Source organism: Nicotiana tabacum, chromosome 4, assembly GCF_000715075.1.
Source record: "Nicotiana tabacum cultivar K326 chromosome 4, ASM71507v2, whole genome shotgun sequence".
Taxonomy (NCBI): domain Eukaryota; kingdom Viridiplantae; phylum Streptophyta; class Magnoliopsida; order Solanales; family Solanaceae; genus Nicotiana; species Nicotiana tabacum.
The window spans coordinates 62,402,531-62,472,627 of NC_134083.1; the positions used below are offsets into that span (position 1 = coordinate 62,402,531).

The 70,097-nt window shown below is 35.9% G+C and overlaps 3 protein-coding genes and 1 long non-coding RNA gene across 8 annotated transcripts; 3 read left to right on the plus strand and 1 right to left on the minus strand.

Annotated features, from left to right (window-relative positions):
- Window positions 1-10,568: 10,568 nt before the first annotated feature.
- LOC107820698 (uncharacterized) lies at window positions 10,569-14,903 on the plus strand. Its single transcript, XR_012708745.1, has 2 exons — window positions 10,569-10,835; window positions 12,188-14,903. It is a non-coding gene; the product is annotated as an uncharacterized LOC107820698 (long non-coding RNA).
- A 2,757-nt stretch (window positions 14,904-17,660) lies between these two features.
- Window positions 17,661-25,571, plus strand: LOC107820699 (plastidial pyruvate kinase 2-like). The gene is made up of 12 exons (XM_016647029.2): window positions 17,661-18,165; window positions 18,664-18,951; window positions 20,770-20,935; window positions 22,079-22,213; window positions 22,333-22,443; window positions 22,554-22,642; window positions 23,229-23,291; window positions 23,424-23,599; window positions 23,989-24,091; window positions 24,167-24,315; window positions 24,714-24,822; window positions 25,153-25,571. Exons 1-12 carry the CDS (start codon window positions 17,923-17,925, stop codon window positions 25,258-25,260), a joined length of 1,740 nt encoding a protein of 579 aa, XP_016502515.1. The 5' UTR covers window positions 17,661-17,922; the 3' UTR covers window positions 25,261-25,571.
- A 2,735-nt stretch (window positions 25,572-28,306) lies between these two features.
- LOC107820701 (uncharacterized) lies at window positions 28,307-43,640 on the plus strand. Of its 4 annotated transcripts, none has more exons than XM_016647030.2 (21): window positions 28,307-28,599; window positions 29,062-29,214; window positions 29,316-29,475; window positions 29,696-30,014; window positions 31,372-31,509; window positions 31,621-31,813; window positions 31,917-32,044; window positions 32,991-33,200; window positions 33,512-33,678; window positions 34,453-34,531; window positions 35,957-36,613; window positions 36,710-37,077; window positions 37,416-37,532; window positions 37,608-37,712; window positions 38,485-38,727; window positions 38,804-38,872; window positions 38,984-39,208; window positions 39,508-39,612; window positions 41,188-41,292; window positions 42,070-42,177; window positions 43,094-43,640. In XM_016647030.2, exons 1-21 carry the CDS (start codon window positions 28,503-28,505, stop codon window positions 43,353-43,355), a joined length of 4,008 nt encoding a protein of 1,335 aa, XP_016502516.2. In that variant the 5' UTR covers window positions 28,307-28,502; the 3' UTR covers window positions 43,356-43,640. The 4 variants fall into 4 exon arrangements, with proteins under 4 accessions (XP_016502516.2, XP_016502517.2, XP_016502518.2 ...); XM_016647031.2 differs by having other exon boundaries at window positions 41,194-41,292; XM_016647032.2 differs by having other exon boundaries at window positions 39,514-39,612.
- Window positions 43,641-45,957: 2,317 nt separating this feature from the next.
- LOC107820702 (G-type lectin S-receptor-like serine/threonine-protein kinase At5g24080) lies at window positions 45,958-50,415 on the minus strand. 2 transcript variants are annotated; one of them, XM_016647035.2, is made up of 5 exons: window positions 49,841-50,415; window positions 47,699-49,065; window positions 47,391-47,571; window positions 46,851-47,304; window positions 45,958-46,547 (listed from the first exon to the last, which is right to left on the minus strand). In XM_016647035.2, exons 1-5 carry the CDS (start codon window positions 50,101-50,103, stop codon window positions 46,209-46,211), a joined length of 2,604 nt encoding a protein of 867 aa, XP_016502521.1. In that variant the 5' UTR covers window positions 50,104-50,415; the 3' UTR covers window positions 45,958-46,208. The 2 variants fall into 2 exon arrangements, with proteins under 2 accessions (XP_016502521.1, XP_016502522.1); XM_016647036.2 differs by having other exon boundaries at window positions 45,959-46,547; window positions 47,699-49,119; window positions 49,841-50,413.
- Window positions 50,416-70,097: the final 19,682 nt, after the last annotated feature.

Genomic DNA, 70,097 nt, shown 5'->3' on the forward strand with positions numbered 1-70,097 from the left:
AGCTCATCGTATCTCAGCTGGTAAGTAGTGATGAAGAAAGGCCTCAGAAAATTCCTTCCACACGGCTGGAGGAGCGTTCGGACCCCTAGATCTCTCCCAACTATCATACCATAAAATCGCTAAATCCCATAACCGATAAGAAGCCAACTCTACTGCCTCTGTATCACTAGCATGCATAACACGCAATGTACAATGAACCTGATCAATAAATGTTTGCGGGTCCTCCTTGGGGCTTGATCCGGTAAACACTGGAGGGTCTAGATTAATAAAATCACGAACTCCTGCACTAACCGGTTTATCAGCAGCACCGGTATTCTGCCTCTGAGCCTGAGCAGCTACTAAGCTACTCAACAACTGCACTGCACTGCGCATATCGTGGTCTGTAGTGCCAGACGGAGGAACTGGATGTACTGGGTGCCTCCTAATATCCTCTGGAGGAGACAAAGAGGTATGAGACGGCATCTCACTCTGAGGCTCACTTTGGCCTGCTATGGCTGGAGGCACCTGAATGTTACCCTCTCCTACAGCTGTATCAAGCCGTTTACTAATCGCTTGCTTCCTAGTCGAAGGCATCGCTAAAAGAAAACAAGGTGAATATTAGATATGAACACTTACGACTCAACTCTACGCACGATCTAGATTCAGGAAGAAGGTAACAACCCTAGATGTCATGTAGCCTCCTGATTATAAATGTGGCGCGCTACACATCTATAATCAAAACTCTACTAGACACGGCTCATAGACAACCCCTAGGACAGACTTGCTCTGATACCAAGTTTGTCACGACCCAACTGGAGGGTCATGACTAGCACCCGGGCCATACTTTCCGAGAACCAACGTACATTTTATCTAACCTTCCTTATTATCTTTAAGGGCCGACAAGATCAATATAAATGGTAGACATGGATCATGAACATCCAACAATGAAAGATAATGTCATGAACATACATAACATGGGACGACAAGACTGTCAAGAAACTATATATAAGGTACGAGCTACCATGGTGCCATGAAAGACTATACAACAAAAATCAGCCGACAAGGCATTCCAAACCATACATGAGTCGACACCTGTCTATGAGCCTCTAAAAGAACATAAGTGCTACAACATTGCCGGAACAGGGCCCCGACATACCCATAATGTCTATAACAAAAATGCATACCAAGACCACGACAAGTCCGGAGAAAGGATCTTGCCAATAACGCTGAACCGGATAGCCTACTGTGATGGGGGAGCTGCGTCTACCCATCTATCAGGACCTGCAGCAGGACATGCAGCGTCCACAAATAAAAAGGACGTCAGTACGAATAAAGTACTGAGTATGTAAGGCAGAATAGCATAAGTAAGAACAATAATGTAAACAGTGATAGGGAATATACAACCTGTGACATCTGGGTACCTCTGAGGGCTACTGACATGAAATACATGATACATACATATATATATACATAAACGTTTAAAACATATGCCTTTGTGGGCATCATCATCATCATATCGTACCCGGCCATAATAGGCTCGGTAAAACGTACCCGGCCATCAGAGGGCTCGGTAGAATCGTACCCGGCCACGTGGAGCTCGGTAAAACCCAACTGATCAGTAGTTGCACAATAGGTGCCATACCCGGCCGACTATAGCGCGGCTCGGTAGAGTAAAATAGATACATATATATGATGCATGCTGGACTCGTTGGAATCATAATTTGAACCTTTCGGAGTGACGTAAGGTCGGTATCCTTCGTACACGTTATTAGGATTAACTCTTCATCAAGAATCTTATAAGAATCAGGAACTACCAACAACATTGATAATATAAGAATAAGAGAAGTAACATCAATATCAATCGTTTCATAAGAAGGGCAGCAATGTAAGTACTGCTAGCTTCTAAGAGTAGAGTATCTTTGGGAGCTCGTTCATTACATTATGTACAATTGGAGTCGTGCAAAAGAATGAAGGGGATAGCCTCACATACCTTGTATATACTGCCCAACCTCAAGCTATGCAAATATCACGACTCCTTAGTCTACAATAAGATAAATGACACTATCATTATCGTTTAAGCGTCGTAACTATTATGTATCGACCGCAACCTATTTTACGATGAAACGGACAGCACCTCCCCTATTTATATGACTTCACACAAGTCAATACAATCACCAAACAGCCCAAACAACATCATTAATAATCATATTGAGCCTCCCAAAATAGTCCACCAACCAACAACATTACTACCAAGCTTTTCGATATATATTTCACAAGTTCTAGCTTCAACGACTTAGCTGCAACTTGGATAATCTTAAATATATATAGAGTAAGAGGTTAATTACCTTTAAACAGAAAGAACAACTCCAATTTTACCTTAATTTTCTACGAAATATCCCTTCAATTCTGCCACAAGAACAAGGAAGCGAAACTAGCAATTAATTCGGGTTTTTCGGCACTAGAATTACTTTAGAAGACTTGAAATCACCTAGGGTTGATATTAAAAACTTGAAGGTGTATTTACAGAACATAAAGCACTTAAAACAACCTCCCACACGAGCTGGAACAACACAAAAATCAGCAACAACAAGAAAAACAAGAAACTTACTAGCACCACGGGATTCCCGACATTTGATTTGTGTTGTTTGCCCTTTGTTTGGGTCTTGGATCATGAGAGAACCTTGAGAGAATGTTTTTAGGGTTATAAGGTCTGAATATACTGAAAAATAATGACTTAAAACGGGGTTGAGTTATCTTATATATGTCCAAATGTCTTAAACCGCCTTTGTGGGCCCCATAGAGAGCAGCTTGGCGCACTCTCGCGAAAACGCGAATATCTCTCTATTCCGAGATCGTATCGACGAACGGTTTAATGAGTTGGAAACTAGACTCATAGATCTTCAATTTTATAGGTAGATCACCCCATAATTCCAAGCACATTGGGAGTAAAATGCAGTAACATTTGACCTAAAGTTTAAGTAAAATTATAAACCTAAGTTGCGACAACTTTTATCAACTTTTGTTTCATAACTCGCTTGACTTCAAGACTTATGATGCGGATATTTTATGATTCAAATACATTAAAACAAGACCTCTTGGGACAGTTAATCCCTCTAGTGTTACCCGAAAATACGGGTTACAACATCCTTGATTCGCTTAACTTCAAATACTTGTTAACCACTCTTATACACCCTTGTATCGTTTAAGACCAATAGGATTAACTTATTATCATCTCAAAGATAATCTCTTCTTGGATTTACGTCGACTACCTTACGGCGTGATCTATGATATGCGAATTTGGGTTGTAACAATAACTTATTCCAAATGGCGACTCTGATTTTAATAAATAATCTCATTTCGATTAATGTCACTTTAATTGGAAAAACTCCCTTAACCCTTATCCCACTGCGGAAAAAAGGAGGTGTGACAATGTGTATACTACTTATGATTCAGAACTGAGGATGGGATCCTCGCGTCTTCATGTGATTTGACTCAAACCGAGCTACATGCCCCGGTGAAGTTATATTAGTATGAGATTCTTGCGATTTGTTCATATACTTTGATTCTTCCTTGTGAAATTGATTCATAATATGGTACTGATAGGGAGTGGTGCCCGTCGGGCTTGTTTGATAGTTCTTTCATGTGTTTCCTTGTATATGCAGTCATGTTCGTGACATTCCTATTGGGTTTTAGCTTGCGAGGTGTGTGCCCAAGTGGTATTGGGCGTGACTTGTTCATTTGAGCAAGTAGTCATGGCATCTTCATGTTTCTTGCATTGTTATCGGTGTTGCGGAGGCTTGAAATATAGTTCTAGCTAATATGAGGGTAATTGCCGGTGCTGGGTTTGATTATGGACGACTATTGTGATAAGAGATGTTGTTAAGGGCATATGTGTGATGTGTCACGTCGTGTGGTCGTACCTTGTGGGTGTAGGCATGAGTTGTTGCAGCTGGTTGAGACTGATACCGTGTGTTGATGTAGGAATCGGGTCTTTTGGAAACGATCGGATGGTGAGAAATCTGGTTCTATGATACGTGGCATGCGTTCAGGCTAAGATGACTCTCTTTCCGAGGTATTATGAAGTACCACTTTTATTTTGTGGTAGCTATCATGTTCTTTATAATTTTATTTTGTTGGAATTACTCCAAGTATTGGTTGTATTCTTTGGTATAGAGGCTCCATAGATAGTTCTGGGATTGTAAAAATAGAATTGTGGACGTCATGCATAAAGGAATAATCATTTTATTTGATTATAGCATTTTTATGACAGGTTTCATGTATGACTTTGGAAATGAAAAAAATATGTTGTGACTTGATTTGAACATGTACAAGATTTTCAATTGGCTTTCGTAATTATACTTGGTCTGGACATATGGGTTGGTTCACTCGGGTCGGGTAGTGTGCCGGGTGCCGGTCATGTGAATTTTGTTCGTGACAGTATGTTTAAGTGGGGGAGAATGTAACGACCCGACCGGTCATTTTATGCTCTAGCAAGGCGTTCAGTGGTTCGAGACCTTGAGTAGCTTCACTTCATATATTATGACTTGAACGTGTAGTCGGATTAGATTTTCGGGAAGATAAGAGTTGGTTTGCAAGAATAATTCTCAATTAGGAAGCTTTAAGTTGGAAGAATTAACGAAGGTTTGACTTTTGGATAAAAGACCACGAATCGGAGTTTTGACAGTTCCGTTAGGTCTGAATAATGATTTTAGAATTAGGCGTATGTCTAGATTTTGATTTGGAAGTCCGTAGATTGATCTGATGCTTTTTGGCAAAAGTTGGAAGATTGAAGGTTTAGAAGGTTGATAGGTTTGATCGAGAGTTGACTTTGTTGATATCATATCTGAATTATGGTTTCGGGAGTTGGTATATGTCTGTTGTGTCATTTGGGACTTGCATGCAAAATTTGAGGTCATTCCGGGTTGATTTAGTATGGTTCGGCATGAGTTTTAGAAGTTTAAAAGTTCATTAGGTTTGAATTGATGTGCGATTCATGGTTTTGGTGGTGTTTTGTGTGATTTGAGGCTGCGAGTAGGTTTGTATTATGTTTTTGGACTGGTTTGTGTAATTGGGCGGGTCTCGGGGCCTCGAGTGTGTTTCAGATGTGTTTGGGTTGTGTCGCACTCTTATTTGATGTTTTGGCATAGTTTCTTTGAGCATAAAGGGTACTATATTAATCAAAAGACCTTTTTAATGGTGATTATATTGAACCATTAGATCCATATCATAATTATGGAAACATAGCAACATGAATTGTCGAATTCTGAGGTCGTATGAGAGAGTTATGTCCATTTTCGTGTCGGGAAAGATTGTTGGTTTCTGGTGCGAACTTTTGCTCTTCGCGAACGCGAAGGATTTCTGGGTTGACCGGTCAATGCGAAAAAATTCTCTTCTCGAACGCGAAGGTTTCCCGCGAAGGCGATGAACAAAAATCATCTGGACAGTGTTTTAAACCGAGAATTTTAGTATTTTGAGCATATCTTGAGTTCTAGAGCTCCGATTTAGGTGATATTTGCGGCGTTGTTCTCAACTTAACAAGGGGGTAAATATCTGACCTTTATTTTTATGTTTTTTCATGATTATTTTCGTTGATTAATATTTTTATCCGTCTTTGGATTGTAGAAATTGGGATTTTGATCCCCATAGTTGAGAAATAGTAAATTCTTGATTTGAGAGTCAATTAGTGGATAAAATTTGATGCGTTTATGAATATATACTATATAAGTTAAGTGTAAAACTTATTTTCAATAATATTTGGAATCCGGTCACGTAGGTCCGTGCGTTGACCTTGTTGACTTTTCGAGCGGAGTTGAGAATTATTACAAATTATTAAATTACGAGTATTGGAGTATATTTTGATTGGTTTGCACGTTGTTTGATTAGTTTTGGATCGTTTGGCATCGGTTTGAGGAGTTAAAGAGGCGTTGGAGCCGGTTATCGGATTTCAGAGCGAGGTAAGTCTCTTGTCTAACCTTGTAACGACCCGGCTAGTCGTTTTGAGCATTACATCCATGTTCCCCCATTTACTGCTCAATTTATGCTTTACAGCTATTGTATGACTTGCCAGGGTAATTACTTCGGGTTTGGAAGGATTTCGGAGTGAAATGAGACACTTAGTCTCATAATTGAAAACTTAAGTTGGAAAAGTTGACCGGATATTGACTTATGTGTAAACGACCTCGGATTTGAATTCTGATGATTCTAATAGCTCCGTATGGTTTTTTTGGACATAGGAGCGTGTCCAAAAAATTATTTGGAGGTCCGTAGTGGAATTAGACTTGAAATGGCGAAAGTCAAATTTTTGGGAAGTTTGATCGGGGGTTGACTTTTTGATATCGGGGTCGGAATCCAGTTCTGAAAATTTTCATAGCTCCGTTATGTCATTTATGACTTGTGCACAAAATTTGAGGTCAATCGGACGTGATTTGATTGGTTCTGGCGTCGTTTGTAGAAATTAAAAGTTTCAAAGTTCATTAGGCTTGAATCTATGTGTGATTCATGTTTTGAAGTTGTTTGATGTGATTTGAGGCTTCGACTAAGTTCGTATGATATTTTAGGACTTATTGGTGTATTTGGTTGAGGTTCCGGGGGCCTCGGGTGAATTTCGGACGGCTAACGGATCAATTTTGGACTTTAAATTCCAGCTGAAGAATGCTGGTTTTCTGTCATTGGTTTCCTTCTATGCGACAGCGTGAGAAGGTCCACGATCGCTTGTTTGGGCAGAGGTGAAATTTTTCTAAGCGATCGCGTGAAGGCAACCGCGACCGCGTAGGCTTGTTAAGGCAGTAACGATTTTATTCTTTGCGATCGCGTGAAGAAGTCCGCGATCGCGTAGCTGTGGGAGTCTGTTATTCGCGAACGCGTGAAGAAGGTCGCATTCGCGTAGAGTAAGTGGAGCAGAAGTGGAGGTCACGCGTTTGTGCTTCGCGATCGCGTGGACAAGTCCGCGATCGCGTAAGGTTAAAACTGGTCAGGGGCAAACTGTGCTTCGCGATCGCGTGAGATTGTCTGCGATCACGTAGAGCAAATGACTCGGCAGAGAGTTTAAGTTATGAAAATGGGACTTCGTCCCATTTTCTATTTTTACCGATTTGGAGCTCAGAGAGAGAGGATTTTCGGGAGATTTTCAAGAAAAACAACGCGGTAAGTGTTCTTAACTCAATATTGGTTAAATTACTTGAATCCATGGTTGTTTTTAACATTTAATTTATGAATTAAATTGGAAAATTTTGAAAACCCTCTTGGTTTAGTTTGAAGATTTGAGGGTCGAGTTGATGTCGGATTTAAGTAAAATTTATATGGTTGGACTCGTGGTTGAATAGGCGTTCATAATTTGTAACTTTTGTCGAGTTCCGAGATGTGGGCTCTACGGGCAATTTTTGAGTTAATTTCGGATTTTTATTGGGAAAATTAGTATTTCCTTATGTAATTAATTACAATAATTGGTATTGACTGAATCAAATTAATTGTGGCTAGATTCAAGTCGTTCAGAAGTTGATACGTGTAGAATGGGATTTCTGGAGCATTGTTTAGCTTGCTCGACATTGGATTCGTCTTGTTCGAGGTAAGTAACTCTTCTAATCTTGGAGGCTGGAGCTGAGGGTATAAACCCCGAATATATGTATTATGTAAATTGTTGGGAGGTGAAGCACATGCTAGGTGACAGGCGTGTGGGCGTGCACCATGAAAATTGTGACATAATTGTTTCTGTGAAATTTTGTAGTCAAATAATCTTGGCATTTTCTATGTATGTTTTATGTGCTAAAGAAATTAAGCTGAGAATCATATTAAAAATCATGTTGAGGCTATGTGCCAGTATTATTAGGACCCACATAGGTCATATTGTCATTACATATCATATCTCAGTATCTGTTGTTATTTATTGATACATCATATCATCATTTTTGGGCTATTTTCATGACATTGTGAGCCCATGAGAGAGAGACTAGAGAGATTGATGACTGCGTGAGGCCGAGGGCCTGATTGTGAGGATAATTATGGGATCGGGTTGCACGCCACAGCAGACCATATTGGCTTTATATACTTTATTATTATGGGATCGGGTTGCACGTCGCAGCAGGCCAGATTGGCCTATTATAGCACGTGAGTTGTCCGTGCGGATACAGATATTGATACTATAGCACGTGAGTTGTCCATGCAGCACGTGAGTTTTCCGTGCAGATTATAGCACTTGGGTTGAATGTGCCCCTCCAGAGTCTGTACACACCCCCAGTAAGCGCAGGTACCTACTGAGTGCGAGTGCCGAGTGCGTGTGCCGAGCGATTGGGAGGACTGAGTGACTGTGAGGACTGAGTGACTGGGAGGACTGAGTGAAATGATACTCTAAGAGTATGCATATGATTTTATCATTGAGTTGCATCGCATTGACATGCACACATGACATACATGCATAGAGATGTATTTTCCTCATGTTGTACAGTATCACATCATTCATGATTTCTCACACATGTTGACAGATGGGCATAGTGATGCATTTGTTTTACACGGGTTATCTGGAAAGAAAATGAAATATATTATTTATTATTGAAAGGATTTTGCGAAAATTATTGCTTTCAAACTTATTCATATTTTTGGCAACTTCGGTAAACGATTTGGGTTCTCACTGATGTACTTGAAAGGAAGAACTATTTTTAGAAATCATGATTTAGCAGAGCATTTTATCTCTGAGTTACTTCTTGTATTATTGTTTTACGTTATTATGGACTGTTGTGGAATATTGGTTTTGGACCCGACCTTGGTACAAGCTCGTCACTACTTTCAACCTAAGATTAGGTTTGTTACTTATTGAGTACATGGGGTCAGTTGTACTCATACTACACTTCTGCACCTTGCGTGCAGATGTTGGCTGTTGATGTTGATGTGTTCGTTGGGAGCTGGATCTGAAGATGTACCTGCGTTCCGGTTGTAGCTGCCTCTTGTTTATGGTAGCCTTAGATTCATAAAACTTTGTTTATGTACTTTTCAAACAGATGATGTATTTACTTCATGCCAGCTTTGTAAACTCTATTCTTAGAAGCCCATGATTTGTACTACCAGTTCTTGGGGAATATATAAGGTTAAGATAATTATTTACTTAAATTGCTTTATTAATTGTTATTGAAATTGGTTAGTGCTTAAGTGGCTTACCTAGCAGGTGGGTTAGGTGTCATCATGACTAGTCGGATTTTGGGTCGTGACAAACCTTTTGAGGAGAATTTTACCCCGCAGATGTTATATTTATTATGTGCTACATATTGTGGGAGCTACGCACGTATGAGGTGACGAGTGTCCTTGCGTATGCTAGAATTTCTGACTATGTCCGGGTAGACTTAGACTCACGCCATGTTTCAATTTTACTATCTGAGTTATTCTTGCATGTTTAAATGCTTTTATTTTCATTTAGCCTGAGACTAGACTCGCGTAGAGTATCAGACTTGTTATTTTAGGTACTTGACGAGCTACTTGATTAGCCGTGGAAATTGTACTTTCCTTTGCGAGTTTCTTCCGCGTTGTGCGTATTCATGCGATAGTTTTTCTTGAATTTTATAACTCACACGTATATTCGTGAGTGGGGTTAGTGACCCGTCAAAGTTTCATATTCTAATGGGATCGGGTCGTTCGCCTCGGCGGTATCATGTAACACACTCTTATGGGATCGGGTCGTTCGCCTCAGCGGTATCATGTAACACACTCTTATGGGATCAGACCATTCGCCTCGGCAGAGTAACATATTCTTATGGGATCGAGTCGTTCGCCTCGGCAAGATTATGTATCACACTCTTATGGGATCGGGCCATTCGCTTCGGCAGTTCTATGAAACACTCTTATGGGATCGGGCTGCTCGCCTCGGTAGAATCGTGCGAAATACTCGATAAGGAGTCTGCGTACTCATGAGTTTCCTGGCTTGAGATGTGACCGTTGATTTGGTATTGACCATTACGTATTCCATTTGAGGAGGTATCCGATAATTAGGGACTTTGTGTTCACTGTTTAGTTGTAGACCGTATTATTTACCTATATATGTTCTCATTGTTTACTTACCATATTTTATACTTGTCTACCTTATTATATTTGATTTATTGGACCACTAGTAAGTGTCAATATCGATCTCTCGTCATTACCACTTCGGGTTTAGGTTAGATACTTACTGGGTACACGTTGATTTACGTACTCATGCTACACTTTTGCACTGAATGTGCATGTAATGAGGCATGTACATTAGGCGGTCATCTTGGCGCAACTGTTGAGGGCACTTTATGGTGAGCTGCATTCTACGATACGATTCATAGCACAAAGAGTCTCCATCTTATTCAGTTATTATATCTTGTCTATTTTATATTCCAGACATATGTTGTGGTAGTGTTGTATAGTTTTAGTAGATGCTCATTCTCTTGTGACACCGAATTTTGAGAGTTTCTAGTGGATGTTCATTATTTTTTTTTACGTTATTATTCTCACTTCACTTTATAATTTATTTATATTCAGAAATTTGGTAAGAAAACACATGTTGCTATGAGTGCTAGATTTTATTATATTTATTTAATGAAATTTCTGATTTTAAATTTTACAATGGATAGTTAAGTGGACTTACGCATTGGCTTGCCTAGCGGCATAGTTGCCCATCATAGATTTGGGTCGTGACACCGACGGCCATCTTTACTGGGATTGAACGTGCGCCTATATGTCATTGCCGATCCTTTTATGCATTTTCTGTTGTCCATTGATATTTTGCTTCCTACCAGTATTCCACCTCCATTATGTCTCAGCTTGCAGAGTTGCCGCCACTCCAAAACCCTAGCCACCTTCATTTCTCGGCGGTGCATTCCAAGTTGTGCTAATTCCTGCTCAACATAAAGGTAATTTGCTTGTTCATTTTCCAGAAAGACATTAGCTATATATTAAACTAAGTTCTCTGCTAACTCTTTGTTTATCTACTTATTCTCGAAGAACATAGAGATCTTCAATATTCTCTTCATGTTCTTCTCCATGCCGGTTTGTAGATGACAACAATGGAAATTTTGGTTGCATTCTTCATATGATCAAATAATTTTTTAGTCTGGGTCAGGGATTACCACCAACACAGTACGGGTAACTCTATCCACTAAAAGCCTGGACAAGTGGGAAGAATCACCAAATGTTTTTCCCTCCGCTCGAATTTGAAAACCAATAAACAAACACCATATGATTAGTTATAATTTCTTTCTAATTGAATTGAATGTATACTATGGTGTCGTTATTTTTTAACCTTTCTGAGTTGGTATGTTTATCATTCTCTTATAGAAGTACGTGTCCTTTTGCACTTCTCTAACACTTAACTGTTCATCATTAGCTTGTTGATTGCTCCTTATTCTTTAATATCTTGCATCTAGCTCTTTGATTTTCTTTTGGACTTACTTTTAGAATGGATTTTTGCTGATGCTATCCAATTTTTGCATGTGTACATAAGTGGTTTAAAGGATTTTTTTAGGCTTCACATGCTTTCAGTGATCCAAAGTGAGATGTTGTCATGATCCAATATGATCGATTTACTATAGACACGATCCTTATTTTTATTTATGAAAGGAAAATTTACTTTATTTTCTTAGAACTTTGCTTCAGAGAAAGTGATTGGCCCCTCGACATAAAAAGAAAAGGTGTGATTTGAGAATTTGTTCGTGCTTTTGCCACAGCACAATCAACGATAATCCATATATTCTGTCTATTATTGAGGCATCAATTTTTTGTCAAAATCTAGATAGCGGCATTGCAGTTAACATATGATCTTGGGTTTTAAGTTTCCTCTTATGATCCACCATTCTTCATGATGTGATGACATAAATCAGTAGTAGAAATCTCAGAAATCTACTCTTTTCTCCCTCATGCTAGATTTCCTCAGGGCTATGCTTACAAATTAAAGAGGCTTGATCTTGTGGTGTTTTCTCTTATTTTTATAATCTTTTATTATGGACCTAAAATTCTTTTGGTGTATTTGATATCTGCTAGGAGCTTATTTTTGAAGATGTTATGTTATACTAAGATAGGGACCATTGTACAGAAAGTTATCTCTCTTTTTAAAAATCGATAGCTTTTTCCAGATAGACCATCAATTCTTTTGGTGTAGTTGGTGTCCATTATAATTTTCACTTTAAAAAGTTTTTTTGTTCCAACTTCGTAACATAACATAAGATAGGTATGTCTAATAAAGGTGCTTGTTTGTCTTTGTGAACAGGAGGACCATTGTCTAATGAGACAGGATGAACATTGTCTATCTTATGATTTGGGATAAGGCTATGCCTCAATTGATGTTCTCCCTCTACTTGTGATTTTGTTTTGAGTTCAATTCCAACCCTAGAATGGATCGCTCAGACACTTCGGGCTTTGTTAGTGGAGGTGGCCTTTTGTTCATTGGAGAAAGTACAAAGTAAATTTGTTAGCAATTTCCTTATCTTTTTCGAGCACCAGAAGTCTGGTTGTTGTTTCCTTGCAAGTGTGAGTTGTTCTTGTGAAAAAACCTATGAGTTTCAAGTACATGGACAATGTTCGTGTACAGAAAGATGCTACTTTTGCTTCCAACTTAAAATCCGCAGCTGTTACAGTTGAAGCTGGAGCTAATCATTCAAATGATGCTGTCGCAAGGGTTGATTCTCTTGGGTTGTCCAGTTCTCCTTCCTTTGTAAATGGAGGCAAGCGGAAACATGGTATGCTTGATGGCTCTATTAATGTGAAGCATAAAGCCTCACTGCTTCTTGGGTTTGGTCATTCATTGAGTTCTTGCACCAGCATATCATCAGGGAAAGAAGCCGAGGAGCGGGAATCTCTCAGTCTAGGTCTCGGTGTTGAACTTCAACTTGGAAGCGGTGCGACATCCAACATGGAAAATGCTCTCTCTGAAACTTCAAAGGAACAAGAACCTACAAAACCAAAACTAGACCTTGAACTAAGTCTTTTAACTGGTCCCGCTGAGTCTCATACCACTACTCTGAAACAGTGCTCTAGTGCATATCAACATATGGTGGTAGGTTCAGTCCAATAAGTAGATAATGGATCAACATCGTCACAATGGAAGTCTGGATCTCTTGTGCCTCTGTTGCAGATTGCAGATATGAACCATTCTCTGGACCAACTCCACAATCATTTTCCTATTAATTCAAGCATCTTTAAAAACACAACAATATTTCAAAAGGGTTCAATTGCTAGTACTTCTGGGGTTGAACAGAAACAGCAGCACAGTAAACGTGCGAGAACATGTCGGTTTGAAGGATGTCCAAGGGGATCAAGAGGTGCTTCAGCCTCTACATTGCTCATGGAGGTGGCAGGAGGTGTCAGAGATTGTGATGTCAAAAAGGAGCTGAAGGCAAGACGATATTCTGTGAGGCACATGGAGAAGGTAGGCGGTGCCAATATCTGGGGTGCACGAAGAGTGCAGAAGGCCGCACTGACTACTGCATTGGTCACGGTGGTGGCAGACGATGTAGCCATGAAGGCTGCACTCGTGCCGCAAGAGGGAGGTCGGGCTTGTGCATTCGACATAGGGGTGGGAAAAGGTGTAAGATGGAAAATTGTTATACGAGTGCTGAGGGCGGCACCGGCCTATGCATCTCGCATGGAGGTGGTCGGCGTTGCCAGTATCTTGCCTGTAAGAAAGGTGCTCAAGGGAGCACAATGTTTTGTAAAGCCCATGGTGGCGGCAAAAGGTGTACCATTTTAGGTTGCACAAAAGGTGTAGAAGGAAGTACTCCAAAGGACATGGTGGGGTAAGTGGCGAAGTTAGGAATTTTTTCAAGGGTATTCAAATTTAAAAGAAGTAAAAAAAAATTCCGACAAAGGGTGTTCAATATGTGATATATACCTCTAAAACATAATATTTTACCTATATACACATGCAATTTTTCGACGAAGGGTGGTCAACTAACCACCCTTGTGACCATGTGGCTTCGCCACTGGTGGGGGTAAAAAATGTACCCATGATGCATCACCAAGAATGTGCATGGGGTACCTTATTTTGTGTTAGTCATGGTAGGGGTAAGAGATGTGTTGTGTCTGGATGCACCAGAAGTGCAAGAGGTCGTACATAATTCTGCGTTCATCATGGTGGTGGTAAGAGGTGTAAGTTCACAGTCTCAAAGAGTGCACAAGGAAGCACCGATTTTTGCAAGGCACATGGTGGAGGAAGGCGGTGCACTTGGGGACAGTTGGGATTAGAGTGTGGTGATCAAGCTGCCATGGCATGTGATAAGTATGCCAGAGGGAAATCTGGCCTCTGCGCTGCCCACAGTGCTCAGCTGTTGGATCAGCAGAGGAATGGTGGTGTTGTCAGTCCAGCACTTCAAGAACCCCTACGTCGCACATGTAAACAGGCAAATGGTATTACTGGTCGCGATCCTGATGGTACATTGGTCATAGGCACCGGAGCAACTGCAATTGGCTCGGTCCGTAATGGACATGGAGTGCTATCCCCAGTGAATGAATTGCCAGCAAGCTTTTTACTGAGAAGTGATTCATTAGATCAATTGTCACTTCCAGAAGACAGAGTTCACGGGGGTAGCTTAATGGCAATGCTAGCAGGGGGTGTACAACAGCTGGAACAAGCAACGAGAATCAAGTGGCTGGTTTTTCGTTTGAGACTGCAAAAACTGATCCCATGCCTCATTGGTGGGTGTAAGAAAACGTTTCTCGTGCATGGTACTACTAATTCGCGTTCCTCTGCTTTGATTAGCATGGGGATGTGGTTGTGTTGGAAAAGGAATTAAGGAAATATTATCTTTATATTTGCAACTGGGAAGAATGTGGTTGCATCTATTGTTAGTTGTATCAAAAGACATGAGTCGATGTACTGTAGGTAATAGGATGCGCTCATGTTGCTTTCACGTACTTGTGTAAATATGCATAGTGCACGACAGTGTAAATGATTCTTCGTTTTTATAGTTGCCCAGTCCAGTAACAAAGGAAGTTGCAGTGTTTTGATACTTACAGCAGTAGTATAGGAATATAAGATAAAAATGACATCGGAAGGCATTTCCGCACCAGAAGTCGACATGTTGGGAGCTTTGCTCCTCGAGAGCCGATTGCGTGTGACGGGCGGCCCAACATCATTCGAGGCCTAAAGCAAAGCCTTAATAAGAGGCTTTAATATATATATATATATCTAAAATTTAATGAACATCGTTTTTTAAAAAATTAGACAAGTGAAGATGAGGAATTAAAAAAAAATAAGAACTTAGTTTTATAAAATACAGAAAATTAAATAAATTTAACGTGGATTGCATCACAACTGAAATGGGAGAACCCAGAAAACATACTTCCTCCGTCCCAACTTAAGTGACTCTTTTTTTTAGTAAGTCTCTTTCTATATTTGGTAACAATTCAACTTTAAATTTTTCTTTTTACTATTAATGAGATGATTTCTAGCCCACAAATTTCTATGATTTATTTAAGATTACAAGTTTCAAAAGCCTTACTTTATTTCATAAACTCCATGTCCAGTCAAACACTTTCATATAAATTGGGACGGAGAGAGTATAATTAATGTAAGAAAAATAAATAATAAGTTAGATTATTAGTTATAGTTACGTGACCAATTAATGAATAGAGAAATATAATTAAGTAAAAAAGTAATATAAGATTGACAGAAAGCTATTTTAGTTATATTAATTAGAGGAAGAAATCGAGTTATTAAAAAATAATATGACAATAAAGAAATAAATTTATCAATAATAAGAAATAATTATATAAATAATATACTATTATATATATAGAAATAGTAATTTTGGGGCCCTTAAATTTTTGGGGCCTTAAGCAAGTGCAGGCCGCTCGGCGTGTGACTTAGATGTTTATAGGTTGATGTTAGTCCTTGCCCGCTCAATTTTAAGGAATAAAGGAAGGGCATATGCTGAGTCATATTAGAACATGTATTATGAATGTATTAATATGTGAAGTTATATTACACTGATATAGCAGTGTGTGTAGGTTAGTAATTCGGAAAAAAGAACAAGAGAAGCAAATATATTTGGTGAAGGGAAGGCATAACTTTGGATGGCTTGCTAAATTTTGGCCTACAACCTACTAGCGGTAGAGTGAAGTATTAATATTGCTTTGAAATTAAATTCCTTTATTCTATTCGGTCCTATCCCTACCCTGCCAAAATAACAACAATAATAACAACCCAGTATAATTCATTAGTGAGATTTGGGGAGGGTATAATAACAACCAAGTATAATTCATTAGTGAAATTTGGGGAGGGTAGATGTACGCAGATCTTACCCCTACCATGGGGTAGAGAGACTGTTTCCGATAGACACTCGGCTCCCTCCCTCCAAGAACTCTCCACCTTACTCTTGGAGTGACTCGAACTCACAACCTCTTGGTTGGAAGTGGAGGTTGCTTTCCCACTAGAGCAACTCACTCAGTAGAGTAACCCACTCTTGGAAGTGGAGGGTGCACACCCCGTGAAAAGTGAAAAGGAATTTCTACTTTTGGTTTAAATTTGCTATGGCCTGAAGTGGCGATACAATTATAACAACTGCAGAGGAGTTGTGGAGAAAGTTTGGCCCGCCGAATACTTGTAGGAGAATCAAAAAGAAATATTTGGTAAGTATGACTTAAATGTGATCTTTGACGGCCGTTTTAGTTTTTCTTCTCTCTTCGAGTTTAGAAAGAAGGAACCGAAGCAAAAAGGAAAGATAAGTTAGAAGTATTTTCCAAATTTACATTTTAGACTACGATATAATTTCAAAATTAATTTTCGTATGCAAAGAAATTATACTTGGTTGATTTCACTTGTTAAGGTATGTATACACAGCACATAATACCATATCCAAAAGAAGAAGAAAAAATGCAACATATTGTGTTGAAGATTTAATATGCAACTGATTATTTTGTTGATAAACAATATATCCTTTTAAAAAAACTGAATATGTATATTCGTATTTCACAAAATTCACACTATGGTTTGTTTAATTTACTCTCTTCTTCACTATTCAAAAAAATAATATATCTTCAGGTACCATAAGTCAGATAATAGATGTGCTACTTACAAATTATGAGTTTAGCTATTATCGACATTTAGAATTAAATTCTAATTGCACAACTAAACTAAATGGAAATAGAATTTATCTCTTCTAATGAGTTCGCAAAAGTTGGTTTGTTCTATTCTCGTAAGAAAGGTATATAAAAAAATATTTTTTGAGCTACTCAGAAGGAAAAGATTTAAAAAAGTGCTAGTTTAATCTATTCAAAACCTAAAGTTCAAGTTTACTAAGAAATAATTATATGATTAAAATATCATAATTTTGCATCTACACCATGGTCCATGAAGTATATATCAAAAGGTGAAAGTGTAACATACGTAATATGAGGAGATCGAAATTTTAAGTATATTTTTCTTATACGATTATATTAGCGAATAGAAGTTTAACCTAACTTGAAATATTATAATTTTTTCAATTGAACCTTTCTTACACTGAAATTTTTCTACCGCTTGTAAGAAAATATGAAATTGAAGTCTAAGATCAGGTACCGGCCATCCTTGTTCGTAGTGATTAGGAATTATCTCCAAACTACTAGGTCAAGGTTCAATACCGGTACAAACCTCTAATTTAAAAAAAAAAATAATAATAATAAGATCACGTGATGTATCACAAACAAGGAAACGTCAAACAAAAACGACGCCGATTTAATCCAATTTGTTATGAAGTTGCTGAATCACTTTTAGATAGAGACTAAAAAGAATTGACTCATATTTTCCAGTTCTGTAACACAGTTGAGCAAACCTCCAGCTTCTTTATATTTTCCTCTTCGATACACACGAGGCCCCTCTCTTCGACATCTCCGCCAAAAAATAGCGGCGATTTCTTCAAAGTCTCACACTCTTGCTTTTGCCTTTTATACTCTCTCTCTCCTCATTCCCTCACTCATTTTCTCACTCTCTCTCTCTAATTCTCCGTCCATTTCTCTCTCTATCTACCCATGTCTCAAGTGGTGGCTACGCGCTCGATTCAAGCTTCATTCTCCAGCCCTAGCCATGGATCTCTCCAGAGCCAGGTTGAGAAACTTATTAAGCCTTCTAGCTTTTCCTCAAAAGTGCTAGCTCGGAATGAACGGAGCAAGAGCTGCAATGCTATTCGCGTGAATGCGCCCCAGATCACTGCTAGGAGATCTGTGCGTGCCGAGCCTCAAGTCCTCCCCGTTTCTCCTGAAGATGTTCCTAAGGTCGTCCTCTTTTTCCCTGCAAATTATCTCGTAATTATCTGTTTTTATCCTTAATGACTACGCCTATGGTTCCGTACTCTTCTAGTATATATATATATACTAGAAGTTGAAAAGCATGTAAGATGTAGCGATCTAGAGCTAATCTAAATTTGTGGATTACGACAATAAAAAATTGAGCCTTTTTTGGCCCCAGGGTTTTGGTCCAGTGTTAAGAGAACAACACAGGATGTGGGAGACAAAATCCTGGTATTTACGTAGATAAAGGTAGAGGGGAAGGCCTGTTATCCACCGAGTTTCGAATCCTGTGCCATTGGCCTTTCAGGGATTTGCTCGGTTATAAAAAATGAGCCCTTTTCAGCTCAGTGGATATGTGAAAAAATATCTACTACAACTTTGCATTTATGGAATATTGACTTTGACAGCAAAACCAAGGCGTTTATCTCATTACTATCAATCAAAAAGGCTTTATCTCATTACTTTTGGTTGTTGATGTTTCAGAGTGAGGAGCAACTTCAGTATCTTCAGGCAATTCAGCAACTTGGTGACACTTCTGTGGGTATGTGGTCTAAACCTACTGTAAGGCGTAAGACGAAGATAGTATGTACAATTGGTCCCTCTACAAACACAAGGGAGATGATATGGAAGCTGGCTGAAGCTGGAATGAATGTTGCTCGGCTGAATATGTCTCATGGAGACCATGCATCTCATCAGAAAGTCATTGATTTGGTTAAGGAGTATAATGCCCAGTCTAAGGACAACGTCATAGCCATCATGCTCGACACAAAGGTAAAATTTCCTTCTTTTTTATGTGTGCACTAGTTTGATGGTAACAAAGAGGAAATTGTTTTCCACCAGATGAATCTAACATCACATGTTTGAACAGTGGTGCCAAAGTGTTGGCCTATTCATTGAACTTTCAAATTATATGAGATCGGTTCTGTTAAACTGATCTATCACACGCTATGATCACACGAGAGACTTTTTTTGAGCTAGAACCCTTTTATGTTTAGGGAACAATTTTTTCCTTGGATTTGGTATTATAGCATTAGTTTGTCTACATGACAGATATACAATTTTTTAAAGATGCATGCACAGTCAATCATGACAGCCTTGTTTTCGGAGTAGATAAGTAGTACAAAAAGTAGTACCACATTGATTCAGGCTTCTAAGAAGATGAACGTGGAGGTATTTGTTCAAAATAGAACAAATACCTATTGGTGGAGTTGCGCGATTGACAATTGCTACATTGTTCAGAAAATAAAAAATTGATTAATGATGCTAGGATGGACTGTGCAATTTGTTAAAATAAGAATCAGTTTATTTTTTATCGAACTACTTTGTGTATTATGTTTCCCTTTTATAAAATTGTTAAATGACAGGCCATGGGAGTGTAGTTGGTTTTCCTTAGGGGTGTTTGTGGTTCATTTCGAATCGTTTTTTTAACCAAACCAACTATGTCAGTTTGCTAATTGCCTAATTCTATTACCCAGACCAATAAAAGCATAAATCAGCTTTCTGGATCAGTATATTTGGGTTTTCTTATTTGATCTTTTTTATCGTTCTCTTTCCTGTCACTTGAAATTCTACAACCCAATTTACTTTTCCTTCCTTGAATATTTTAATATCAAAGCACTAGTTTCTGAAGCTAACCGCATCCACAACTATGACTGGGAACAAGGGGATCCAAATGAAATAGGCTGAGAAGAAGCATTTCACATCTCTTGGTGTCTCATGTATAAAAAGCCAAAGACTCATCTCCAGGGGATTTCAGTGAGAGACTGCAGTTAGCACCAGTTGACTCATTAACGAAATGACCACAAAAATGCCAAAACTATACAGTGGGGGGAAAGGACAGAAGCATCTTTAATACATGTATCAGGATCTTTCACAGGAGCCACATTGTATCAAAGACTGACCGGCTATCCAGTGTAATCCTGCATTTAACTCTAAAATCATGAAGCAGACGCAATATTCGTTTGGTAAAAATAGTTGAACTGCACAAGGATGAGAAGTAGCATAAATATCGCCTCATAGCTGTGGAACATACACACAGTACACACACGTATATATGTGTATATATATATATATATATGTGTGTGTGTATATATATATATATATATATATAGAGTCTGTTTGGTTTGGTTTAGGCTCTTTTTTTCTTACATTAAATTAACACAAGATCAAATTATGTATTGTCTGTTTCTTTTTTGTATTGTTTAAATTTAACACCAAACTGTACCAAACCAAACTACATGATGTTTTTGTTGTCAGTTTGATTCTTTATTTGATCCGGTTTGTTTTTTCGGTTAATTATTAATGCCCCGGTTTTCCTGTCTTCATCCCTTTCAAGTTAGGACTAGGAAGAAAGCAAATGTTGTTCGGCTTCAAACTCATACACAACTTCAGAAAAATCTTGTGTTACTGTCAATCAATTTTATGTTCATTACATATTAGTGAAATTGCTCGCATGTAATATGCATCATGAAAGATAACTTTCACCTCTCTTTATCACCTGATAATTACTTAGCTGGATATGATCCTTTTTTGGGGGGGTCTGTTTTCTTTTTATAGCCTCTTATTGCTTTGTTGTTTTGATGCTGACAGGGTCCTGAGGTTAGAAGTGGTGACTTGCCCCAACCAATCACATTGCAACCTGGACAGGAATTCACTTTCACAATTAAGAGAGGAGTGGGCACAGCTGACTGTGTCAGCGTCAACTATGATGACTTTGTAAATGATGTTGAAGTAGGAGACATGCTTCTCGTTGATGGTATGTGAAGTAGTTTCTTTTCCGTTTTACTATTTTATCTGATTACATCTTATATCATGTTATCATTGGGGAAGGTGTTGAAGACAACATGATTCCTCGTTTTGACTTGACATGAAATATTGTGCCGTAGACATTTGGTTAACATGTCAGTAGGGAAAAAGTCATGCAGGTTGTCTTGTTATGTCCATTGCATTCTTATACCCACCTCTTTCACGACTTGTGATTGCAATATGTTACGCTAGTACATCTCCATAATTCAGCGGGCTGGAGGGCGTGAGGAACACAATTTGTGTTTCATAGACTACAAAGTGAACTAAATAATAAAGTAGAAGCCTCTCTATACTGAAATGACGCCTTAGAGGTCCAGAGATTGAGTCATCATGGCAATATGAGGCCTAGCAGGTGACTGCCTCCATGAGAAGTCTTTTCTGTGGAGTTTCATCATGTGAAGCTGTAAACTTTGTCTCATTAAGACGCAGCCATCTCGTTTTTACGGAACCAAAAAAGAAAAAAAAATAGGCATCCTTCTCCCCTAGTTGCAGTCCAGATTTTTCTTTTCAATATTTTGTTTCTTTGTTTCTTTTTTGTTTAGTTTTTCTTTTGACCGTTGCCTTTAAAATAATTGGCACAATTTTAGCTGATTCCTCGTGTTGTCCAGTGTTAGGGGTATGTCTTTTCTTATTTTGTGCTTACTTTGATTTCCTTTAATAGAACGGAGACAATTCATACTTGATTTGAAACTGTTAGAGATTTATCATTCGAGCCCTTTGGATGGCCTGTCCCTGCTGTTATTTTATATATACCTGCTAGTGTCATGGCCCATCTCCCTGTTGCACTTGCATAGATGTCCTGTATAAGTGTCTGAACTAACATGCTCAAAAACATTCAGCCATTGAGAGACCAAATTGCTATCACTTAGGCACCTTTTTGTTTTTTTAAATCTTTGTTGTTGGTGAATTGGTGATAGCATGGTCACATCAGGCATTTTTTATTGTAATGCTAGTCTTTTGAGGGGAAGGTACGGTACCATATAGTTGGCGTGACTCAAGTAATACTTTACTGTTCTCTTTGTGTCTATTTTTCATGACAGATATAACTGAAACTTTTGCAGATTTAAGATAACTGTAATTTTTTCTGTTATAGGGGGCATGATGTCTTTACAGGTGACATCCAAGACAGAAGAATCTGTGAAGTGTGAAGTTGTTGATGGGGGGGAGCTTAAATCGAGGAGACATCTGAATGTTCGAGGGAAAAGTGCCACACTTCCCTCTATTACTGGTCAGACAAACTTTTTTTTGTCTATAAATTCATGTCTATCTGCACGTGAAAGCATGAGACATGTACTCCATCAGAAAGTTGCTTGCCTTGCTAATACAGTAATCCTCATTGTGCAACAGAAAAAGATTGGGATGATATCAAGTTTGGAGTGGACAATAAAATCGACTTTTATGCTGTTTCCTTTGTCAAAGATGCAGCAGTGGTCCATGAACTGACGAATTATTTGAAGAGTAATTCCATTGGGTCCATTTCTTTTTAGTGAGCACTGAAGTGTCAATGAGTGCTCATCCATTTTTGTTTCAACATCCTTTGACTAGCCATTGTCTTTTTGATATGGCAGGCTGTGGTGCAGATATTCATGTTATTGTGAAAATTGAGAGCGCAGATTCCATACCAAATTTGCATTCAATAATTACTGCATCAGATGGGGTAATTCCGTAAACCTTTATCTTGCTGGTTCTTTGCTAGAAAAGATTTGGTGTCTAATCAAATATCTTGCTGGTAGTATTTCCATTCTTCTTGGTTGATGAATTGGCACAAACTGAAGCTGTCTATAACATTTGGAAATCACTGGTTATACTTGAATAGTTAGGAGCATCTTCTTCCTTTTTCTCTCTTCTAAAGATTAAGAGGATTTTATGAGTTTAGGCTGGCAAGAATATATCAATCAACTACCCTCAATCCCAAACAGGGGTCTGCTCTTCTATATCTTTTCTGCTCTATTCAGGCCCTATGCAAAGGATTCTTCATTATTTTGCTATCTTTATGCTGGCTCTGTACCTGCAGCAACACTCGCCTCGCCTGTGTTTTGCACACAGCACAAGATACAATATTGAAGTCTGTTTTACCAGTTCTTAGACTTCAATGTAGTTCCTACTCCTATGGAAACCTTTAACCGCCTTTTGTGGACTTCCTACTCGCATGTTTGTCCTGGATCGTAGCTTGTGTCTTCTCTCCTTTTCTTTGATAGACATCTAATTACCCAATTTATTGGGTTTTTTTCTGTTATGCTTAGGCAATGGTTGCAAGAGGAGATCTTGGGGCAGAGCTGCCTATTGAGGAGGTTCCTTTGTTACAGGTAAAGGTCGACAACAGTGTAGCTGTAGATTCTACTGCAGGAATGCAAAACTGGATAGCTTTTACCATTTCGTAAGAGGTCTTAACCATGTATTCTCTATTTTCCCTTTGATGGAAATATCATAATATGCAGGAAGAAATCATCAACATTTGCCGAAGTATGGGGAAAGCTGTCATTGTTGCCACCAACATGCTGGAAAGCATGATTGTCCATCCCACCCCAACTCGAGCAGAGGTATCGGATATTGCGATTGCTGTTAGAGAGGGTGCTGATGCTGTTATGCTTTCTGGAGAAACAGCTCATGGAAAGTAAGTTACTTTTCAAGGTGCTTTTAATATTCCCTTTAAACATAGGACCTATTACATGGAATTTGGGGGTGTGTCGAAGTGTGCAGTAAGCTTTGATGCAGTTTACCCATGTCACACCTACACAATGTAACACATCTATGGATGAGTATGTCAAGGCAAATGAAGGGTCCATGTAACATAGCTTAGGGTTACATTTGGGAGATCTTAGTTTTGGAACCGATGAACCGTCAGTATTTGCTTTATTATAAAAGACACTGGTCAAGGTTCTTTCATGAGTAATAAGTGTTTTTGCTGGGATCCTATTTTGTGAATCTAATGGTTTTGGGGTGCGAGAAATTGTCTTAGTAACCTATCAGTATCTCTAACAAACTAAATTCGTTTGATTACAGGTTTCCCTTGAAAGCTGTCAAAGTTATGCACACTGTGTCACTACGGACTGAAGCTACTATTGTTGGTGGTGAAACCCCTCCAAATCTAGGCCAAGCCTTCAAGGTAGATGGCATATTTTACTTGAAAATAAATTTTCTAAAGGAGCGAATACTTACCAAAACTTTCTGTGTTTTGCAGAACCATATGAGCGAGATGTTTGCTTTCCATGCAACAATGATGTCCAACACTCTTGGAACCTCCATTGTTGTCTTCACTAGAACTGGTTTCATGGCCATCTTACTGAGCCATTATCGTCCTTGTGGCACTATATTTGCTTTTACAAATGAGTGAGTATTCACCTTGTTGGTCTAACTTTGATGCCAATATTCGAGAACAAACTTCTTCAGCTGAACTAGTTTCATTACCATTACAACAAGCCATTTGTTATCCTTCTGGCACTGATTGCTTTTACTATTGAATGAGCACTACTCACTATTGGTTACACCTTGCTATCGGTAATTGATCTGCAGAAGATATATGTGGTAAACACATCTTAAAGACACCTTGGGAAACATATATAGGTTTCTCTTTATGATAATAAAGCTCCTGTTTTCAGTACCTAAGCAACTTGGGTTTAATTAGTTGCCATCGTTGGGTATGTCTATATTTTGAAGGAAATCTGAGAACTCCATGAATAATTTCTATGAAGTGAATTTTAATCATTTGTTCCATAATTGGGTTGCAGTAAGAAAGTTCAACAGAGACTGGCTTTGTACCAAGGCGTATGTCCAATATATATGGAGTTTTCAGAGGGTGCAGAGGAGACCTTCACTAATGCATTGTCCTTGTTGCAGGTAAGATTCAGTATTGCTTAATCCACATATATGCCTTGGTATTTGCTAATAAACAATGCTAATAACTGATGCTTGAAATTGCTCATGTGGTGGTCACAGAAGAATGGCTGAGTTGTTATGTCTTATGGCTGCTAGTATCCATGCTTTATAATTAAAAAACAATCTTTTAATGATAATTCAGACAATCAATTAACTAGTTATACTCCTCTTTTCATCCATGAGATTCTCCTGTATGGATGTGATCTGAATGTTTATGTTGCAAGTATGTTATTACTATCATTTTACTACAGTTGTATTCCTGCTATATCTGATGCCATTCTCAATCTACAGAAGCAAGGAATGGTGAAGGAAGGAGAGCAGGTAGCCCTTGTTCAGAGCGGCAGACAGCCAATCTGGCGGCTCCAATCTACTCACAATATCCAGGTCAGGAAAGTTTAGACAGATGAAAAGCCTGGAGCCAGCTTAGGATTATTAGTGTTGGACGCTTGACGCTTCAACCTTTCAGTGGAATATACCTCAGTCGGTGGTGTTACCGTGAATTTTTGTGCAAGGCTGCTTGAGTCCTATTTATTGTATCTGCCTCGTACTTCCGTATGTTGTGATCTAGGATACCAAGTTATGTTTTTTTTATTAGACACCAATGATACTGGCAGTTGAATGTGATTTTTGTATGAGAAAGTCTTGGAATGAGATGTCATTTTTATTCCGGAACAGATGTAAAGAAGCAGCATTTGCGTTGATTACCAAAACCTGCAATTGGTCCATTACACTGATAGGTAGTGAAATTTTAGCTCCTCCTAGTACCTGCAATATCTCTAAGGGGTTGTTTTGTTGGAAAGAAGTTATTCCGGAATTAGTTATTCCACCTTTCTACGGGGATTAAAAAACACTACAATCCCGGGTAGTGGTGGACCCAGGATTTTGTGCAAGCGGGTTCAATTTTAGAAGTACATAACTTTAGTCGTAAAATAGTAGTTGTCAAGTGGGTTCAAATAAAATATTTATACAAAATTTACACAGTTTTAATTCTAATTTATACATATACACAGTATTATTTTTTGGCGAAGCGGGTTCAGTTGAACCCGCTAGCCACCACGTGGGTCCGCCACTGCACACCGGGATAACTAAACCCGGGATTAATTATATTACAATTTTCTCCCAACCGAACATGGGATAAATTCTTCTTAAATTTAATCGCGGGATTAATTATTGGGAGTTTTTCCTATATATATTATGATAGGAACTTATTAATTTATTTTCTTTAGGTTTTGTAGTTTTCAAACAGTATCTAGGTTTTTCTTACAAATTGTATACATTCCCCCCTTAAAAAACTCTCATCCCATGATTAATACATTTAGTTAAGGGATTCAATTATATCCTTTCTTTTTTTCACACTTCTCCTCATTTCATGCGTCCTAATTTTTTTAATACACAAATCTCCTTTTCTCTCTCTTCGATAGTTGCATGTCTTCAACAAGAAGCTGGTAATTTTGCTTCAATTGTTGAATAATTTTGGTTGGAACCTTCAAATACTTGATATAATGTCATACTACTTATTCTATGTTCCTATTATCCATATAACGTTAGCAAAATGATACATAATCTAACAAATCCAATAATACATAACTGATTTCCATAATAGACACCAAAAAGATACTTTTTCTTTGGAGTTAGAAATCTATACACACGGCATAGAATGTCATGAGATGACAAAAAAAATCAGTTGCTAAAATTTTTCTCAACAACTCAAAAATTGTTAAACTCTAGCAAAATTTATTACTAATAGGATAATGGCTCATACACAATCCAAATTTGAAATTGGTCACAAACTTACAATTGCTCATCACCATATACAGTTATCATGCATTTGTGATACAATTTCTGCAACAATTATGATACAGTCGTGATACAATTCTGATCTTCATCTTCTTTGAGTTTCAATCACAACTCTAAACTTAATTTATGATACAATAATGTAATATAATTGTATTGGTATTGTATTGGGTATTATTTTAGATATTGATATATCAGATACAAGTCAAATATAACTTTGATACAACTGTGATACAATTAGAAATAATTATGATACAATTATCATACAATCATGATACAATTCAGAAACTTTTCTTTTTCGAGTTTTAATATGAAATTTTAGCTAAAGTAACTCTAAACTTAACCAATCTCCCTCAAAATTGAGATATAAACTCCAAGTTATATTCTCAATCGTTTGCAATAGCACCCAATCCAAACAAATCATAAATTCGTAAAACCCAAATGTTGAATTCAAAGCTTCAAAGCTTTTTAATGGTTGTCAATAGAGAACTCTTTGCTACTGCAATTTTAGAGATAATGTCGATGAATTTGTGTGAAGAGGATGAGAACAAATCACAAAATCGTAAAACCCAAATGTTGAATTCAAAGCTTCGAAACTTTTTAATGATTGCCAATGGAGAACTCTTTGTTGCTGCAATTTTAGAGATAATATCGATGAATTTGTGTGAGAATGATGAGATTTGGATTAATTTGTATGAAAGAGAGAAATATTTCAAAATCTTTTTGAAAATGGGATGAAAACGTGATTTTAGGATTTTTGTATAACTGATATACATGAGAGTGGGGGAGGGGCTGACCGGGGGGGGGGGAAGAGGGAAGGGATGTATAAGTTACATCCTAGTTTTAATGATACTTTCTTTATTAATGTTTTGTATATAAATAGTAAATATAGATAGAGAATATAATTTTTAAGGAACCTAAAGAAAAAGTGGTAAATAAGTTTCTATTATAGTATAACTACGTTGATAGCAGAGGTCTGTTGGAATTTACATTCTCTTCATTTTGAATTAAACCATATTTTGCTTGAATTATTATCGTCGGTCTGTTGGAATTTACATTCTCTTTCATTTTGAATTAAACCATATTTTGCTTGAATTATTATCGTCGGTTCCTATATATGTCAATGGATGTCAACCAAAACTAAGTAGTAAGCTGTTTTGCAATTTGTTCAAATCAAACTAAAGTAATACTTATTAGACGATTAAGTTATAACTCAACTAGCAAAGCACCTACTTTAACATACCAAATGTGAAAATTTAATTTTCACCATACTCAACCTATTCCTTTTATGTTTACTCCAGACCTTGCCATCGTCAAAAAAAAAAAAAAAAACCGAGTTACAAAGTACTACTCCATATAAGATAAGATTACATAAAGGAAGATGAGCTAGGGATTCAAAAAAGAAATATTTGATTTGATATAAAGGGAAAAAAAACCTGTATAATTTTTGTTAGGATCATTTTCTAATTCTAAAAAGGATTTCTTTAATTTTCCTCCATTTAAGGCCTTTGCCAACAGAAAAAAAGAAAGAAAAAGAGAAGACCAAACAAAAAAATAAGACCAAATGAAGGCGTGCCACGTAACGGGTACTCGACTTCTTCGGTGGTCCTGACAACAACTTATAATTGCTCCAGTTACCACGTAGATTTCTGCAAGCGCGGGAAAAACTTTCAGATACCCCTTTGGCGCCATAAAAAAACCCTAAGTGTTATTACTCATCAAGTTCGTAAAGATCAAAAATTTCATCCAGAATTACCACACAAGCTTCACACCAGTCCTATTTGATACCAATTGTACCTGAATCGAGAAAGTCTACCTCAAAAAAAGAAAAAAAAGATTCATAATCAATGGAAGGGCTGTCAACGATATGTGCTGGCCTCGGAATCATTGAAGAGGACGACGATGCTAATCGAATTGGCTATTCGAAAGGAGAGTACTGCTTAGGTTTGTTTACCTTGCTTCTACATTTTTATATTTCTCTTTAACTTTTTGTGGTTAATTGTGAAATGAATACATATGATCCACATACTCGATCTCAGGTAATTTAGGATTGAGATATAGGTGATTGATTAATTGATAAAAAGTTTTCATCTTAAAATTAATTTGTTTTTCTAGCTTCATATTATTTTCTGTTAGTGTAGGGGCTGTCACGTTAGTAAATGGATGTCACGTTTTATGGTTTTGTTTAAGTATTTGAGTTACATACACTGACAATGTAATGAATCTTTCACACTATCCGTGTAATTTAACCTGTTATAGAAGGTTATTTACCTTTATTTTTAGGTTATCAATAAATCTATTAAATAGAGTTACCTAGTAACCTCATTATTGTATTTTTTACAGTGTCAGTGCATAAAACTTTAATTCTATGTTTAATTGGTTATTTGTTATCCTGTTCCTTGGCAGATAATTTGAAGGATTTGTTGAGGTTTTTAAGGCGAGATGACCCTCAAACAAGAGAAGTTTTCAAGCAAGTATGTAAATGGAATATTGTGGGCAAAGATTTGATTCCTATTATTGAGTACTGTCAAGATGACCGAAATCTGCTGTTAAATGCAGGTATCTTACTTTAGTTTATCAATTTCATTTTATATAGGTAACCATGGAATTTGTTGTTTTTATTAATTTCGTCTGCCTTTGCTCTCCATCTCATTTTACAGTAAAGGTTATGGTGTTTCTAACGATGCCCATTGATCCTACATCACATGACATACCGCAACAGATAGAGCTTCTTTGGGGAGTAAAGTCATCACTTACCTATAGTGATGCTGTGCCGGTGATAATGTCTCTCTTGGAAAGCCCATTGGAAAATTTGGCTTGGTAACTGCAATCATCTTCTGGCTTCATATTTTTGTTTGTGCATAAATATGTAAAATTCCTTGAAGTGATGTATAAAATTGAGCTGACATGTCATAGTCCTTTCATTGGCTTTACTGTACTTCATATAAGAATGTTAAGCTTATGTATATGATAGCTGCTTCTTCTTCATGAATTCATAGGTTGTTAATCTGGTTACAAACTTATCTTACTATGTTAACAGCGAGGCCTTCACAGAAGATGACTGGAAAATGGTGCAGTTGGTGCTTAGTTTATTTCGTAATGTTTTGGCTATTCAAGACATATCAACCCAGCAGAAATCTGGTGGTTCTATGACAGAATTTGTATTTCTCAGAGACATGTTTCTAGAGCTCTTGTTTAAAGAGAATGTAATGGATGTCATCTTAGTTCTATCACAGCATGTTGGTGGCTCTTGTACCTATCTCCGTCATGATAATTTGCTTTTGTTGGAGACATTCTATTATATATTCATGGGTCAGCTGCCGGAGTTAATTGCTAAAGCACATCTCAAGGATGCAAAGGTTGGTTTTTTACAATATCATTAATGGCCACTATTTGAGTCCAATTTTGTCTGCTGTTTCTCTTTTTATTTTTTTTTACGTATAAGGTAAAATATTACTTGTTATTAATTAAAAATAGACTTTGAACACCCTTGCATAGCCCACTGGCAAAGGGTATTCAAAATTTGAATACCCTTATTGAATTTCCTGACTTCGCCACTGATGGCCACTATTTGAGTCCAATTTTGTCTACTGTTTTCTGTTTTTTTTTTCTTTTTTTCTTTTTCACTTTTTTTGCATTTCTGGATGAAATTGTAATTTTGATTAGAGATAGAACTTGTAAATTGGACTGATCTTGTTGTGGCCAGAATGCTATATGGAAGGTGGGATATGCAGGAAATTTTGGTTGACAACACTTAGTTTCCATGGAGAAAGAAAAAAGAGATGCTTTTTTCTTTCTGCAAACATGTCATTTATACTAGTACACCTTTTTAACACCTTTTCAATTTAATACTCATAGAAGATGAAATGGAGCACTCGCCTAAAAGTTTTTTTACACAATCTTAATATTTTATTGATATCTGGGTATGTCTTAAAATGGGACAAGGTAAATCTTAGATCATATAGAATGATTGTCTTAAATGACCTACAATCTCTAGGAATCCATGCATTCTTAGCACATTTTAGGACATAACAAAGAAAAAGATCCAATAGATGATACGAATTAGTTGTGATTGAAGTATAGTTTGCTAGGAGTCTTTTAGTCTTGTTAGAGATTTGTATTCTAGTGGAAAATGTATAAAACTTGTAATAGTAGAGAATCTAAATCTTCAAATTTTGGATTGCTATGGAGCTAATGGAGCGACTTAAATAGTTAAATTTTTATAGCCGACCCCAACTAGCGGGGATTCAAAGCGTAGTTGTACTCATAGAAGATGAAAGATCTTCGAATTTTATTGTCATGCCCTATTTATGTTTTAAACAGAATTGCTCCTGAGCATCAGTGAGGTGAAGAGACCGAATCTATAACTTTTTGAGAAGCATACCAAGGAATTATTGCTTTGCCTTGTGAGTTGTATACTTATTGGCCTGTCTTTTCCTTTCTAATCATGAGAACTAAGAAGTTATTGTGTATCCCGAGACAGATAAGCAGTTCAGCACCGTTTGGCCTTTAGAAGAAAATTCTTCCATTGTTAAGCATAGATTTAATGTTTGAAGTTTTGGTGGAAGCCTTCATCAAGTAGAGCACATATGCTTTTCTGCATGCTTTTTTGAGGCTTTTTCTGAGCCGGACTAGTTCATATTGTGAAGAAGCTTTTTTAAGACAGTTGGTCCCCCCTCTCTGGTTTCTGATTCATAAGTTTATTTTGTTCATCAGGTGGATGAAGATAGTGATATTTCAATTAACTCTCTCAAAGATATAATGGAAGAAGAACGTGAAAAGAGAAAAGTTATCAGACAACGAAACCTGGGTTGCTATTCTCAGTTCAGTGGAACTTTTACACGGTTTTCCCTGGTAAGTTATCCTCCTGAATTGATTTTCTACACGAGGACTGATGGTGTACTAGTAATAGTTTAATAAATGGTAGTTTGTACTAGTACTAATGTTAACTTTTTAATTTAACAGGATGGTTCTAAAACATTAATTAAGGGCAATCCTTGCTCTGTTTCTCATGATCCCTTGATAATAGCTCACAAGAAGCACCGAGGTCCGGCAAAAAGGACTGTGTGGGACCAAGGAAGACTACCAGCAACCAAGAACAAGATTCTAAATTTGCTTTATGATTTTATTAACCAGTTCCTAGAAGGGGGATACAACGGTAAGATATGTGGTTAAATGATGCATCTGCTTTTGCTTTGTTTGCTTCTTCTTTCTTTCTTATGGCACTACTCGTTTTTCTATTCTAATTCAACTCCCTACAGTTCTGATGCAGTCAGTTCGTGATGACATTGAAAAAGAACATCATGCTATTCAGAATAGCGATATTCTTATTTTCTTTCAGGTTGCTCAGTTTGTTACTTCTTTTCAGTACCACAAGTTTTTGAATCAGGTAAGCAACGTTCTGTGCAAGTGATGTTACATGGTTTGGGTGTGTCTGGATATCTGTAAATGTGCTCCATACAGTTCCTCTTATCCTCCCTCTTTATTAGTAACTGCAGTTGCTAGAAACTGATTGAAAATAATTAAGTTTGGGCGTACTTGCTCTGAGGAATATTTACATTTTGAAGCATTTGATCAGCTTTCTATGATCTCCAGTGATGCCTGACTGTTTAAACAGCTTTTGATTCCAAACTTGTCAACAAGTAGGGAAATATTTCTGTTACTGGAAGGTGAACATCCATCTAACAGAGCAAGTTTAGGCCCGGGATATATAGTATTATGTTGTAGTGGGTTAAACGAATTTAGGACAGTTATAATGTGGATCCTGAGTCCTTTCACGTTATTGATCAGATTTTGAATGGTTAGTGACTTTTATTAATTCATTTAATCATTTGGAATCAGTAAGGAGTTGAACTACTAAAATCATTATGCAGTCAAATTTTTGCATTGGGAAGTTTGACTGAGTAGTCAACAGCTAATGTTTGCTATAGAGAGAATGCATACGCATTTACCAGCTAAACAACTTTTGTAGACCCCTCTTGTATTTGTAGCAAGCTTCTTGAATCATAATCATCATTTCTGGATAATACTAGTTTGCTGATCTATGTCCAAATATGAAGCTATCTAGAATGTTGAGAAGTAAGATATTCATACTCAGAACATTGGGAATCTAATTGAAACAACTTAGGTCTGGTGTCTGATCATTAGAGTTGAGACACTAAAAAGAGAAGTGCGAAGATGTAATAGTAAATGGTACTGGCTCTTGGAAAATTCTTTGTTGAACTAATTGTGTGCTTTTCTTTTTTGTTGGAATTTCAGTAAGTAGTTTCCATTTACCTAGTTTTATCCTTGTCATCCCATATCTCAATCTTCTCTTGATTCTCTTACTTGATCAGCCTAACAAAGAAGCTGATACCCAAGAACCGATGGATTCTAGAACTGATAGCACATTGTTCAGAGGTTGTATATGTGGTCCTATTGCCGAGTCTTTAAATGAATCAATGTTCCAGCTGGTTCTTTTGAGATGGCGCTATTCGCTTGAGACCTTGAAGGAGACAAACGATCGCAAGTTTCTCTACGTGGCAGGATCTCTTATGAAAACTATGGTGATCATGACTTTCCTCAAAGTTTTGTCTTTCCTCTTGGTTTAGTTTAGCGTTTAATGTTGAAGAAAAGCATGAGATGCCTCTGTATGGTAAAATAGGTCTAATATGCATATTGTAGGAGATGGATTCATAGAACAAAATAAAATGAGATTTGTCACACCTCTAGCAGTACCCAGTGTTTCTCAGCCCAAAAGCTGTTATTTATGATGCTTCAACATCAACTTCAGCTTAAGGATTTGTTTAGTATGTTGGGTGTTATGATATGAATCGAACTTTGGGATCCTTCTCTGACTACTGTTTTTGGTTGGCAGCTTCTTATGCTGGAGATGGCGCTTAAGCAGTCTCCTGAAGATTCCAAGGAGCATCAAACAGCTCGAATTCTTCTTTACAAGTTATTCTACGATCAAACTGATGAAGGGATGACCCAGTTTCTCTTGAACCAGATCAAATCGTTTGATACCCATAAGCAAGCGAAAAGGTCTCCCTTCTAGCTCTCAAGTTTTTTTAAATGAACTGTATTAATGAACTATATCATTCCTGAAAATTGGAGAAAAGCTGAGTGAATGCAGTAAATGTGATACCTCAGCCAAGTTCATTAGTGACATCCAGTATTACATTATGGATGAGGTGCAAATCAACTTATAGTTTATTAGGTGGAAAAGCTTAGCTTGATGTTGAACCCAATTTCTGCAAATAGACAGGGATTAGCTCATTGAAGATCTTAATAGGTGTTATGCGGTGAAGGATACTCTTATTTTGAATTAATATATTCAAGTATTCAACTGCCATAGTAAAGCCATCTTTGTGGATAAAATTTGCTGCATTTGTTTGCTGGACTCTGCTCAAAAACTTGCTTTCATTTCTAACCTTCTGGTAAAGCAATATCGGGTCCGTTCATAACAGTGTAAACTTTAAAATATAATTCCTTGTTGATAACTACTATAAATTTCTTGATCCATGTCAGAAAAGCTTTATTCATGAATTTTCTTAGCTGCAGAAAACTTTACGTAGCAATTATAAACCATGTTTTGACGAAGGGTCTGAGATAAGTTTGTTTGTTGGCTTCTAAATTCCACTGCACCAAGCATAAAATCATGTCAGCATGAATCAAAATGCACTTTTTGCTGTTTTTTGACTACCTGCAATTTATCAGGTTAATGCAATGTTGTTTGTATGATTGGCCAAAAAGGATCTTTAACCTTTAAGCCTATATAATCTTCTCTTGCTAATATTTCAAATCTATTATTGCCAGTTACCTTGCTGATTTGGTAGAAATTATCAATTTAGTTATGAAGCTGATGGAGAACCTTCAAGCACGTGGTTCATTAAGGGTATTCCCTGATAACTTTTGTATTTGAATTTTTCATTATTTTTCTTGTAAGAAATAAATTTTGTATTCATTTCTAAGGGATTTTTATATTTGTTATCTTGAATGATTCAGTCACTTGTAATGAAACTTCAGCCTCTCTACGTGCATAAGGTAGGTTTAAGGTCTGTGTACACACTATCCTCCCCAGACCGCATGTTATTATTGTAATCAAACTTCAAATGCTCATATTCTCCAGCAGATACTAAGTAGATGTTTCTATGAAGTAAAAAACTTGATTGGAGAAAAAAGACCTTGTTTGGATTTGAGAGAGATCGTATGAATGCTCATTTAGTCAGATCTACATTCTGCAGTAAAGATATAATGGAGAAGTGAACCACAACAAGATAGCAGCAACCTTGACCCATGCTCTCTATATCTAAAGTAAAGCCGTTCTTTTATTTTTATATGATAGATTGACTTGTTTGTCTAGAGAGTAAGAGAGAAGGGTTGTGGGGTAAATTTGGAGTTCTGGAGAGGTGTGGCATTTAGGTTCTAGACTATTACCGATTCACATTGTCAGCTCTTTTTGAATGGAAGCTACGTTATGTAAAGGGGATGAACTAAAATAGTTTCAGTTGTTTTTGGATGGTGCATCTCTGGCTAACTCTTTCACTCTAGACCTGAATGTCTCAAGTTGGATTTGGAATATATTGAGCCATGCACTTAAGGACCCGTTTGTGCGTGTATATATATATATATAATAAGTGTGTATTTATCAATATATTTATGCTGGGGAAGTGGGAGATATAGTGCAGATGAGTGATGATTTTTCTACTGTTAGTCTCAGAAATTTCTGTTGTTAACCAGTGTTAACATGCTCGCAATAATACTTTAGCTTTACTGAGTGAAAAATTCTGGTCCTTTAGCTTAAGGAAATTCGTAACTTAGTAACCCACACTTTGTGGGGATGAATTACTTGGGAGCATAATTGAAGGCATATTATGAATCTTAGTTCTTTTGTGCTCAAAGGAGCATTACAAAGAATTATGCTTAGCTACCTTGTGTGGAAATACTGAAGCTGAATTTAGTCGTTAAGTTATGTATCTGCAGTAGCGGTGTCACCGAAAGCGAATGAAATAGTGAACATTCGACATGTGTCCTTATTTTGAATTACTCTCTCATGTCTCATGTAAGGAATGATTGTTTCCCCAACCTCACATTCCCCCATCATCCTACCAACACGATAGGGAATAATATATATGAAGAATCATGTTTGTTATCTTGCTATCTCAGAAAAAGTGCATAAGTTTGGCTCAGTATGCCACAGCAGGATCTATATCTCATTAGTGCTTTAAGTTCCATAGATGCTAAATATAGTTTATCCGACGACAATTTTTTGCTTCAGCAACTGACATCTATTGATTAAAAAGGATTTATTTTTGTGTAGATTTCCAAAAAGTTGAGGAAAAAACGACCGAAGACAACAGTTACAGATGACAAGAAGGATAATGATGAAATGACTAGAGATTCAGCCTCCTTTGGGATAGGTTTTGGCGGCTCTAGTCATGAATCTAGAGATACCGGATTGGCTCACAATGGAGAAGATGCCATAGACTCCAATAAGGTTGATGAACACACGGGTTGTACCATGGTGAACGAAGATCAAATGGTTGAGAGTACTGATACAGCTCACAATAATGCTGCAGGCTCTGGATGTGAAAAGTCAAACAATCTTCATGCAGGTGGAAAGGGAGAAGAAGATATCACAGTCCTAGATAAGCTTAATCATCCTGTATCTCTTGAAACTAAGTCAGGAAGACACCAGAACTCTGTGCCGGAGACACAACAAAAACTTTCTAATGATGTTAACGACGAGTATGATCAAGGCAGGGATGATTCTTCTGGTGATGAAAATGTGTTAACTGCGGAAGATGATCTCAAGATATCTGCCTTGGTTTCTGCTCTTGCAAACAACTCCACCATTCACAACCTCTGTTGGTTGCTAAAGTATTACAAGAGCAACTCCATTATTACAAATAATTATGTGATATGCATATTACAAAAACTATGCGATGATCTCGAACTTTCGCCCATGCTATACCAGGTAATTTATTGAAAACTGTATGTTTCTATCTGAAACAAGATTAATGTGAAGCTTAAGTAGCAGATTTCATTTTAATATTTTCTGCTTGATATACAGCTATCTCTCCTCACCACATTCTATGACATTCTAGAGGAGCAGAAGTCAAGGCCTTGCAGAGAATATGAGAACATTGTCTTCTTTTTGACAAGCTTAGTTAGGAGAATGTTGCGTAAAATGAAGAGTAATCCCCTACTTTTCATAGAGGTTCTCTTCTGGAAATCACGTAGAGAGTGTCATTATCTTAATTGTGATTCCATGCTAAAGGAGCTATCTCAATTTAAGAAAGATGGTAAAAATAGTTCAGGTGTTTCCATGACTGATGAAATTGGCTCATCTGAAGCAAATGGATGGATCCGCCGAAGTATAGCTGATGCCCTTGGTGATGATGAAGCTGATTTTCCATTACCATTTTCAGAGGCTGTCAGGTAAGATGTTTGGACTAATACTGGAAGGGTGTTATTGTGGTTTGCTGAATGCCATAGTGCTTGAATCAAAGAAACCAAGAATGTCATATGTTGAATTCTGTATTATTCAGACTGAGTTTATTTTGGTGACAGACCTCATAAACTTAATCCAAGTTTTTGGCTCATCAATTTTTTGACCTCTAATTTTGGAGATATTCTCTTTTTCTGACATTGATCATTCCTACTAAAAAAAAGTTAAAATAGCATTTGACAGTGTTGTAGGTCTTTTATTGTTAAGATAAAGAACCAAGTCAACTTTTTTCCTCCAACAGAATCTTTTAATTCAATGCTGTTCGCAGAAACAACACAGAGGTCACAAATAGGAGTAACCAAAGTTTGCTAGAGAGAGAGGAAAGTCCTACATCAATTTCAAATGATGGAAATGATGTGATGAATCAGAAGCGACATTTGGAAAAGTATGATCCTCATTCATGCTTTTTTTCTCTTCTTGATTTCCCAGCATAGCCATCTTTATTGTTTTCTTATTGCAGACAGGAGCAGTCAGCTGAACAAGAGTCTCAAAGGGAACCTAAAAGACGAAAACTACAAGCTCTTAATGATGAGTTACGACGGGAAGTCGAGCAACTCTTTGAGAGGTACGTATATATAATTTTATTATTTGCGTGTTTGAAACCCTCTTTATCCTACAATGATAAAATAGAAGTGTGCACATACCTCGAGTGTACCAGATTAGCTCCCAAGTCTGCGTTGCCCTGTAACTGGTTGAATATCTTTAGGAAGCGTTTGTGATAAGTTAAATTAGGCAGTAGAACTGGGAATTATGGAGTAATAATCATGTCTGAAGGGTGGCATGCCGCATACCTACACATGTCATTGGTTGTAAAAATAAGAACAAGAAGAGATCTAAGTTCGTAAATGTTGTATTCTACTATCTACTCATATTGTTTCACAAATGATGAGCATTTTCTTACTCTCTTCCTGACTATTCTATAAATGTCTTCTGTTAATGATGTTCTCTATGCTCTAAATATACCTCTGATGTTGCAAAGATTTGATCTTTTAGAATAAGAATTGCTATCTCCAGCTTACCTTTGTCTTTCCTGGGGCAACACCATCCCAAATCAATTGGTTGTGAAATCGGCATTAGAGTTTATCTTTGGAGGACCACTTCCCCCTCTGTTAACCTTACAAGGTCTACCAATCTTCTCAGTGAGAAACAGACCTGGAACACTTCTATTATTAGCAGTGACTGCATGTTTCATGATAAAGGATACAACAGCAACCAAAACATTTGACTCAAACAATGAAAACTGCAAACTGCCATTTCCATCCTTCTTTCGATGAATATTCTATATTGGTTCCACTCTTTGTTCTGAAGCATCTGAATTTTTTTTGTTTGATTTCCAGGTATAAAGATAATCAAAATTGTTGTGATCTCATTGCGGAAGCCCTTGATCCAGATGGAAAGATTTCACCTCTCCAAATTTCCAGGACACTTAAACAGTTAGGATACAGAATCCCACGGAAGAAAAAGACAGTATATGCTAGTGCTCCTGACAAACCTGGGAATGAAGAAAAAGATCTAGAAAGTGAGATCAGACTTCAAAATTCAGATATACTGGAAGAGGGTACTTCACAGAGAAGGCATCTGTAAGTGTCTGTTTAAAGCAATTGTAGTTATATGTTTCATGAACATGATTTAAATATTCTTGCTGTTCATTCTCAGGCACACTAGAAAGAGAGTGCAGGCATTTAGTCAGGAGCAGGAACAGAAGATCAAAGATTTGTTCGAGCAGTGAGTTCTATAAATAAGAAAGTGATTTTTTTGTGAGACATTTGCTTTCGTAAATCTGTTCCTTATAGGTTATAGCTAGGCTAATAATATGATGTGGTTTTACTATGAAAGGTTTAAAGATCACAAGAGGTGCAGCCACATGATTGCCAATGCACTTGATTCTGACGGAACTTTATCGGCAGCTAAGATTTCACGAAAACTTAAGCAACTTGGCCTGTATGTCCCCAAAAAGAAAAGGTTAGAAACCAACCTGCAATTGATGGATGAAGCAGGTGATGCTTCTAAAGAAGGTTCAGACAACTCTGATGATGAGACTTTGTTATCAATGAGAAGAAGGTATGATTAAGTTTGCAGATGCTATTACTTGTGCTCTCTGTTCTTTCCGATTCAGCAAAATTTTTGAAAAATAGTGGCAGAAGATATTCTAATGATACTCCTTCCTTCTCTCATCCTGAGTTGGGTTGTGATGTTACTGAATAGCATGTAAGATAGAAGATAAAAAGCACTATAATCTTAGCAATGAATGACATTATCATCCATCTTGCTAAGAGAAATGTTTTGGATGAATGGTAAACACATTGAAATTACTGTGCTCCCACCAAATACTTGATAAGGGCTTTCATTGTTTTATGGAGTTTCAGGAGCAAATATCAGGGAAAAGATAGCACTTCTGAAGGAAGAGAGAACCAGAAATCATCAGAAGATGAGTCTGATGATGAATTGCTGACCTCGCTATTGACGTATGTTTTCATATGCTTTCTCCTCCTCCTCCTCCTCCCTTTATACAGATATCATTTTTACATGACTTTGAACATGTTATTTGTTTGAGAATCAATGAACAGTCTTTGTGGACATCCTTCTCCCTTTCTTACTGCTTTAGATGGTGGATTTATTCTGATTTATGTTTAAGTGTATGTAGCTTATAAAAGATAACAGTTTCTGTTTAACTTTTGATAGAAATATCCCAATTTGCATGGTACAACCAAAGTTGCACGAATGTATGCTGATAGGCTGGTCCATTTATTTACAATCCGTAAAGGTGAAAAAGTCAATTAGGGAGGTGTACTGCATTGGTTGTTGGAGCACAGTGGTAGTGCACGAATGGGTAGGGTTGATAAAGGTTAATTAAGGCCACAATTGGGCGAAGCTATGGGGTGCAAAGGAGTTCATATTACAGTAATATATAAAGATTAAAATTATTTTTTATGTATAAACAGTAAATGTTAAATTCCCTTAACTTCTTCGTGTACATATTTCTTTCTATTTTGAATTCCTTTAGTAAAATTTTTGGCTCTATCACTGGCCACAAATATAATTAACTAGAATAGTGAATAGAGAGGATGATAGCTAAGCCATTTAAATGGAACTTGCACAAATATGATACCAAAGGAAGTAAATATTTGAACTATTATCAGACTAGGAAACCCCTCTACACCTCTATTCTTTGTTTCTTTTTCTTTTTTATCCAAAAAGAAACCTAGCATCCAACATTTTTTTCATTATGATGATAAATTGTTTCAAAAGAATACGTTATGGTCAAAATATTAGCGTATTACTTTAATTTCCACCTGTATTACCAGAAAAAAAAAGGAATAAAAAACAAGGAATATCATTGAGTTCCCGTCAAACTCACATAAACAAACAAAAGAAATAAATAAATAATCAAACAAATAAATAAAGATATGATGCTGTTGCTTTATCGCACAATCTTTTTTATGGGAAAGAGACATGTCCGCTGTATTTAATTCAAAGAAAATGGAATTATGTCAATTAGAAATCAACATTTGACTTCAGAAACATTGTTGAATATGATGGTTGTTTTCTGCTTCTAGCATTACTTTATTTCGTATTGTGTCATATATAGTGCTTTCTCCATTGACCAATTACAATTTACATATAAGGATTTCAGTTCCTCAAGCCCCAAGAATTGCCTTAGCTAAAAAATGATTATTAAAATATAAACAAAGTACTATTTGATGTCACAACTAAATAAGTAAATATATAACTTAAACAAACTAATTTCATGACCACATCATTAATCATTTCAGTCACACTTACCTATTTGATTCAGCAAAATTTTTGAAAAATAGTGGCAGAAGATATTCTAATGATACTCCTTCCTTCTCTCATCCTGAGTTGGGTTGTGATGTTACTGAATAGCATGTAAGATAGAAGATAAAAAGCACTATAATCTTAGCAATGAATGACATTATTATCCATCTTGCTAAGAGAAATGTTTTGGATGAATGGTAAACACATTGAAATTACTGTGCTCCCACCAAATACTTGATAAGGGCTTTCATTGTTTTATGGAGTTTCAGGAGCAAATATCAGGGAAAAGATAGCACTTCTGAAGGAAGAGAGAACCAGAAATCATCAGAAGATGAGTCTGATGATGAATTGCTGACCTCGCTATTGACGTATGTTTTCATATGCCTTCTCCTCCTCCTCCTCCCTTTATACAGATATCATTTTTACATGACTTTGAACATGTTATTTGTTTGAGAATCAATGAACACAGTCTTTGTGGACATCCTTCTCCCTTTCTTACTGCTTTAGATGGTGGGTTTATTCTGATTTATGTTTAAGTGTATGTAGCTTATAAAAGATAACAGTTTCTGTTTAACTTTTGATAGAAATATCCCAATTTGCATGGTACAACCAAAGTTGCATGAATGTATGCTGATAGGCTGGTCCATTTATTTACAATCCGTAAAGGTGAAAAAGTCAATTAGGGAGGTGTACTGCATTGGTTGTTGGAGCACAGTTTCCGAATGGCCAGGTTAATATACAAGGAAAGTGTTTACAGTATAATTACTGCAACAGTTCCTTCATGCGGTTGTCTCAGGTCCATAGTTTCTTCGAATCAAGATCTTCACCAATCACCAAGTCTTTTTATTCTATCAAAGCATCAAAATTACCTATTTGACTTGTCCTATTCATTGACTTGAAGCTTGAATGTGGTCTAAGCTAAAGGTCATGCTCCACATCTTTAGGACGGGTAGGAGGTATTTTCATTGGTCAAGTTTGGGTTTCTTTACATGAACCGACTTTGTCATGGCGATTACGAAATCTTGTGTAGACTGTAGATTTTCGCTGAGTTGGTTTATTAAGCATCCTAAATTACATTTTAGTCTTTCTTTCAGTAGTAAAATTAATATAAATATTGTAATGAATTATAATGTTATTTGATGCAGAAAAACTCAAAAAGCTGTTCCACAGCGTGAGGGGAAGCTTATTGTAAATTCAAGGAAGATCAGCAGCGAAAGTGACATTGAAGACAAAGATACTTATGACTCAGAGAGGTAAACTGTAGCTATGTTTTTATTGATGTCACCTTTTCCGGTACCACGATTGATAGTGCTGTTGTCCGCCATTAGTATGAGCCTCTTATATAGTCACTCATCCTATCTTATTTGCTCTTTTGGAACCCCTTCTTTTTGCTTAGGAACTTTACAAAACTACTATGCCAGTTCTGTGTTCCCATTGAGTATGAGCCTCTCATAAAGTCACTCACCTCATCCCTATTTCTTTTAGGGATCTTTCTCTATTTTCTGGAGGAATTTTTAAAACTACTATGCCATCTTTCTTAGGCTTCTGAGCTCTTTTTGCCATCCTCTTCCACTTTCCTAAATCCCATCGCTTACTTCCTGTTATTTTTCTTAAACCAAGTTTTGCTATCTAACTACATTCACAACAGTGTAGAAGTAGGCTGTTTCTGGATTGTCTTGTTTTATTTTTGGTCTAAACAAGAATTTTTGAATGAGGTAGGAGACCTGATAGATTTTATAGGTAGCTTGTAGTTAGCTGTTACATCAGGTGCTCTTCTTTTGCTTTTTCGAGTTGTACATGCTGTTATCAGCACTAACCTGGTGCTGATTTATTATCAAAATACAAATTGTTACCTTTCGCAAAAAAGTAGGCTGTTTCTGTTTGAATTTATCATAAAGACACGGCGTCAGGCATATATAGCTTGATATTTAAGCATTGTCAATTGATAACATACAATCTAGGGACCATTAATGTCTGGCAGTTACTTTATATTTTCCCCGTTGTGCTCAGCTGGATTGTAGCAACAGCATTTCTGATATCAAAATAGTTTTCTTGTTATTTACATATTAGGACTTAGTTTCTGCAAAAAAGCCTGTCATTATTTTAGATCCATTCGCACTGAGTTATTGACAACTTAACTAACATGATCTTAACCTTTGGTATTTCAAGGGGAGAGCTTGATCAAGCTACTGCAATGGAGGAGGGTACAGAAATTAATAGTATTGCCTCAGACGATGATGTTGATGCTGGAAACCTAACAACTGACTTTAGCAGTGACCAAGATGTTTCTCCTGTCAATCAGCAACTGCGTAACAAATTACATTCTGAACTGACTGATTTGGAAGATGATGCTGCTTCACTTGATGCCCCTATTACTACTGTATCGAGAAGGCGGCTGAGGATGGTCATTGATATGGAGGAAGATGATTAAATCATAGCCCCGTCCATCTCAATAGCTTGTGGTCGACTAAGATGTAAATTTTTATTCAAGTATCTATGATGGTTGCTTGTGTAGATGAATGTAGAGCGCAGTCAATATTTTTACTTAATCTAAAGGTGGAGAAACATCACAAATTTTCTTAGCAGGTGATGAATCAACCTTTAGAAATATAATAGTAGAGTTGAGCTTATTCCTTTTTTTGTGCTAATATTTTTCTTCAAATTTTGGTGCCAAATTACTGACCAAATGAAACATCTAAAGCCTTAATATATTCAACATACTATTGTTAACTGGGTGAATATCAATTTATTTTCGTGTTTAGCATCTTTTGTTTAATAATCTATTAACGTCCTGAAACAAGATTGGCAACACTGACCTAGCATTTTAAATTCAATATAGGTACTGATATCACATGGAGTATGAAGTACGACCGATCATACCTGTACATAATTAGTTCCAGCACAATTACTCAGCTATAATTTAACCTAGTCATCACCAAACCAAAAAAAAGAAAAAAGAAAAACTCTGCCCATACCAAATTTGGGTCAGTCTTAATTAATCGGGCGAAGTGTAGCAATAGCCACTTTTAAGCCCGTTATTTAAAATATATTCATAATTTACAATGTATTTAAAAATTAGCCAATTCATTTAAACTTCAGACTAAGTATCTTGAATTTGAAAATTCAGGACTTAGTGTCCTGAATTTTTGAGCTGCTAATTTGAAATTCAGGACATAAGATTCGAATTTCAAGACACAAATTTCGAACTTTAGAACATGATGTCCTGAAGTTTGAATTTTGAGGTTTAAACTCAAGGACGCCGTGTCCTGAAGTTTGAGCGAAATTGGCTAATCTTTAAATACATTGTAAACTGTGGATATATTTTAAACAACATATTTAAAAGTGGCTACCTAGTGTCATTTCCACTAATTAATCCCATCTATTAACGGACTATAGTTCAATAATCAGATATGATTATTGTAAGAGAAAACTACCTTCTATAGCCCCTCAAAATTTTAATAGCCCATGTTTTTGTCCATTGACACAAAATGGCCCTCCGACCCAAACATATTACATCTAATAGCCCGAAATGTCTATTTTGTATATTTTTTGTATAGTGACAGTCTATTTTGTATATTTGTTGTATAGTGACAGTCTATTTAGTGACAGTTTATTTAGTATATATTTTGTATAATGACAGTCTATTGTATATAAGTTGTATAGCGACAGTCTATTTAGTATATTTTTGTATAGCGACAGTTTATTTTGTATATATTTTGTATAGTGACAGTCTATTTAGTATATTTTTTGTATAATGACAGTCTATTTTTGTATATATTTTGTATAGTGACAGTCTATTTTGTATAATTTTTGTATAGTGATAGTCTATGTTGTATATATATATATAGTGATTGTCTATTTTGTGTATATATATATTTTGTAATATACCAATATTCAAAAGAAATGCTCTCCAGTCTAATACATAATCTAAAATGACTTTTAAATATTAGCCTCATATACAATTTTTTATGAAAAAGTTGGTCCAAAAAAAAGATTGATAAAATATTCATGTTTGATATGCACGAGTTGCAATAGAGGATAGGGAGAGTAATTGATACTTGGGGGCCAAATGGGAGCCAACCCTCTGAAACATATTACAAAGAGGAAATGGCAATGATGAGAAAAGAAGCAATGAGCTTCTATGGAGGTAAAAATCGCTCCCCAAAACTCCTAAACGCTTGTATTTATAGATAGAGCGGGATTTCAAATTCCAAACGTTCAAAGAGCCGTTTTAAAATGCAGCAGAGAAGTTGGCCGTTTGTATAGGCATATCTCTAGAAAAAGAATAGAGAGGGGGGCTCACGTGATCTGCTTCAGATAATATCAGAATTATTTGGCTTATTGTGTTGATCAAATCTCGTTGCAGATGTGAGAGAAGAAAAAGTCATGGTTTTGAAGGGAAAATCGAGAGAGACAAAAGACTTACTCAAAATTGGAGAGGGCAAGCTTCTCCCATGGTCAAAAACAAGCTGAACTTTAGCATAGAAGTGGAAAGGGTTGATAAGGGGGGTGGTAGGAAGAGAACGAGATTAAAAATCTTTTTTTTTGTCTCTAGAGTGAGATATTTGTGATTGCAGGTTTGGTCTTTGATCGTTTGGGCTTGGAATTGGGCTGGTAGCTTGGTCATAATTGATATTAAATGGACTAGCTACTTAATTGGCTAGCCGTTATAATTGATTTTAGGCTATAAAATGCACATTGCAATTTGTGACTAGCGGCTGATATTAGTTTCTAGCGGATGACCATGAATGAGGTTTGGTCGTATTGTAATGCAACAGTATGTGGTCTCTCTGACTCTATGATAATGACTGTGTACCCATTTAAAAATTTGGGACAAGACTTGATAATTGCTGCTTCAAACAGAATTTAATGCATATTACACTATCCCGTAATCTCCAGCAACGGATTTCACGAAAATCTGTCAAACACTCAAACCATTACAGCTCGCCACTCAAATTTACAGCGTATAGAATATAATAGAAATTCAGAAAAGTAGAGTCCCTAAGGTGTACTCCATCTCTGGGCAAAAAAAGCACTCAAACTGGTCATGCAAACTTCTCTGCAAATTGTGCTACATTACATATGTATATTTTACTTGAAGTACACAATTTTGCTAGCTCTTGCAAAAACTTATTATTTCTCTTATGAAATGTTTATTATTCGTTGATGGACTTAAAGCTGATGTTGTAGAAGCTGGCATCAAGCTATTGGCTTATTTGAAACATCAATGGTTTTACATTTACATAATCCTAACAAAACTTCCTATTCCATTCCACCTTTTTAACTATCTAGGTGACATTGTGGAGTAACTACATGTAGCATTAGATGATGGATGAGTAGTAATAGTAAAGGAACTGAATTGATTGAGCTCCCTTTTCATAGATCTGTATACATGATCTAAGCCTTCTTCTATTAGCTCTAAAACTGTCTGTGGCATTGGAGGCATATTAATGTCAACTGATCCTTCCAACATCTTCACCACTTCCCCCATCGTAGGCCTTGTCGAAACCTCATCCTGAATACACCAAAAGGCTACCATTAAAGCTCTCATTAGCTCTTCTTTTTCCATTGCTCCTTCAAGTCGTCTATCAACAACCTTTTCTGCCGTTCCTTCGCTCATTTCCTGAAAAAACAAATAAACAACATATCTGGTCCTTTCAATACTTTAAGTTTTAAAGAGGGAAATCTACGAATCAAAAGTAAGGGGATTGCCCTTTCCCTTTAGAGTTTAAGTTTTGTGCACTGTCAGATTAAGTTGACCTACATCAACATGTAATTCTTTTTTAGATTGATATGATACCTTGAAAAATAGAGTAATAACCTGCTATAATCGGTTAAATTGCACCAACAGAGTAAAAATTCTTTACACGATCATTGTATATAACTTAAACTCTTCCCTCTTTATCAGAATTGATCAAGTGAGTACCTTGTAAGCCCATCCAGGGTAAAAGAAGTCCTCAGCATCACAAGTCATATCAAGATTTCTTCGACCACCAACGATTTCTAGCAGCAGCATTCCATAGCTGTAAACATCAGCTTTTACAGTTATGGGTCGGTTGCTGACCCACTCGGGGGCTAAATAACCTCTGGTTCCTCGGACCATAGTGACAACATGGGAATGCTCTCTCCCCATCAATTTAGCTAGTCCAAAATCAGAAACTTTAGGACAGAAATTCTCATCCAAAAGTATGTTCTCTGGCTTGATGTCGCAGTGTATTATTCTATTCCTGCATTGCTCATGAAAATAGGCAATCCCTTGTGCAGTAGCAATGGCTATGCGGAAACGTGTAGGCCAAACTAGCAGTCTATCTCTGTTACTATATGAATGAAATATCCACTTGTCCAGTGAGCCATTTTTCATGAACTCATATACTAGTAGCCTGTTAAAAGAAAATGCTCAGTTCATACTTACATATTTAAGTTGGCACAACACAACCATCAAATTACAATGAAATGCGTTACTTACCTTCGTGTTCCCTCAGAACAGTATCCGCATAGACGAACCAAGTTCATATGATGCATAGAGCCAATGGTGTTGACCTCTGTTATAAATTCCCTTTCCCCATGAGGTAAAACTTTGCCAAGCTTCTTTACTGCAATCAATGTTCCATCCCCTAGGCTTCCCTTGTATACACTGCCAAATCCACCTGCCAACATAACATTGTTACTTATTATGATAAAATCTCATTTAATTTATTGGACCAGTTGTCTTGGTTTGGATTTCCTGTGGTTTTGAATAATACTAGATAGAAATGATAATAGTCATGTCTTTACCTGTTCCAAGTAACTCGGAAAAATTGTTAGTCCGGTGTTGCAAGTCACGGTAGCTGAAACTAATCGGAGCTCCTGATAAGATCAAAGAGCCCTCAATAGCTCTCTTTAAGGATCTTTTTCTATGGATATTGATATATAACAGACAACCAAGTAGCGCGATGAGAACTGTCATACTTAGGACTATAGGAAGTATCAAAACTTTATCGCGTGTACTCTGCGATTCGTCTGATGAATTCCCAGTTTGTTTATCACCACTCACTCCAAATGAGCCATTAGCCTCGACCTTCACGAATAGAGTTGAGCCAGGATCCTCGAATCCACCAAATTCCAAGTTTCTTAGGACCCAACAATAAGGCTTTTCCTCACTAAGACCATAAACAGAAGCAACACAATCACAATTTGATAAGCAAGCATTCCCACATTTGGACACTGACTCTATATCACTATAATTTGCTATAACAGATGATCCTGAGAAATAGTAAGCAGTTTGTTGAACTGTAGAAATCTTGAACTCGGAAGTCAAATTTTCATGATGAGGTCCACATTTCCCTGTCAATGAAGAATTTCCAGAACACGAGATAACATTTCCCACCTTAGAAGTGCCTGGTAAGCATGTGCAAGAAGCATTCGTTTTACTTCTGTCTAAATTACAAATCCCATTGCCACAAATTCCAGCAATGCCACATGGATTGGACACAGCTGCCCACTCTGCAACCCATTGCCTCGATCCATTCACATCGTTGTCCCATCGATACAGACGTAGATTTCCATTACCCTCAAGAATTAACCTTCGAAAAACAGATGGTCTACTCCAATCATTAGATTGATTCACAGCCGAGAATAGCCCTCCATAATCACCATCATTTTTGTACACATAAACTGCTCCATCCGAAGACGATCCATAAACCATACCAAAGCTTCCAGCTTTATCCAAGACTGCAACAACATCTCCTGTCACATTTGATATATCAGGTCCTGACCAGTAAGAATAATTGCTATACAATTCAGGTGACATATGATAGGACTCAGGCACATTGTAGGTCAATGCTAGGTTTAGTGAGGTGGGCTGCTGCAACATTTTTAACGTGTAATAACCTCCGGGGGAAGGTGATTTTGATGATGTTAGTTCTACTGACACTGTTAAAGGTTGGCCAGGCAATAGAGTATCTGATGGATGTGAAAAGCTCTGCCATACAATGCTTAGGTTGTCGGCATAGAGAATGAAGTTTCCATTTTCAGACATGACAGCTGTCTCAACGCCAGCTTCTGAGGTGTTTGATGCCCATACAGTGGTGCCTCTGTCCATCAACATGAGATTTCCAGTATTGTCGAACTCCAAAATTGCGTCTCTGGTGACTGGAGAGTTTCTATTTAGATGATGAACACAAAATGAAAGGGTTGGCCAAAAAGTTTATATATACCTGCAAAAGCTTTAGTAAAAACTAGAGATGGAGGAATACATTCTGCTTTGTTCCAACTAAGTCTAATATAAGAATAACATCTCTCTAAAGAATCTACCATTCAAATTTATGTTTACATGTTAAGCATTTTGAAGAAATTCTAGTTCCATATAACATTCTCAGCTTCTTGCCCCTTTTTTCAAGAGAAAGAAACCCGGACTAGTTCACATTGGGAAAGAAATGACGAGGCGTTAAACTTCTTTACACTAACAATATAAAAAGTTTCACTCTAAGTGATAACTACATGTAATCGTCCATATAAATGTGAAATTAGTAACTTTTACTTTTTTGGATGGTTGTTACCAATTGTATTGTTTCGTATTGTTACTTTAAATAGAATGTTGTTTTAGTTGTTACTTAAATTTTATATAATAATACTGCTCCGTACCCTATATTTTCTTTGTAATATTGTAAGTTTATTCTTCATAAAACTGGTACGTACTATTATGAAACGACAACAAACAATACAATCTTTCTAAATGTTGTATTCATAAAAACAATACAATACAATACATTATGAAAGGATATATAACAACCATCCAAAATGCTATAACAAGTCAAAAGATTAGTATATATATGTTAAATCCTTAACTACGATTTAAATCATACACGACTTGTAGTAATAAGTTGACAAGCATTGCAAGAGGATTACTAAATGGACAAATTAAGTAGCTACACTTACATGTTAGGGGACCAAACCAATGTGCGATCCCCTGGAAGTTGCGCAAACCAAATAGACAATTGATATTTATCATGTGATTCTGCTGTTGGTGTGAAGCCAAATGCAAAAGTTTTATTGTCAGAAAACCATGCTTTGTTCTCTTTAGCTAACAATCTTGAACCCAAAACAACTCCACTAGACTCAATGCAGCAACAAAGCTCTGCTATAAACAGCAAGAGCATTAAGGCCAAAGCAGAGGAAAGTAAACTTGTAGCCATATCCATTCAGCATTAAGTTGGTATAGTTGGAATGATCTATTTCAAGAAAATCAGCTTCACTTAAGATAACCATTTGGGTCCTTATATAACATTAATTATAAAGAAACAGGGAGTCAAGAGAGGAAGAAATTCAAGTATGATTTTCCAGATTTGGAGTTGAAGAAAAGTAGGAGATATGAACACGTGGACAATGGTGGGTGAGCTACAACATTGAAAAGTGACCAAAATTCTTGGATGTTTTGGTCGGTTCTGGCATTTGGCGGCACGTGTTTACTTAGCTTCTTTGTTGCTTTCAGCTATAAATCGACCAAATTGCCAAACTTATAAAGCTGGAGAGCAGTTATTCCTGTTTTCACACTTCTCCCAGCAATGCATAAAGGATAAATTAGAAGCAAATTCAAAATTTAGGTTTTAAGTTTTAGAGTTTTGGGTTAGAGTCATTAATTTTAAAATATTATGATTTTTATAGATAGAATTTAATTTTATTAAAAATAACAAGTTAGTAGAATTGTGACAACTCACCCTAAATAGGCATTCTTCACTTTCTAATCTTCAATGTTTAGACAAGTGAGGCATGTTCAGTTGGTAAAGCACTTCTACCTACGATCGTTAGGTCTTAGGTTCGAGTCAGGAGTTAATTATAAAAATACTATAGATTTTCCTAATTGGGAGGAATTTTTTTTAAAAAAAATCTTCGATGTTTGACTCTCAGATCAGAGAGTACGGAAAAAATTGTGGGCTACTTTTTTAGCTTTCGTCTATTGACTATCTTGTACCAATAATTAACATTGAAAGCAATATATAGGGACGGGGCTATTTTAGCTTTTTTTGTCAACACCTAACAATAAAGATTCGTAAAAAGGTTGTTTATCTGGACAAGTAACTTTAACAACCTGGAAATTTGGATTGAGATGATGAGGAGTGAGGACAGAGATCAATTTCTACTTTCTATACAACAATGTGAATCCATCTACCCGGCCGTTTGATCTTAGTATGAATTTGATGTTAACTTTCTGCTAATATGATAGTCTATTTCTGTTTATTTAGTAGGGTTACGTGATCATTGTTCATCTCTACTTTTTAATTCAGGTTGCTATATATCTATATAATTGGCAATTTCATTTTATTCTTCAGGATTTGCCTTTAAGGTGTTTATTTCTTACAAAACCATTAACATAAAACGAAGGATTTATAAACATATACATAAATGTGATTATTCGATTTATCTATTCTGAAGTCAACTCCCGTTCTTTGTTTTCGAGTAAAGCCGGGGCGAATATATCTTGTATATATACATTTTGTTGGGTTTTATTTTATAAAAATAAAGAGGCGTGAATAGGAAATGGAGAGAAAAGAATTGGGGGAAACGAAAAATTTGAAGTGTTTCTTTTACTAAGACACTTTGTCCATCATCGAAAAATGGAAAGAAAATCCTTGTGCTTATATGGAGAAGCACACCTTCTAGTTCTTAAAAGAGTTGAGAAGAAGTGGTGCATCGCGTCGTCGCTCGCTCGACTTTGGATTTAGATTTGGTCAATTGATATGATTGCATGATAAATTTTTTGGATCAAATTTTTTTTTCCATTATTTATTTTCTTTTTCTAAATTTTTTTTTTGTGGAATTTTTAATTTAGAATTCGCAATGATAATTTAATTTCTGGAGGAATTAATCTAATAACTTGGGCAATAGTGAGGGGATTAAATTTCTTAAAGAAATATAGTTTTTTGTTGAGCTCGGAACTTTTTATTTTTCCTACTTCTGTTTCTGTTTCTGCTTCTGTTTTTGTTTTACTTTTGCAGAGTTTATTTTGGAACACAGATCAGTAACACATTTTATATGTATGCAATAGTTTTGGCTGGAACTCTATATGTGTTAAAAACATTCCTAAATAAGTACAAATTAATTATATATTTTGAACCTCTAAATCAAGTGCACTGTATTAAAATCCTGAACTCGAACTATAATGTTCAAATTATGAATCCACCCCCTTAGTTAATATGGAATATGAAACAAGAATACTTCTAATACATTAGATATATTTATAGCATATTTACAAAATTCTTTTGCTTACTTGACATATATATCCAGTTAAAAATCCAATGTAATTAAATGAAACGGACATAGCTGTAAGATTGCGAGAGGGTAGAGATATAGTTGGCTTTTGGATATAAGAATTGTAAAATTTTGAAAAAGTGAAATTGTTTTTCGTGAAAATGGTATTTGAAAGTTAGAGTTGTATTTGGATATGAATATAATTTTGGGCTGTTTTTGAATTTTTGTGAGTGATTTGAAGTGAAAATTTTGAAAATCAGTCTTTTGGAGTTTTTCAAATTTTTAAAAAATTTTAAAATTCACCTTCAAAATGAAAATTGAAAATTTCATGGCCAATACTAATTCCGAAAAAAAAGTAAAAAGTTTTGTATGGCCAAACGACCCATAATCTCCTTCCCAAAATTTACTATACTTCTTAACTATTCAAGAGAAGAGACAACTTTAATTGATGCAATTGGTGCTTAAGGTGCACTGATCATGAAACCAATTAAATCCTTAGTCCCAAATCTACAATATATTAAAAGCAGGAACCCTTTTTTAACTAAAAGTCAAATTACTATTTTACCCTTATTTAAGTAAATTTATACGAAATTACCCTTCAGTTAATTTTTTTAAAAAAACAAAAAGCCCCTTCACCTACGTGCCTCTCTCACAATCGCAACCCTCACCTCGGCGACAGACGCCTATTGCAAAATATCTTCATCTAACGATCATCTTTCCAAACAGTTGCAACTTTCTCTCAATCTTAGTTTTTTTCCCATTAAAGCGATGTGGAATCTGAACACTACTTCACCAAATTGTTACTATTTTTTTCAATTAGTCTTTTCCTACTCAGTTTTTCTTAATCTCTTTCTTTTTCAGATTTTCAATGCTATAACTATTTCATCTTCCCTGCCCTAAATCCTAGCATATATTTAACTCTGGCAAAGTTAATTTGTAAGTTCCTTGGTTTTGTTTTTTCGTTGATTTTATTATAATTTTACATTAAATGGTTTCTTAATCGTCGTTTACAATTGTTCATGTAATATGGCCAAATTTTCATGACATTTGCCATGACATAATATCCATTATTAGGCCAAGGATTTCTTGCTATAAATTGAGAAGTTTCTCCTCACTTGTAAACACACCAATTCAAGAGCTTTTCACTCTTCTCTTTCTTTCTCCTCCTTTATTTCATTATAGAGTATTTTGCAAGAGAGTGAATGTTGGGAAACACTTGTGTGAACTTTTTCTTTGGAGTGATCTTGTGAGGTTATTCTCTTGGGGTATTTGAAATTAATTAGAGTATTTACTCTAATTTTGTACTCTCTTTTGTACTCTTGTTGGTATAGTGAAATTCCTCCTCTCCGCTTGTGGACGTAGGTCACCTTGACCGAACCACGTTAAATTTGTGTCTTCTTTATCTTTTTTAATTGCCGTTATTATCAACTTGCATTGTCTTTGTTATTGTCATTATAACGTTGTTTGGCTAAATTCCGCACTACCCGGTAGCCAGATCCTAACAAATTGGTATCAGAGCTAGATCTAACCGGGTTAGTTTAAAAAGCCAAAATGACTCTAACAAAGTCTTATGTTGAGAAATCTGACCGAAGTGTAAACTTTGAAATGTGGCAATTAAAGATGGAAGCTATCCTAATTCAGGATGGCTTAGATTTGGCACTGCAAGAAAAAGAGAATATGCCGGATAAAATGACAGACGAGGAGTTTGCCGTCATAGACAAAAAGAAAAAAACAGGTATTATTTTAAATCTTTCAAATGAGGTTTTGCGTGAAGTTGCAGCAGAAAGTTCAGCCAAAGGCATATGGGAAAAACTTAAAACCCTATATATGAAAAGAATAGTAGAAAACAGGCTTTACCTAAAGCAAAAACTCTACACTTTTCGTATGGCTGAAGGTACCTCTATACTTACACATCTTGATACTTTTGATTCTCTTCTTATGGATTTAAGTAACATAGATGCTGAAATCAAAGATGAGGATCAAGCTGTGTTATTGCTTGTTTCCTTACCCCAGTCGTTTAAACATATAAGAGATACTATGCTTTATGGAAAGGATAATATCTCTTATAAAGATATCAAATCTATTTTGAAATCAAAAGAACAAATAGATAGAGATATTACTGGGGAAACTAGTGGGAACCAAGGGGAAGGCTTATTCATAAGAGGTAGATCCAATAAGAAAAATTTAAGTAGTGAGAAACCTGAATCAAGGTCAAAATCCAGATACATAAATGTCATGTGCAAATATTGTCATAAGAAAGGTCACATTATTTCTGAATGCTTTAAATTGAAAAACAAAGAAAAGTATACAGAAAACAAAAATGAGCACAAAAATGCTGACACTGCCGAAGCAAGTGTAGCTGCTGATGAGACTGAGGGAACTATTTTTTTAGCAACTAATAATAGTTTCAAATCTAACAATGAGTGGATTTTAGATTCGGGTTATTCTTATCATATGTGTCCCAGTCGGGATTTATTTACCACATATGAATCTATTGGAGGTGGAGTTGTCTTGATGGGCAACAATGCTGCCTGGAAAGTTATTGAAAAAGGTACAGTCCGATCAAAGTGCACGATGGTGTGATGAGAACTCTCACCGATGTTAGACATGTTACTGCCTTGAATAAAAATCTCATCTCTTTGGGCACTCTAGAATCTCTTGGGTGCAAGTACACATGTGAAGGTAGAGTTCTGAAAATTTCTCATGGTGCTCTTGTGATAATGAAAGCACGCAGATCTGATACGTTGTATACTCTTTTGGGATCTACTGTTACAGGTGCTGCTGCAGTTTCAATATCAGATAAATCAGATTCTGACATTACCAAATTGTGGCATATACGATTGGGGCATATGAGTGAAAAAAGTCTTTCCATCCTCAGTAAAAGAGGTCTCTTATGCGGCCAAAGTACCGGAAATATGGAGTTTTGTGAACATTGTGTGTTCGGGAAGTAGAAAAGAGTGAGCTTCAAATCTCCAGCGATTCATAGAACAAAAGGTACTTTGGATTACATTCATTAAGATCTTTGGGGTCCTTCACGTACCCCATCAAAAGGTGGTGCCAGGTATATGTTAACTTTCATTGATGATTATTCAAGGAAATTTTGAGTTTATTTCCTGAAAAATAAAAGTGATGTTTTCTTAAATTTCAAACAATGAAAAGTTTTGATTGAGAAGCAAACAAGAAAACAGGTTAAGCGGCTTAGAGCAGATAATGGCTTGGAATTTTGTAATGATGAATTCAACGAATTTTGCAAGAATGAAGGAACTGCTCGACATCGTACTGTGAGAATAACACCTCAGCAAAATGGTGTGGCAGAAAGGATGAATAGAACTCTTTTGGAAAGGGCTCGTTGCATGATTTCAAATGCTGGGTTGACAAACGCCTTTTGGGCAGAAGCTATATCTATAGCTTGTTATATTGTCAACCGAGCTCCTTCTGCACCTTTGAACTTTAAGACTCCAGAGGAAATGTGGTCAGGTACTCCTGCTAATTATTCTGATTTAAAGATATTTGGTTGCCCTGCATACATGCATGTAAATGATGGAAAATTAGAGCCAAGGGCTAAAAAGTGCATTTTCCTTGGGTATGCATCTGGGGTGAAAGGATACCGACTATGGTATCCTGATCCCACGACACCAAAATTTATAATTAGCAGAGATATAACCTTTGATGAATCCTCTATGTTACATTCTAGAAAAGAGTCTTCTAGTTCTTGTAATACAGATAAAGGAAATAGTACACAGAACCAGGTGGAGATTGAGATTGGCATTCCTTCTGAGCCAAGCTTATCAACTTTGGAGCAAAATACAGTTGAAACTCCTGAAGTTGAGACAGAAGCTGAAATTCTTGAAGTTGAGACTCCTGAAGTTGAACCAGAAGAAGAGGAGTATTCTATAGCCAAATATAGACCAAGAAGAGAAGGTAAACAACCATTAAAGTTTGGAGATTATGTTGCATTTGCTTTTTCAGTTGCACAGGAAACTGAAGAAATTGGAGAACCATCAAAATATTCAGAAGCAGTTTCTGGTGCTGACTCAGCCAAGTGGCTGATTGCAATGAATGAAGAAATTGAGTCTCTCCACAAGAATGGTACTTGGTCTCTTGTGAAGACGCCATCAGGAAAAAGAATTGCTGGTTGCAAATGGGTCTTCAAGAAAAAGGATGGCATTCCAGGGGTTGAAAACGCGAGGTATAAGGCACGATTAGTTGCAAAGGGCTATAGTTAGGTACAAGGAGTTGATTTTAATGATATTCTCTCACATGTTGTTAAACATAGCTCTATTCGTGTCTTGCTTGCCTTCGTTGCCATGTATGATTTGGAATTAGAATAACCTGATGTTAAGACAGCTTTCTTACATGGCGAACTTGAGGAACAAATATACATGCATTAACCCGAAGGATTTGAAATTGAAGGAAAAGAATATAATGTTTGCTTGTTGAAGAAATCCTTGTACGGATTAAAGCAGTCTCCAAGACAATGGTCTAAAATGTTTGATTCCTTTATGTTGGGTCATGGTTATTCGAGGAGCATGTATGATAGTTGTGTTTACTTCCGAAAGTTAAATGATGGTTCATTTGTGTACCTATTATTATATGTTGACGACATGCTCATTGCTGCTAAGGATTTAACAGAAATTCACAACTTGAAAAGTCAGCTGAAAAGTGAATTTGAGATGAAAGATTTGGGAGCAGCTAAGAAAATCCTTGGAATGGAGATCAAAAGAGATCGAAAAGCCAACAAGCTATTTATGACCCAGAAGACGTACTTGGAGAAAGTCTTGGAGATGTTTGGCATGAAAGATGCTAAACCAGTTAGTATCCCTCTTGCTGCTCATTTTAAGTTATCAGCTGCTCAGTCCCCGCAGTCAGAGGAAGAAGAGAGGTACATGGCACATGTTCCTTATTCCAGTACAGTCGGCAATATTATGTATGCAATGGTTTGTACACGTCCAGACATTTCACAAGCAGTGAGCGTGGTAAGCCGGTATATGGCTTGCCCTGGTAAAGCATATTGGCATGCTGTGAAATGGATTCTCAGATACTTGCGAGGTACTTCAAACACATGTTTGGAGTTTGGGAGGAATACTAATACTTTGGTTGGTTTTGTAGACTCAGATTATGCAGGTGATCTTGACAAAAGAAGATCACTGACAGGCTATGTATTTTGCATCGGTGGTTGCGCTATTAGTTGGAAAGCTACATTACAACATGTAGTAGCTTTATCTACTACCGAAACAGAATATATGGCAGTGACCGAGGAGACCAAAGAAGCTTTATAGTTGACGGGTCTATTTACAGAGCTCAGTTTACACCAAAGTGGTATTACCATTTTCTGTGATAGTCAAAGTGCCATTCACTTGACTAAAGATCAAATGTATCATGAGAGGACGAAGCACATTGATATAAAGTATCATTTCATCCGAGAAACCATTGCTGAAAGAAAAGTCTCTGTTCAGAAGATCAACACTAGAGACAATCCTGCTGACATGTTCACAAAACCTCTTCCAGTGTCCAAATTCAAGCTTTGCCTGAACTTGATTGGCATTTATGAAGAATGATTTTGCCCATTGGGGTTTTTGCGGAGAAGGTGGAGCAAATTTACTATATATAAGCCGAAATTAGGCCAAGGTGAAAATTTGTAATATGGCCAAATTTTCATGACATTTGCCATGACATAATATCCATTATAACAAATTTGTGGTTCATGACATTTGCCATGACATAATATCCATTATAACAAATTTGTGGATCATGACATTTGCCATGACATAATATCCATTATTAGGCCAAGCATTTCTTGCTATAAATAGAGGAGTTTCTCATCATTTGAAAACACATCAATTCAAGAGCTTTTCACTTTTGTCTTTCTTTCTCCTCCGTTATTTTTTTATACACTATTTCTCTTTCGTTGGAGTGATCTTGTAAGGTTATTCTCTTGGGGTATTTGGGATTAATTAGAGTATTTACTCTAATTTTGTACTCTCTTTTGTACTCTTGTTGGTATAGTGAAATTGCTCCTCTCCGCTTGTGAACGTAGGTCACCTTGACCGAACCACGTTAAATTTGTGTCTTCTTTATCTTCTTTAATTGCCGTTATTATCAACTTGCATTGTCTTTGTTATTGTCATTATAACGTTTTTTGGTTAAATTTCGCACTACCCGGTAACCGGATCCTAACAGTTCAACTGAGATATATTCTCTGAAATGGTTAGAATTTGGAGATGACTTGCGTTAAATGAATTTCAATTTTCACGGCTTGATTAGAATTTACTTGAAATTACTTTTTTCTGCCTTACTTTTTAAAGTTTCTCTGTAACCTTTGTTTACTGTTATTGCTTCAGTATGTAAATATAACTTCTGCAGAAAATGCCTCATACCGTCCATAATCCCTTCATTTAATTATGATTTAAATGGTTAGCATAGTAAAACTGAATCAAGGAAACACAGTTTATGGTGTGTTTATGAAGAAGAAGGGATTAACATTTCTTAGCGATGAATGTGCCGTGAAGGACGCTGAATCTTGTATAACAGATATACGGATTATTAGAAAAAATATTTCCCGATGAAGGATCGGCAGAAGAAATCAAACAGATATTGACAAGAAAAAATCTAGAAAAAACATCTCATATTTTGTTGATTAACATGTGAAAGATGAAAAATTCCGAAAAAAATCATATATTTGTGCGCAAGCTATTGACTATTTTTTATTATTTGCTACCAAGGGCTAAGCGAACCAAAGGATTCATAAGTCGTGTTCCTCTCAAACATACAAGACAAACAAATTATACAAGGGAAGAAGGAAAAACATTGCGGAATAGTCAATGGTAATAGGTTTTAGACTGATGAAAGTTGCAAAAAATACTAGAGCCTCCCATCATGAATATCCTTACTTTCGGTCGTTTCTAATGGAAATACTAATCCCGCACCTTAGTTCCTACACTACCTTTGTACAATGTATCTCTATTAAGTTGTTCTACACAGTTAGATCAGTAGTATTTATCTCAATTTTCCCTGTACTCTTGGCTTCGATCTATGTAAAATGCATATATTGAAATATTAACTTAAATAAATTTTTACCCGAGTTTTATTCTTACTATATTGTTGTCATATAAATTGTTGTAATAACCTTTCTGTTGCTGCTATTGTGAATCTCTGTGCGATCATGTTAGGTTGAAATTTTCTTCCCTTTAAAGCATAGCAACGACAAAACAAGTGTTGATGATTGTTTGTATGACGTTGCATTGAAATACTCGTGGAATTTTATCCTAATAAGGAAATTTATAAATCTGTTTGTAAATTATTTTTCCACACCCACATTTGCAAGTAACTTAGTTAACCTTAATACTTCTATAAAACTATTAGGTTACTCTTTTAATTTATTAATCTACTCATGCCCACGCTTCACAGCAAGTGTCCAAATCAAAGTATGTTATACTCTTGCTTAGTTCTACGCATTTCTGTATGTGTAGATATAAGTCGTGTGAAGAAGCTTAATTCAATAAGCCACTTTTAATTAAAACCGTCAGACATATATTGTATGCTCGTGGTATTATAATAGTCTCTGCTTAATATTTTGCAAACTGGAAGTTAGATTTAGGGACCTACTGTATACCTATTTTCATTTCACTTGATATTTTACCTATACAATAGTTGATATCACTCTCTCCAATATTAATTAGTTTAGTGCTCCTCTAACAGGTCCCGAGGATTGCTCACTCAAACAATTGATAATACTTCACTTTTTAGTTATTACAGTTATTCCAATGTTTTCACTAAACTAATAAAAGCTACTGCCAGCACAAATTGTTCCTGTTTTACCCTCTCATTAATATTTTGCAACCTGCCAGTTAGATTAAGGGACCTATTGTCTACTAAAGCTATTTCAAATTCACTTGATATTTTACTAAACAATAGCTTACATCGCTCGCTCCAATATTAATTAGTTTTGTACTCTTCTAACAGGTCTCCAGGATTGCTCGCTCAAACAGTTGGTAATACTTCACTTCTTAGTTATTACAGTTATTCCAATATTTTCACCACATTATAAAAGCTACTGCCAACACAAATTGTTCCTGTTTTTATGAATATTTTAAGCTACTGTCTATTTGAAATGACAAAATAAAACATAATAGAAACCACAAAACCTATTACTATTATATTTTTTCCCTTCGTCAATCTAACCATCTCGGGTTCAGACTAAATGGCTACTGAAACAGAATTATGAAAACAATACATACCTATTAGCAAGGTACCAAAATATTTAGTCGATTCTGAAGGAGTACAGTAAAACTGTACAAAAACCCAAGGCACGAAGGTGTTTTCAGAACTCTTACATTTGTTGATGAAAAAGTAATACCATTTTACATTTTTACTCTATACATTACTAATTTTATTATTTTATTTATGACATAAAATGTTTGTTGCATCTTCAATAAGGGACAAAAAACCAAGCAACACTTTTCAACAAGCATATAGAAAAGTGGAAAAGTACTTCTTTGAACCAAAGAAGAGCTACTATATTATTAATGACCGCCTAGATCGTGTCAATTGGAACTACTCCTTGGTTCACAAAGAAGTTGAAATAGCTTTTACGGACAACACTATCGTGAAGGAATATGAAAAAGACATCCCAATCCAAAATCTTTCAAATGCTTTTTTATTTTTGGAAGAGGCGAAAAAGTTAACTGAAAGTACTATCTTTGGTAACTCTTTATAGGAATAAATGAATCATTATAGTGCATATATACTAATATACTTATCACTAATTTTAATCTCATTCTTTTCAGATGTAATTGGCATGTTAGTTACAGTGAAACCGCTTCTTGGAGAAGGCCGGAGCAGGAGAAGAGAGTTTATAGTTACAAATGAAAGGTAAGTTAAATTACGCAAGGTTTAATGTATTATATAGATAATGAAATGCAACTAATATAATTTATAATTTAAATTACAAGTTTGATCTTACAGCAGTTACCTTATGGGGAGATTTTGCTAAAAATGACTGAAACTATTCTAAGTATATATCCACTTCTTTAACTAGGGAATTTTGGAATATCAACTATTCCTATCAGTAGTGTGCTAATCAATCCAACAATTCAAAAGGCAACGGAAGTCCGAAATTGGTACCGTATATCTTTTTCGAATATACCAAAATTTTACTTATGATTAGTAGTCATGTATATCGTTAGTGAAATCTTTATTTTCTTGTTTGTTTAGAGTTTCACAAAGTTTCCATCTTCTATATTCTGCCTTTTTTTTCTCCATTCTGTTTGGAAACAATTTAATTTCTCTGTATTGTTCTATTCTTTCCGTTTTCTTATCCAAACTTTAGCTACAATGCAATGCACGCTACATGTTTGATTAGCCACACTGACTATTTAGCTAGAGTTGACGAAGTCTGAGTATGTTTCTGAAAATAAAAAATCTGCAGAGTCACATTCTACTTTCAACATCAGTTTAGAGCAGATAAATTCAATTAATTAAATGGTGTCGATTTGAACTAACCAAAGAACAAAACTGAGCCTAAGCAAAATCAAGCGTTAGTGTTAGCCTTGGCTGCTCATTAGATTCTTTAAAATCCAAATTTGGGTCTTAGCCTTTTTCTTTTTGACTGCCATTTCTGTTGATGCAAAACAAATTGGTATCCTTACTTTGATTCCAGCCAAAATGATTCAAGACGTGTCGTTTCTGTTTGTGTGTTTTTTCTTTTTCTTTTAACCTTATTTGACAGAAGAACATGTGAAACAAGGAATATCCCATCTTTCACATGAATCACAAGTACATTTTTATGCCTTTTCCAGTTTGTTAGGGGAGTGAATTCTGCTTTCTTTGTTCGTTTTATATGCGACAATGTCATGCCCATGAGACCACTACTCAGTTACAATCGTGAAGATGTCTACATCTTTCTTTATATTGTTCTGATTATAGTTTCGTGCAATTTTTAATATTTATAGAAATAATGAATCATTTAGCTAAACATCATTCTATATTACTATAATGAATAATGAAACAGTAAACTTTCTATAACAGAAAACAGAAATAGAAACAGAAAGTTAGCAGCAACACAATGTCGGAATAATGTATGAAAATAATTTCGGAATAAATCGTGCCCACTGAATGCACAGTGTGTCCTTAATAAATTATTCTCCTCAAGTACCCGAGGTGCTGGAATATTATCCTCCCAGGATAGAACGATTTAACTCACCAGTGTATTAGTACCAAAAACTCTGATGAACTGCGAACCACTCAATGGTTGTAAAACATACTGAAAAATTTTGTGCAGAAGAAGATCAGAAAACTTTGTAAGGAAAGATTATGGGATCAAGCCATATTTATAGCCATTTTCTAGCAATGTTTCTAAAAAGGTTTGCAACCTTTCAGAAACATCCATGGATGTTGGAACAGGTGGGAACATTTCACGTTTGAAATATTCCGGGAAAAAGGATTTAAATAATCCGGGAAAGAACCGGACCGGGTCGGGTCGCAGATTCTCGGTGAATTTTTCGTTAATTAATTTAATTAATTAAATAATTGAAAGAAATTTTGTCCAAAAAGATTAATCAATCAAGCCGAGCGACGATGGTGCAAGGCTTACTTTCCAACCCATTTAACACCAAGAGAAACGCTTTCTCAATACAAGCACATTCATTTTTCTTTCCACCACCAATGAGGGACACTTTGCTCTTTCCAAAGCAAAAGGGAGCTCACTTTCCCTCCACTTTCTTCCCTCCATTTCCCATTCACCAATCATTTAATCCCAACAATAATAACATTAATTGATGTATACCTATAATATGTATTGATGCCTTTTGTGATTGAATAATTGTCTTTATATGTAAATATAGATTAGATAATCTGTAAAAATGGATACAATTAAAAATATTAGAAAAAGTACGGATGAAAATGATTTGGTGAAGGATGCAAATTCAATTTACAATGCTCTGCCAACACAATTTATTTTTATATTATGAACACAAATAAATATTTAAGGTAACACAATACCGATAATACTATGGAAATTGACAATGGACTAATTCTATGGACATAACCTACAATTATTTTCCTCAGGTTGCATGTAGTTTTCCTTTAACAGATCTATGATCGTGATGTGTACATCTTTATTATTTTCATGTGTTAATTATTTTGTCCTATAAATAGATGCTATATTTTAATAAATTTACTAAAATACAGACGTGATTCCATGAAGGCGAAAAATAAAAATATTGCATTAATACCAAATAAAGCAACAAAAAACGTCAAAGAAGTCAAGTTAATCGATATTATGGACTACTTACTTACTGATGCACATATAACTTCCTACAAACATCTTCACAATCGACATGTTTTATAATTTTTATAGAATATAATGTAATATATTGGTTACTCTTTATGTGCAGGATTCATATTACAAGTTGAAAGCAAAGATCATAGACATTATATAAGTAAATATATACGTTTCTATTTACAAATACTAATAAAATTTCACATATTTTTATTTACTTGAATAGGTTAATTTTGAAAGAAAATGCGCCCATCATGCTAAAATTTGGACACTTCAAATGGTTTATGCAATGGATAAAGGATGATTTGTAGAGGATTTGACAACAATGTCATACATGCCCGAAATTACAACGGATCAATCTGCTTAGAAGCATGTGTTTATTCCAAGAATTCAACTTACTCCCCCGGAAAATGAAGGATATCCTTTCAAATTCGTGCGGAAACAATTTTCTGTACGCTTATATTTTATAATGATAATAAATAAAGCACAGGGTCAACAATACCTAATGTTGGATTTTATCTACCACAACATGTTTTCTCATATAGACAACTTTATGTTGCACTTTCAAGACGGATATCAATGTCGACAACAAGAGTCAATATCGTCTATAAGGAAGCATTATGTGAGATATACTTAATTACTAATTTTTAACCTCAAATTCATAAATAAATAAGCAAATCACATGTATCTAATTACCCTTTTATTTTTCATCTTTGAAGGTTCGGACGAATAATTCAATTGATGACGATCTCCAGTGATCACTCACAAAAATTTATGCTATATTCTTTCATGTATACTTACATAGTAATAACTTTATTTTAATAACTTTAATATTAATTTACAATAACGTGTATTAATGAACTCGATACACACTTGGAACGCACGTGCCGAAGAACTAGTAGCTTAATAAACATGATGGTCGAACTCTATGTTCTTCGTATCAAGCTAAATTTTATTTTTCCTCATAAAATATGGTCGAGGATATAATAAAGTTATCAATTAATTAACTCAAATATTTTATTATTAATTCGTTTAGTGACGCTAATAAACTTCTTCTTTCACAAATATGCATGCTTGATCATTTGTGATTATGGGTTCGTGAGAACGAGTAGCACCCTCGAAATATAACATGATCATCATATTTGCTGGAACAAGAAGAAAGGAAATACAAAAGGAATGGCCGGAGACGTAACGATCCTAACATTCCCAATACATGATAAGGTACGTAAAAGTCTAGACAGGGCGCTGGAGTTGTGTAGCGCCCTCAAACTTTGCAGAGTTTAGTACATTTATTCACTGCAGATTTATTCTAAACAACAAAGAAATAGAAAAGAGAAAGATCACATATTATCTTCTTGTTCATGTGCATGATCCAGATGTCCATTTTCAAATACGAAGGTAATTAGAAAGGATGGACGCGCGGAAGGAAGGGCAGCAGTTGTTGATGCAGCAAATGTCGTATAGAGGCTTGCCATTACAGAAAGCGCAGCTTATGGCGCAATGATCCGTACAAGAGTCACCATCGGCTGCATTGCTTGAAATTGCCAACATAAGAACCATTAAAGTTACCATCACGAACACTACTGAAATTGTAGGATTCAATTTCATGGCAGCCATAACTCTCTTTTTTTCCTCTCCTTTTTGTGTATTTTAATTTTGTGTTTTAGGTATGTGCTCTTGTTGTGAATAAGGTCATGCAAATTTATAGAGCTGAGAAACCCTCGAAAATAGGGAGTACACAATAAAGTTCATGTTGTAATGTTGTGATATTTCCAAAAAGTGGACAAATATCCATCCATGTGGCAACTTGCATGGAAAGTTCAACACTTGTCATGCTATAAGCTTTTCAATTATATCCTATAAATAAGTCTTCAAAATAGCCATCAAGCATTAATACATTTTATTTTGCCTCTTCAGTTTCCTTTTCTTTTCTTCTTAAAACATTTGTAGTCTACTTTGTTTGTTCTTTCTTTTAAATAGCTGGGTTTGTAATTTAATATTTTGCTGATTCCTGTATTCTCCCTAATAGAGATAGGCTTGTTTAATCCCGAAGAGATATTTCACACTACTGAAATAATTTTTTAGGACAATGCTTAGCACGACTCAAGCGTATATCTACATACAAATAATATTATTGTAACAGTGTTATTATTGAAATTTTGCTCTCACTTGCTACACTTCATGCACATAGAAAAAATCGATCGAGAAAAGATCATGGGCAATAATTGAGCTCATTTCTAGGCCCACACTGAAAACAAGCGTGAAAAATTAATGGTACATGCTTCTATTCTGAGATGGAACAACAAAAAAGGTGTACTTTAGTTGTGTCTATTCTGATGGTACTAAAATACGCAAGTTAATTATAAGATTAAAAGAGTGACTTTTTTTTAATAATTTTTCATTCTTAAAATTCTATCTTTGATAAGATGGATTCTTGCACAGCAAAAAATGGGAGATAGAGGAACGACCATGGTATGATATCGGCCGAATTTTGAACCTAACTAGTGCATGGTGAAGTTGCAATCCAAATTAATTGTAAAGTTAATCCTATAAAAAATGTTTGTAACTTTTAGCTTTCTCTATTACCATAGTTTTGATTAACTTAGGGAAAAACACCAAATTTTCACTTTTGGAAATGATAAACAAAAGATCAAATTAAAAAGTAAATGAAAATTAGATGTATAAATTAGCTTACGGAAATGAATAAGAGTATTATTTGGAAAAAAAATATTATGAGTATATTGACCATATATGCGTTATTAAGCGGTAACAATATTCTCATTGATCGGATTTGCGTACGTGGATATTATAGCCCGTGGAGCTTAGAGCCTTAGCTAATTGGTTGCTTATAGCAAGTGGTTTTTTAGCTTTTTGATAAAGTGGCGGTGACGCAAATTCTAATGCCTAGCAATGGAAACGGAATATTTCCATTATGTTTTTTACTGGATGTACTTCAGCGGTTTTTTTTTGTTTTGGTACAATTTTCTAGAAGGAAAATGACTTAAAGTCGATATTATATGCCAATTGGGGGATAAAAGATTTTCATATCAAGTATATATCAGCTCCATATGTTAGCTGGCTGGTGCTGAAATAGGGCCTCGAGATCGTATGGAGGTCATCAATGGCTATAATTTCTTCTCTGCTACAGATATATTCACTATAATAATTAGATTTTGTTTGTTTGGCTTTAGATATGACGTGATAGTTGAGGACCAAACTTCCTTGGACGCGCGGTATCCGGTGTCCCTGAGAGCTGATTCACTTGCGATTTTGAATTTGAACAAACAGTTTGTGACCAATTATTGCATTTTCATGTGTTTATCGGTGAGAAATTTCAGAAACCACTATTGTTTAGTGGCTACTAACGTCCTATAGCTATCATATACATAATTATTTCTTATAGCTACTGTTCAATTGTTACGGTAGTGTATTCGCTCTATTCGTGTTATTGTATTCATGAATACAACAGCAAAAACGCCTAAAATCAGGGCAGTCCAGCTGTACGCGCATGTATTCAAATGTATTCACGCCATGTATTCACGAATACAGTAACGACAATCACCTTAAAAATAGGTATGTCCCATTATCTAATAACGAAAATAATATTAATTAGCGTGATACACTCCTAATATAACTCAACAAAATCAATTCTAACATTCTTCATTATCAACCCAATTAATTAGAATAATTTTTCAGTTGTATATAAATATTGTATTTAACTTTTGTATTTAGTGTGTTTCAATTTTTTTTTTACTGTTGCATTTATTAGATTCAATGTTTGTATTTACTATATTCACTATTTTATATTCAGTGTATTCAAATGTATTTGTATTAACAATATTTTAGTTATTCCTAATACATGTTATTACTGCTGTATTCAGTATATTTCATTGGTTATATTCACTGTATTTTCTATTTGTATTCAGTGTATTTTACTGTATTTCACTATATTTTAAAATTAAATATATTTAATTTATATTCTGTTCTATTTTAATGTTTGTATTTGGTGTATTTCAATATTTATATCTTGTATTCATGCACACTGTATGTACAGTATGTATGAATACATGTGTATTTAATTGTATTAAAAAAATATAAATCTTCGAAATACATAAAATATAGGCAAAAAAATATATTTATATAAAAATACAATGTGTTTGAGTAAACTTGTACAAAATACAATGTATTTATATCGTTGTATGTGACTAAATAGCAAAGAAGAGAAGAAAGTTCGTCGGAGATGGCGTTTTCCGGCCAAGAAGAGAAGAAAGTTCGTCGGATCCGTACAACAAATTTATGATCACTGAATAAATTTTTCTTTTCTCAATAAAATACATTGTAGTAGTAGGTTACCAAAGAAAAATATGAAACCATGCCAAAAAATGTTAGTGAATCTTCATTGTCGCCCTCAAGTTAAGCAACAAACGCGAAAAGAAAAACCAAAAGGGAAAAACAAATTGCAAAAGAAGAAAAATCCAGTAGGTAATTTGTAAACATTTATGTCGTATTGCTAATTTATAAAGCTTGTCAGGGGAAGTTGCTCGAAGAGAGAGATTCTTCTTTCTCGTCGGCCATCAATACTGGGGCTTGAGTTGCTCGAAGAGAGAAAGAATCTTGTGTTAATTGAAAGAAAAAGAGAGAAAAAATATAAATAGCGCATTTCATGCCTCAATGGTAGTATATACCATAAATACCTATTTTGTTATAAAATATAAAAAGTAGCTATAAAAAATAATATTTTAAAATAATTTTGGTTTATAATAAATATGGTGTATACCTTTGCTATAGGAGGTAAAATTTCCTTACAATTACGCACTCTTCACTTCAAAGAAGGGAGAACCCGAAAGAAAGGAAAAAGAAAAAAAAGAAGGGGGGAGGGAATGTGTTAGAATAGCTTGGGCTGTTATTTTTGTATTTGGGGTACTAGTTTGCTGAGTCTATATTTATTTATATTGTAAATGGTAGATGGGTCGGTTTATTTTTCAGTATTTGGGTCTGTATATAAACACAGCTCCAGTCACACGCTTGACTTAGATGCTCATCTTATCAATTACCGTTTGCTCTTTTCTCTCGAATCTTCTATGGGTCATCTGTCTCCCAATTCATCTCTGCTGAATTCCCTCAATTTCTTTCAATTTTAACATGGTAATCAGAGTAATTCGTTATGCATTCGAGTTAATTCCGCAGTCTCTTTCAAAGCTGAAGATTCGAGAGATTGTTTTTTTGAAGCTCCAAGTTTTTTTGGAAACCCTAATTCCATAGGTTTTCTCTTGATTTTCAGTGTTTTTCTTAAGATTTAGCTGATACTTCTCATAGTCGCAAGTATTTGATGGTGATTTGTTGCGATTCCGTGTGGGTTAACTGATTCCGTGACCCGATTATGAGATTCTTCACTTTTTCACGGTGGAAAGTGATAATTCCTAGTGGTTTCAGTGTTTCATTCGTGATTTTTGTTAACTTCGACGGTGCTTTGGTAAGATGTTTTCACTTCCTGTCTTGTACGATAGTTCCTCCAATGGTGTTTCTCTGTTGAGTTATTTTTACATGAAGTCAACTAGTAAACTTTATCTAAAATTAATGGTGATCGAAGTGATTCTGATGACAATGGACCAAATATTTTTGGACTTGAAAATGAACTTAATCTGCCTTCATCTCATCCATTTTATCTCTACTCTTCAGATAACCCTGGTATTATATTAGTCGCGAAACAGTTCAATGGTACTTGCTTTTGGGCTTGGAGAAGGGGTATCATAATTGCTTTGTCAGCTAAAAAGAAAATAGGATTCATAAATGGAAGTTATGTGCAACCTCCTCAAAATTCCATTTTGTTTGACCAGTGGGAACAATGTAATAACATGATTATTAGCTGGATTCTTAATTCCCTTGATCCTGACATTACCCAAAGTGTGATATACTCTAAGACTGCTAAGAGTCTCGGGGATGAACTCAATCATAGATATGGTCAGTCAAATGGTGCGAGAATGTATGAAGTACAAAAGGATTTGAGTTATGTCTCCCAGGGGTCATATGATGTTGGAGGGTATTTTAACAATGTGAAGAGGTTATGAGATGAGATACTCTCTAGACGCCGACTCTTATTGTGTCTGTGAGTGTAATTGTAGGGGGAAACACAAAATAATTAAACGGGTAAAAATAAAAAATTAATGCAGTTTCTGATGGGTTTGAATGAATTATATGGTAATGCAAGAGGTAATATTCAAATGATGGAGCCTTTGCCTGATGTGAGCAAGGCATATTCCTTAATAATTCAAGATGAAAAACGGAGAGGCATTCACAATATTCCAGTTTTTCAATCTGATGCAGCCTCCTTCTCTGCTGGTTCAAATGTCAATTTCAACCCAAAATATATAACTGGTCCATCCAACTCTAACCCAAGATACAATTTCAGTACTACTAATCAAACCCAGAGGTATAATGGTGATTCAAAGAAAATTTTCTGCAAATATAGCAAAAAGAGCGGCCATACAGTTGAGAAATGTTTCAAACAACATGGGTACCCACAGAATTTGAAACCTGTCAGTAGGAGTATGAGAGTGGCAGCCAATGTATGCTCCTCTTCTAATGGAAAGCTTGATAACCCTAGTCAAGGCTCTAATATTAATTCATCAGCTTCTCATTCCATAACTACAGAATAGTACAATAAGCTAA

What these genes read in the sequence shown, in the direction of transcription:
- LOC107820702 (XM_016647035.2), bottom strand. Translation starts at nt 50,103, where the DNA reads ATGGATATGGCTACAAGTTTACTTTCCTCTGCTTTGGCCTTAATGCTC. An exon ending in TTGGTTTGGTCCCCTAACAT is followed by an intron (nt 49,066 to 49,840) that starts GTAAGTGTAGCT and finishes TCATCTAAATAG; the next exon opens with AAACTCTCCAGTCACCAGAG. An exon ending in ACCCTGGATGGGCTTACAAG is followed by an intron (nt 46,548 to 46,850) that starts GTACTCACTTGA and finishes TTGTTTTTTCAG; the next exon opens with GAAATGAGCGAAGGAACGGC.
- LOC107820699 (XM_016647029.2), top strand. Translation starts at nt 17,923, where the DNA reads ATGTCTCAAGTGGTGGCTACGCGCTCGATTCAAGCTTCATTCTCCAGC. An exon ending in CACACTTCCCTCTATTACTG is followed by an intron (nt 22,214 to 22,332) that starts GTCAGACAAACT and finishes ATTGTGCAACAG; the next exon opens with AAAAAGATTGGGATGATATC. An exon ending in GGAGAAACAGCTCATGGAAA is followed by an intron (nt 23,600 to 23,988) that starts GTAAGTTACTTT and finishes GTTTGATTACAG; the next exon opens with GTTTCCCTTGAAAGCTGTCA.
- LOC107820701 (XM_016647030.2), top strand. Translation starts at nt 28,503, where the DNA reads ATGGAAGGGCTGTCAACGATATGTGCTGGCCTCGGAATCATTGAAGAG. An exon ending in ACCACAAGTTTTTGAATCAG is followed by an intron (nt 32,045 to 32,990) that starts GTAAGCAACGTT and finishes TTACTTGATCAG; the next exon opens with CCTAACAAAGAAGCTGATAC. An exon ending in ATCAAAGATTTGTTCGAGCA is followed by an intron (nt 38,873 to 38,983) that starts GTGAGTTCTATA and finishes TTACTATGAAAG; the next exon opens with GTTTAAAGATCACAAGAGGT.